Source organism: Corapipo altera, unplaced genomic scaffold, assembly GCF_003945725.1.
Source record: "Corapipo altera isolate COAL_440 unplaced genomic scaffold, ASM394572v1 24b, whole genome shotgun sequence".
Taxonomy (NCBI): Eukaryota; Metazoa; Chordata; class Aves; order Passeriformes; family Pipridae; genus Corapipo; species Corapipo altera.
The window spans coordinates 14,780,012-14,852,100 of NW_020884888.1; the positions used below are offsets into that span (position 1 = coordinate 14,780,012).

Consider the following 72,089-nt stretch of genomic DNA (forward strand, 5'->3'; position numbering starts at 1 on the left):
TATTTTTTAAGTTAACTCTTATTCTGCTAAGATAACAAGCACAAACATCTATCTTTAGGATTTATTTTCTTTAATAAAGATTTTTCTCTGAATATTTTTTTAAGAAAATGGGGCTTACTTGGCTCATACACTGTTGTGCCTCTGGAATAAATAGTCCATTTTGATGTCGTGGTTGCATACTGGGAGCAGAGATCTGCCAGCCCAACAGATATTTCTTACAATGATCAGTGACTGTGAGAAGAAAATTCAACACACAAGCTAAGTAAAAGCAAATAAATTTAAAAATGTTGTCTTTAAAATGAGAAAATGGATTTACCATCTAGTTTTTTGTCTTCCTTAGAAAAATGAGGAATTTGACAATGGTTTTGAAACTATGGAATGGAAGGCAATAATTTTAGATTAATGTCCTCTGTGAAGGTGCACAGGGGATCCAAGTATGCAATAACTGGTGAGAGCTCTGGTTCTAAAATACAGAACTGATCTGCAAAGTACCTTTAGAGAAAAAGATCAGACTATCCTGATCTTTAATGAATATTAGTGGGTAGTATGATGAGAAGACTTTGTAGAAATACATCCTTGATTTTGAGTTTGGCTGTGTGTGATATGTATCTTTGTCTCATAGAATATTAAGAACATGATATGTAAACCCACATTTTGAGAACCATAAATACAATGTTATCCTGAAAAATGCCAGGAGAAACTTTCAATCTGACCTTTTATTGCTCCCACTGCCATTCAATAACCATTCCTAAAGCTTTAAATGTCTGGTTTTGTAAGCATCATCAGGAAAATATTATAAGTTCCTTATTTTAGTAATGATGTTCAAAATCACTGTTGAAAGAAAGAGCTAAAAAAATCCACCTGAACACAAAAAAGGAAAAAAATAAAAAAGAGGAGTCTGATAAAGCTATAAAGTTTATTTCATAGAACATTTTTATTGGGTTATTAATCAACAAGTCAATTCCAAATTTTGAGGCAGTCAAGCATTAGGAAAAAGTAATGGGAAGTGGATTCAAGGCAATCCTGTTTATGGATTAAGGGTGTGACAAGTTCTACTTCCATGAACACAATAGAGAGTTGTCAACAAGGATATCCATATTTACTCACAATTAGTAAGATTTTTACAAATAGTACAGAGCCACAGGTACTATTTGCTAATTTCCTTGTTCCTATAACTGCATTCTTGACTTTTTGCTTATTTTCTGTGTGGATTTTTTTTGTTACATATTATAAAAAAATTCTGTCTCCTCCTTAACCTTGTTAAAAGCCATGATTGACAGAACACTTCAACCAACCTGTGAAATTCCCACTCATTCTTGAGCAGTGTGATGTGCTACCTAGTCTGGGAAATAATATGCAGCTTTGTCCATTTTGCAGGTCCCTTCCATTTCAACTGGACAAAACCTTAAAAGTAATAGCAACACCTGCCACTGAATACCACTTAAAAAAGATAAAAACGTTTTGTGGAGGAAAATTGTTTAAGCCTGTCCTTACTATTCAAAATACTTACTGAATTTTGTTGAAAGGACACAACACAGTTCAACATCTTATAAAAGTGTGCTGACTTTTTTTTTTTCTGGAAACTAGCAAGCAGTTAACCATAAAGAACTGTGTGTCGGCTTATGACTCCTTGCCTTAATCTCAAAGTGGATAATGTTAACATTAAATTTCTTTTCATCACAAATATCACTTCTTAGAAAAATATATTACCGTTAAATTCCCTAAACAGAAGGATGTGGAACTGTGCGAACTATACTTTCTATTCATGAATTTTGTGCCTCTTTAACCAGAATTGTTCCTGGTTGCCCAGCACAAATCACCCCTCATTATCAGGATCAATATAGACTAACGCAAACAAACTTTCCTACTATCTAATTTTTGTAGGCAGCATTTAACATTCACATACATGGAATATTAGCACAAGTCACTATATACTAATGCTTTGCAAAGTGGAAAGACAATATCCTTGATATCACTCTACACCGCATTTCAGACAACACATTTCAGGTGATTTATGTTAATTTCCATCATTTACAGAACATAATGATACAAATCAGTTAAATTTCATCACAACAGCTTTTAAGTGTTTAGAACTATGACGAACATGATAATGATCTCATTAACTGCAAGTTGAAAATTGAATTTCCGTTTCTAGGCAAAACTGTTATTGCTCTACTCGTGATCTGAAACACTTCTCATGTTTCATAGGCTGTAACAGCCACTGGGCAGCTCTATCTCTTTCCCTTAGTGTCCTCATTGAGTACGCCCAAAGCAATAAAAACAGATCAATTGATACTGATTTTACCTGAAGTGACCTTTTTGTCTGCTTTCTGGTTGGTATTATCTTGACAGAGGACAGTGATATCCAGCTTCATATGCTTAGGAGCCTTAAGTATATACAGAGTTCATAGCTTAAGCCATTGATATATTGAAAAAAGGAGGCAATAGCACAGCAAATGTTTGCCTTTCAATCTGACATTACAGTGAGAAGAATAATGAACACTGTGTTCATAAGAATAAGTATAGCTAAAGCAAGCAAAAACCTATCATTTCTGAAGTACATGAATTCTGGGAGGTATTAGGAGAAAAAGGTCAACTGACTGTCCAAAGCCCATCAAAAAGGTTAGTTACATCAAACAGTACAGATATGATATGTCCTGGATCAACAGAAGAAATATTTGTCTATTTATTCCTTGTTCCCATCCTCAAAAGTTTTTATTGGTAGTTTTGACTAGAAAATTGAAAAGGACAATGATGAGTTGAATAGAACCAAATTTTTTCCAGTTTATACTTAAGCGTATTAGTCTCATCCCATCAGACTCACAAGGTGATGTACAGTTACTGATCCATAACTGCAGATGTATCTCAAGTATATAATTTCCTAAACTTTTATTTACTAGGGAAGCAATTTACATTATGACTGAACACATCATAGTCAGTAACTACAAAGCTAGTTTTCAAAGCTTTATCTTCTGTATTGTTATTTTTCTAGGACTGCAGAAATTTCTGTTGTGGATACTATAAACTTAAAAGAAGAAAATGGAGTAAATGTTTAGGGTACTTAAAGAGTCTAGAAGTAATAAATTTTAGTAAGCATCTAGTGCTAACATACTGGAGAAACTGAAGATATTGCAGTATAGTAGAGATGAAACATCCTCCTGCTTTTCTGTAGCAGCTCATTTTCCATAAGCAAAGTCAATAAGCCACAAGATCTTATAGATTTTGCAATGTATAAATACAATACTTAAAATCAAGAGATGTTGAAAAAGTGTATGTACTGGGAGTCATTTAGTTACTAACACTATCAAACGGTACTGTTTTACTTAAATTGTATTAATATGGTCATAAGCAATGTAAACAATGGCCAAACTATGAATAATGGAATAATTAAGAGATGTTTGCTTATCTTGTTACAGACCAAAAGACTCCATGGAGGTACCAGAAAAGATGTGAAGTGTATTATCCGACAAATTTTGGACCATACTTTCTTTCTCTTGACTCCTTCTCATTAAATCACTTCTACAAAAACAGAAACCCACACTGGACTTGTATTTGCCATCTACTCTTGTGGTATCCCTAGTAAGCTGTGGTAAAGTGTTCCACGAAAAGTGTTATTCCTTATTTTGTTTAGAAACTACTATTAGCTACATTCAAAAGATAAAATCTATTTCTTGTGTTGGAACAAAAAGTGAACAGGATTTCTACAGTCTTATTCTCCAACCTCTCATCATCTTGCAGATCTATCTATCAATCCTGTAGCATGACTTCACTGTGACTGCTTTGAACATGAAGATGGACTATTTATTTTCAACTAGTCCCTGTCTTTTAACTTGTGCAGGATGCTGTATCTACAGTTTATTTTAATTTTTTCTGATTTTCTCAGTAAATACATTAGCCTTATCAAGGTGTTCACTGTCCAGATAGCACCAGGAGCGTGCTGAAAACTAAAGCAGATTGCCAATACCTGTTTCTACGTCCTGTATCTTATTAGATGACTTTTCTTTGTCTTGTAGAAGTGGAGATCTGCTTACCTGTGACAATAGAGAGAAATTCAAGATTGTTTGTCATTCATTATCTGTACAAATATATCCCAGGATCATCTTTTTAACACCTAGCAGAAAGAAACAGAAATACTAAGTCAATTTTAACAATAGTGTAATGGATGTAAGAGATATTTACATCTTAATAAGGCTACAAATGAAATAAGTTATGCAAAAAAGGATAACATATTAGGAAGCTAGGAAAGACATATTCTATAAGTAAATACTTATATCTAGGGACCTTCCATTTGAGAATTTTCAAGTCAATCTGCTATGACTTCTTTGCAAATATTTAGTTAAATCCTTCCCATTGGCTTTTTATGTACCGGGATTTCTTGGCTGGTCTTTTTTTGCACACTAATTGTTATTTTAGACTATTACCAATCTAGGAAAAGCACTGTTATTAATTTTTTCACCTAGTTTATTAAAAATTTTGTGTCACCTTTGATTTACCAGATTCAAATACATTAATTTGAAGGACAGGAAGAACATTGAAATGGCATTTAAAAATATATTTTTAAGAGGAAAGGATACAAAACAAGGATTGACTTTCAGATTGCTGCTAAAGGCTTAGTGCATTTATGACTTACAATTTTGTAGACACTTCAATATTTACAGTGTGGTTTTTTAAAATCTTTAACAGGATCTAAACACGGAGATAGGAAAACACTGAAAACATTGAAATCTAGACACTGAATTTGTAGGAAAGGCTCACAAAGTAACCATTGTAGTATCAGAACTGTCATTACAAAACCAGTATTTTCTGCTGTGTAATAGCTTATAGAAACTAAAAACTTAAATTTTTTTTACCTTATCTGGCTTGTAAGGGTGGTCAAATAATATATCAGAAAATAAAAGCTGGATGAGTAGCAAACAAGAAATATTATATTTGATATCTTTAATATTTTAATCTTGACTCTCAAAATTTAAGAGGGTTAAACCATAATCTCAATAACAAAAAGGACAAAATATGTTTTATTGCTTTTATGAACCCTGTTTTTCTTGTTAGTAAAAATCATGTTAAGAGAAGAACACCGGTAATCAAAGATTTACATGAACAAACAGGAAGAACAGTTTTGGAGAGAGTGAACTTGGCTATTACGGTCATCTGTTTTTGGATACAAATTGTTACCAGTTGAACCATTTTGGTGTAATAAATTAATTTTTACATACATTTTCAATTTAAAGTGAAAACCTGAAACTTTCATTCAAATGCCAAAATATTATCCGTATCTTATATCTTGATGCCTTCACTTCACACCTAAACAGATGGAAAAGTAAACCAGAGGACAAATGACTACAAACAAGTCTCTCTTTAGAAAGACTAGTATCACTCTTACACAGTCTCGACTGTATGAAGTGCAAAAAGCTCTTAGGGCAAAGCACTAATCTGTGGGAAGAAGAAAAGTATCATCTTTTCTTAAATCTTTTCTTGTTCTTCCTGTTTCCACCAGAGTTAATTTTAAGCAAAGCGCAAACATGCTAAAAATTGGAAACTTATGATGATAAAAATTTTTGACATATGTTACTCGTTAAGATTGGAAGCAGAACCAACCATGACTGACAGTCACAAAACTCCAAAAATAAAGACTTTCCAAATTTTAATGCTATTCCTTTGTGAAATAATTTTGTAAATTAATGTATCAAATATGAATTTAACTGATATCCTTTTCTAGTTTTGGTTTGAGCCAGACATCATTTCCTGCTACAATCAAGGTCTTGTTCTTAACAGTCTCTCATGATCTCTGTCTAATGACACGAGTCAGTTTATTATGACCTGAAGTAGCAGGCAATAGAAAGATCATGATTTAAAAATAAAAAGAAGAGAAATCCATTACTTTTTAGGCCAGTAAAAAAAACCCATCAGCAACAAAAACACTTTGTCCATAAAGAATTGTTAAATTTTTCATTTTTTTTCTTAAGACAATATTTAGTATTAATGTTGAAGTCTTGCTTCTTTTGTCACCTAATAATGTGAACAATCACACTGCTCCAGACTTTGTTCTTTAGAGTATGATGCTTCCCTCTGCTCAAGTTAATTTCTAAGCTCCTTGCAAGCTGGCTCAGTTAATGGATTATACTCATTACTATAGATATGGCTGCAAAATGATAAATCGATCTGAAAGGTGGATTTCCTTAAACTGGGTTTGGGCTTGGGGAATCCATATCAGATACAATAACAAATATTTGGTGTTTTCTGCTGTCTTCTGAAACATCTGATCTCGTGAATGGAATGGGACATGTTTGAGACTCTGAAATTGAGCTTTGGGACAGAGCCCCTCTTCTGTGGCAATGAAGGACAGAAAAGGAAGGACAGAGGGGAGCTCAAGGAGGAATGACAACTGATGTAAAAAGAGTGCTATAAAAGAGCTCCGCCTTAAAAATTTTTCCTTTTCAACTCTAAAACAAAAATTCAAAAACATCCTTTGTCTTGCAGGAACAAAGTAATAAAACTCTGTTGAAAGCAAACCTAAATAAATGTTAAATTTTAGGTGCGAAAGGCCACACCATCTGTTACTATGTAAAAGCAACAACATTATTAGATTATAAAGGATGTATTAACACAGAAGACACATCTGCTTTCAGATTATTAGGTTAGGAGGCCTACATAGAGAAAGACTCTATGAGTAGGAAAAAAGAATCACTTTTACAACTTAAAGTACAATCAGAAAACAAGCTTATTGAGATGTGAATGGTCCATACCATAGAATGTCATGAACAGCAAGGGATTGAAATACTTATTTATGATTTAAGGACAACATGTACAGATTGTAAAACTGTGAAGCTGGTGACTTCAGTCTTCAGTGCATCAGTCAGGATCCCTTGAGGTACCTCCAGTGAGTCAGACATAAATGATGGATGTAGTAAATAATTGTCCCTGGAACCACCCTGTTGCAGATTCTCCTTAAGAACAGTTCATGTTTGTATGTGGTTTTATTAGACAGAGCAAGGAGATTAATCCTAATTGACGCAGCAGGATTAAAGGATTTAAATAAAAATTGATTAAATACAAATAAAGCTGGTCATCTAAAAAAAAAGAAAAAAATAATGTTCAAAATAAAAGAATATATAATGAAATAGATGCTAAATGAAATGTCAGTTTATTTTCTGTCACAAAGAAAAAAACCCACCACAAACTTTAAAAATGGTATAGAAGTAGTATAAGAATAGCAATGCTGTCTTTCTAGAAAAAGAAGGCTTACCTCTGTTCTGGGCAAGAGAACACACACAGCACATGCAAGACAACTTGCCCAACCAGCATGGATTTACAAAAGGAAGGTCCTTCCTAACAAACCTGATCTCCTTCTATGACAAAGTGACCCACTTAGTGGATGAGGAAAAGGCTGTGCATGTAGTCTATCTAGACTTCAGTAAAGCGTTTGACATATCTCACAGCATCTTCCTAGAGAAACTAAGGATGCATATTGTTGTTCTAGTACAACCATACAAAACGTAGTCCAGCTTCAAAGCTCCCAGTCTTGCTGGTTTTGACAAAGCACAGATGTTAACACAAAACTTGTCTTAACACTCATAGGAAATGGACTGACATTTTGAGGGGGATCATGAGGGACTACCAAAGAGATCACCTTTGTGTATTCAGCTATTCCTGAAATCATGAACATTCACACAATGTTCAGCGTGTCTCTTTTGAATCCGTTTTGTACCAACTAGTTCCAAGTGTGACAGGCCCTGATGTAACAAGCTATACTTTGAGAGCATGAAATATCTGCAGCACTTGAAGTTATGGATATAAATTGGTCCGAGAATAAACTACTAGACTGGGAAACTTGTAGAGGTACAATCTAGGTAAGACATTTTGTATTTGAAATTAATATGACCCAAGTTTTCAATCCGAACAACATGATACATCACTCTATAGAGAGACAAATTGAAAAAAGTTTCTACTCCTACCAAAAATTAGCACCTCAATGTGATAGGTTCATTTAACACCAGGCACAAGAAATTCCTTGGAAGACATAGTGACTGCAGAGTAGTTTATGGTGTATCCTTGTAACATAGACCCAAGCACTTTATTAGGAGAGAAAAGATGATTCATTTCCCACTGTGCATATCCATGTCTCTGTCTTGAAGACCTTGTAACATTCTTGCCTTTTCTTCTCAGGGAGCAGATAACATTGGAAACAGTTCAGAGAAGGGTGTCAAGGGTGATCAAAGGTCTAGAATGTACTCCATATCAATACTTCTTTTTTTGTGTAGGTGTTGTGTGTTCATTTGCATGTTTGCCTCTAAATCTTGAAAGAGAGAAGAGAGTGGAAAGAGGAAGAGGATAGAATCATGAGCAACATAGGAAAAACAATTAGGAAATGTGTTTCTCTGTCCTCTTGTACAGGTAATGACAATATCAGTTAAAGTTGGGAAGTGAGAGGTTCAAAACAATCAGACTGAAGTACTTTCCCTGGCACTGTAAGAGTAGAAGACCTTATTCAAGGAGGGGGGAATTTATGTCTCTCAAGGAAGCTTTTCTGGGAAGGAACATCTTCCCGTGGATATTTTGGTGTTTTTTCTTCTCTTGCCATACAGAGAGGTTAACTCCTTAAAAAGATAAAATTCTTCCTGACAACCTTGGAGGCCCTGAGAGGGGCAGCCAGACAAGTCATTAAAAAGGTCCAGAGAGGAAAAAGCAGCACAGTATTTTATGCCCATTGTAGGTAGAATCGTCATGTTAGTGTTCTCAGCTTTAGGAAATAAATTTTCCTAAATCCTTCTGCTGCCTGGTATCTGAAGTACCCATGTGCGATTTTCCTTCATGGATAGACTGTAATTAAGCTGAGGAATTCTCTTCTGGCAGATGCTATGAGTTCATTAGTCATTTAAATAAATTCGTGAAACAAGAGTGCACTGTAAAAAAACGCTAATATTTATATGAGTAAAACCAAAGATGTCATTTGTTATGCATGTAATCTCCAGATCTTTAATCTTTTCAGCCTGGTAAATCCTTAAGATGCATTGCTCTATGTGTACACTACTTTGTCATCTTCTTCATGTTTTTAGATCCGGCCACAAAACAGTGGGCCAGGCAAAATTTTGCTTTCGTAAGGTATGCTTATACCCTTACTTCCTCCCTTCTCTACGGGCTATGAAAGTCTCCTGACTGCCTTCAAGTAGAAAAGTAGTTATAAAGAGAAAATAGAGGGCAGCTTTATTTTATATTATGTTGTTCAGACTTCTTTCTTTCAGCTGATACTTGGAAATTCAGGTGTGTCATCATTTCCAAGACTTATGGGGAATGGATACAATCGCTCTTAAGAATTTAAAAGTTTTTTTTAAGTTGGATTGCAGTGAAATCCAATTATCTCACTGTTATAGATTATATACCTTTCTTACATTCAGGGTATTTGAAAAAGAGTTTATTTTTATACTAGACAATTTTCATATTGCTGATTTACTGTGCCCAATATTGTGGGTAATTCCCATTTCTTCTGAAACTTTCAGCTTTTATCTTGTACCTTCAGTGTGCTTACAGCATTTTCAATAATTTTTATATATACATATAGATACTGCATGTCAAGATTAAGATGTCCATTTTGTAAGACTGTTTCTTACAAAACAAGAAATGTTTTGCATATGATGCTAAAAAAATAAATATTCCACATTTATACATTCTTGCAATAACATGCTTTAAAACATTAAATAAAGTATCTGAAGGTTGTTTTACGTTTATGAATTTCTAGGTAATGATGTTTTTCTATCAACTTCAAAAGAAAACAGGGACATCACTAGCACGTATTATATCATCATTCTTAAACAGTTAAGGTTACTATGGCATTATACATAGAATCATAAAATTGTTCAGGTTGGAAGAGATCATTAAGATCATCATGGAAACAATGAGTCTTAGTGTAAGAAAAGAGAGAATCACAGAATCATTTTAGGTTGGAAAAGACCTTTAAGATAATCAAATCCAGCTGTTATCCCAGCATGGCCAAGTCCACCACTAAACCACATTTCTAAGCAGCACATCTACACTACTTTTAGATACGTCTGGGTTGGTGACCCTGCCATCTCACTGAGTAGCCTGTTCCAGTACTTAACAACTTTTTCCGTGAAATTTTTTCCCTGATATCCAACCTAACATGCCCCTGGCACAACTAGAGGCCATTTCCTCTAGTCCTATCTCTTGTTACTCAGGAGAGGAGACCAATCCCCACCTGGCTACAACCTCCTGTCAGGTAGTTGTGAAGAGCGATAAGGTCTCCCCTGAGCCTCCTTTTCTCCAGGCTAAATAACCCCAGCTCCCTCAGCTGCTCCTCAAAGGACTTGTTCTTTAGATCCTTCATCAGTTTTATTACCCATACATATATAAAAACATTTCATTGAATAGAAAGAAAAAAAAAATTACTAAGAAGAGTTTATCCTGGGGGATGCCATTTGGTTTCAGTGGAAGTATACTATGATAATGTGGCATTCACATTATCATAGTATATTTGGAATTCTTTAAGACTAGAGATTTTTATAAACCATACGTGAGCATACCTATTCAAATATACATAGATGTGAACATCTGCAAACCTGAATCTTTTCCTCAGCTTATAATTTATTTACATATAGACATTCTTTGTCTTTGCAATTTTAAGTGCATTTTACAGCAAGTTTTAAACACTGGTTCATTTTTAAGCCACAGAATATTTCTTATTTTCCAGTTTAAATTGCTAGTAATGATTTCCTATTTCATTGACCACATTATTTTAATTAAAATTTGTGCTTTAATTCTCTTACTCATAATTTTTAAATATATTGCGTAGGTAATAAGACTTTCTAAAAATATCTCTAAAACCATCATAAATATCACAAATTTGCAAGTAATTACTTAATTTTTCCCCTATAAATACTCTTGCAAACAAAAAGTGACTTAGCTGAACATTTATAAACTAAGATATTAAAATGATAGTAGATATCAGTAAAATATATTGACTTTTATTCACTGAACTATTTATGAATCTCTTATATTCTGTTTGCATTTTTTGTCCTGGTATTTAACCTATTTTTTCCAGTTTTGCAACCTAGTTACTACACAACACATTTTCCAGTAATTTTTGGTCAACAAAGAAAATCTTTTACTAAGCATATTGCTGTTCTCATACATCTGAATCTTGCCTTGGGAAAATAAAAAACAAAGTCAGCCCTGTAACACCACATTGGTGGGGAAAATAATCCACTTTTTCTTGTGTATTCCCACATTCATGAGTTCAATTTTCAGTCTAGCCTTTACTTTTCAGCTAACCCTTTTCTTTTTTCTGTAACCCCAACTGTCAATGAAAAAACCCCAGAAATCAGAAAAAAAAAAGACAATTCAATGCTGCTATCCATGAAAAACATGACACGAAAAATTACTAGAAAGAATAGGATTTTTTAAGTTAATGCACTATATGAGCAGGTCTTTCTGAGAGTTTCATAGAAATTAAATGCTCCACAGAAAATTAACACCATATAACTCACTGGGTAACCAAAAAGATGTATTTAAACAGCAATAATAATGTAATCTTCATGTTTCACAAAAATTTCATATTTCTGCTCAGGGATGTGATATTTCAATATATATATATAGATATATAGATCTATTCAGTCAGTAAATGTAAGAAGAATGGATGACATAACAGGAAGAATATGGAGTACTCTTCAGGGGTATAGCTGATAGCACATAGAGGGGAGCAGCAAGCACTCATGAGGGTTCAAATGTTTCATGGGTGATACTGAAAACAGCTTTCATGAGAAATTGTGGAAGTTTAATTCTCTCTTTTGGCTACATCCAGATGAGTTAGCTTCTCAATAAAACATGAAATGAACAAAAAGGGAACATTTTTTTTTTAATCTGGTGAGAAAATGCAGTTTAGAAGCATTTAAAACAACAATTTCTTATGAGTTCAAGATTACCTCAGAATTATGTTAACACCTTTCTTGTTATTCCGCAAGTATATGGTATAACTCAAATTGTTTCACTAGATTCCCATTTTTGAATGTCCAATTGTACTTTCAATAGATTGTTTGGCTAAAGCCAGACTGTTTGGCAATATTATTTCAGTTTACAAAATGAATCTCACACATTTCTGTCAGGAGTTCTGTATCTATTGCAATACAAAAGCGGAAGTAGAACTCTGACCTCAAACAATCATAGATTGTTTAGGGTGCAAGACCTTTAAGATGCTGAAGACAAAGGAGAACTCTAGGTTCAGAGAGGGAAAATATTGCATCCACAAGTCCCACACTAAGTCCTTTCTTCAAGATCAAAGGAAAATATTTTCAAACTATATATTTATATATCATTCATATCACCTCTAATGTACTAGTGGGACAGATGATTTATAAGGACGGAAACAGTAAAAAATCATGCAGGCTTTGCATTCAGCAACCAAACCAAAAATAACTCGGAACCAAAGTACAGATATTTATTTGCAAAATTCTTGATTTAAATAAAGGAAGAATAATGTCTTTTGCATCCTACAGAGAGTGGGAAAGCTCTTTTAGTCTGAGCTGAACTTTTCCCCCTTGTTACTTAATGCATTTGCACACCTAGTCAGCAATGAGGCCTGTAATTCCTGCTATTAACAGCACAGTTAAAAGAATGGTGTAGTAAGATTATTTTTCTGGTGGAGAAAATAAATTATCCTTTGCTATTTAAGGTTTCAAGAATATTAATCTCTCCTGTTTACATTAGCAATTGTACTATAGCACATGCACCAACTGCTACATGTTCCTGAAAAATCCCTGTTACTTTATAGCATTGCCAGGGAAATTACATATACATATCTGGAGGTTTGCAGGCTAATTATTTTGTGTGCACTAAAAAGAGAAAAGCACTCATTAGTCTTTTATTACAGCATATGCAAACAGTCACAACAAGATTGCATAAGCCTTTGTTTTAAAGAGGAAACTGTGAAAAATTAAAGATAAAACCTGGAACGGCAGCAAAACAGGTAAAGAGATAAGACTTTGAAAAATAACAGAAATGGAAACTGGTCCAGAAGAACAGCAGTTTTATGAGGTTTTTACTTTAAAAGAGATCCATGTAAGAATTGCAAGTACCCTGAAATTTAGGGAATAAAGAATCATAGAATCATAGAATCATAGAATAGATTGGGTTGGAAAAGACCTCCAAGATCATCAAGTCCAACCCCTGATCCAACTCCAATTACTATATCATGGCACTAAGGGCCACGTCCAATCTCTTTTTAAAAACCTCCAGGGATGGTGAATCCACCACTTCTCTGGGTAGGCCGTTCCAATGCCTGATAACCCTCTCTGTAAAGAATTTCTTCCTAACATCTAACCTAAACCTCCCCTGGCAGAGCTTGAGCCCATGTCCCCTTGTCCTATTGTTGGTTGCCTGGGAGAAGACACCAACCCCCACCTGGCTATAACCTCCCTTCAGGTAGTTGAAGAGAGTGATGAGGTCGCCTCTAAGCCTTCTCTTCTCCAGACTGAACAACCCCAGCTCTCTCAGCCTCTCCTCATAGGACTTGTGCTCAAGTCCCTTCACCAGCCTCGTTACTCTTCTCTGGACCCGCTCCAGCACCTCAATATCCCTCCTGAACTGAGGGACCCAGAGCTGAGCACAATACTCAAGGTGTGGCCTCACCAATGCAGAGTACAGGGGAAGGATCACTTCCCTGCTCCTGCTGGCCACACTGTTCTTGATGCAGGCCAGGATGCCACTGGCCTTCTTGGCCACCTGGGCACACTGCTGGCTCATGTTCAGCCTCCTGTCGATCAGCACCCCCAGGTCCCTCTCCGCCTGGCTGCTCTCCAGCCACTCTGTCCCCAGCCTGTAGCACTGCAGGGGGTTGTTGTGGCCAAAGTGCAGGACCCGGCACTTGGCCTTGTTGAACTTCATTCCATTGGAGTCAGCCCATCTCTCCAGTCTATCCAGATCGCTCTGCAGAGCCCTCCTGCCTTCCGGTAGGTCGACACTCCCTCCTAACTTGGTGTCATCTGCAAATTTGCTGATGATGGACTCAATCCCCTCATCTAAATCATCGATAAAGATGTTAAAAAGGACTGGGCCCAGCACTGACCCCTGGGGAACACCACTGGTGACCGGCCCCCAATTGGATGCAGCTCCGTTCACCAGCACTCTCTGGGCCCGGCCTTTGAGCCAGTTCCTGACCCAGCACAGAGTGCCCCTGTCCAAGCCATGGGCTGCCAGCTTTTCCAGGACTATGCTATGGGAGACAGTGTCAAAGGCTTTGCTGAAGTCCAGATAGACCACATCCACAGCCTTTCCCTCATCCACCAGGTGGGTCACTTGATCGTAAAAGGAGATCAGGTTGGTCAAACAGGATCTGCCCCTCCTAAACCCATGTTGGCTGGGTCTGATCCCTTGTCCATCCTCTAGCTGCTGTGTGATTTCACACAGGATAATCTGCTCCATAAAGAAGCAGTAGGAGAGGAGCTCATGCAGACACTAACTGTTAAAAAATAGCCACTAACCTGGTACATAAAAGAAGTACAAAGATGATTGTAGTATTTGAGGGCTCAGAACAGATTTTTATTCCGGCTTTGGACTGCTAGAAACATCCTCCTTAGTTCTCCATGACAATGAACTCTTAAGAAGGGTCTCTCACATACTGAGAGACAATAAATTTATGTTAGGTGAATCAGAACCCAGGACAAATCACATAATGTCCTTAAATCTTCCCAACTCACTGCAAATGTCTTTTTCAGCAGGTGACATTAACTAACTGTCTTAAGTGTTAAATCCTCACAACATTAAACAAAAATCAATTGAAGCTTGTATCTTAAGGAAGTGGAATACTTTCCCTTCATGACTGACAGTCGAGAGTTGTTTAAACCTGATTGGCAATGCAAAGCAGACTAACCTTCTGCTGGTGTTTGGGTTTATTGCTTTGTTTTTGGGTTTGAGGTGAATCATTCATAGCAGCTTGCTCATTTTTTGTCTTGTTCACATAAAATATAATTGCTCCAGATGTAGAAAAATCATCTGTATGTGTACCTCTCTTCACACTTTCATTTTTATCACAAACATACAGGATAGTCTGTGTTTTTTATGGGCATCGCTAGGTACTTTAAGGGCAATCTAAGATGACAGATGCAGTAGAACCACAGACCTGTACCTCCAGTTTCCTTTTCTAGTTATAAAAAATGCTCTTTGATCCGAAGAAGCAAAACAATTGTTGACAGAATTTATTTCATGCTGTGGTTAGCAGTATGATAAGAAATATCATAGAAACCCCATATTATAGAAAGGCTTGGGTTGGAGGGACCTTGAATATAATTTACTTCCAAACCTCCCTGCCATGGGCAATGATACCACCCACTAGATCAGGCTGACCAGCGCCCCATCCAAACTGGCCTTGATTACTCTGAGAGATGGGTCATCCAGAGCTTCTCTGGGCAATCTGTTCCAGTCCCTCACTACTCTCTGAGTAAATAATTTCTTCCTAACATCCAATCTAAATCTCTTCTCTTTTAGTTTAAAATATCCCTATGAGGAGGCAAGCTTTTATGTCTTCAGTTTTCCTGCATTTGAAGGAGGACTCTTGTCCTTTCTCCATATGCATCACAATGAGCCTTGTAAAGCAAGCTTTCTTCACATCTGTAAATACAGGACACCCTTGTATGCTCTAAGAGGCATAACAAAGTGTTATACCTTACTTTATGCAAACTGAAAACCGGGTATGGCAGTGGACTACCACCACAGAATCTTCCCTCCACCTCAGTACAGGAATGTCAGCATGCATCAAGACCATTAACTCATACAATATCTTAAGAAAGGTAATTTTGTAATACAAGGATGAGTGGAGTTCTGATGGATATACCACCATATGGTTTGAGTTCTGCTGTGGCATCAGACCACATGATGGAGCAAAGAAGTAAAGGGCTCAGATTTATAGATGTAATAACACCTGTCTGAGCCTTCTCAGTAAAACAACACTACTGCTTTATATGTGCTAACTTGATTATATCAGGCTTAATTATAGCAGACATGGCAAGTTCTACTGTAACACCCTTATTTTCCCTACATTTATATTCAACATACGTAAATGGTAAATGAGTTATATTTACCCTATTGACTTCGGCTGGTGCTAAAGAAAACTTTTATTTTATCTCTTTAAATTAGTAAGTTTCCATGTCCACTTACTCTTCACAGACTGAGGCTCATGTTTATAAATCCACCATCAGTCCATCCAAAATATTTAAAATTTTACTATTATTCTTAGTATTAATTAGTGGATAGAGCCTTTCCCAAATCTTCGTTTGCGAAGCCTAGCCATGATGAATTACATGAATTTCATTCACTGCTGTAATCTATATAGATTTATCAGATGATCAGTGGTGCTGTCTGGTATACTAAAGTAATCTGTACTGTTGGACCTTTGCCAAAAACCCAGATGTGTTAGATCCAACCAGATGTTACTTTGATTGACAGCTCAGTTTTTTTCCTGAGTTTGTATTCCTTCATTTTTGGTAGAATTAAAAACTGACCACAAGTAAGAAAAGAGAACATAGCTCGTTCTTTCTCTCTCTCCCCTCTATTTATTCTGGATGAGTTCCCTGGACGTTCTGGCTTGCATGCAGGTGCACAGTATAACAGTTGTGGCAGGGTTCTATAGAAATCTATACTTAATAACTAAAAACAACTAAAAAAAAAAGGAGAGACAAAGGTAGAAAGGTTTTGTTCAAACTGTTGAGACTGAATAATTTTGTGACCTCAGAAAAAACCAGTATAACTGACTAATCAAGCTGATAATGTTGCATCTTGCAAAACAAGATTTTAGATTGATTTCTAAATTTTGAGAATAAGATACTTTCTGGAGTTGTCTGAACTGTTCTACTCAACTACAGTAAAAGCCTAATTCATCACTGTCACTACAGAGTTTTGCCTGTTTAAATTCAGTGGTTTCAGTAAGTTACTGTGACAAATCAAGACCCTGAAGACCACAAGTGTAAATGTCCATCTGTTGGACTGAATCACTCCCTGCACAAAACAAGCACAACTGTTGACTATAGCAAATTATCTTCAAATCTTTTGACACTGTACTGTGTTGACTCCTGTGGAGCTGTTTAGCAAAGCAAATCAAGATCTAACAAAGACAATTTTCCTCACTACTGCATTGTTCTGGAATTGGAAAAGCATAACAGAACCTAGGAAGAATCTGGAAGCAGAGGTGAGAAGAAGTGAAAAGGTTTGAGGATTCTGCTCTAAGGTAATTACTAGTGCTGAAACATCCTGAGATAAAACCAAAATTAAAAAAAAAGATTCTTTACTGTACCAAATGATCTTTCAAGATCTCTTCCAAGCTGGACTGTTCTGTGATTCTGTAAACAAGATAAAATCACTATGCATCAGAATTTTGTTTCTTGAGAGTATTAAAAAAGCTACAGAATAAATTAAAAGAACTTAGAAATACTACTAACAAGTGAAAAGTTATACTATTACAGACAGTAACCTAGGAAACATATATGTATTAGTTTTATGTTAGGGTATGAAATAAAGCATATCTTCAAAGTAAATTCATTATGAGAAATGATTGTTTACAGAGTACTCTACTTGAATCAATCTCAAGTAGAAAGATGTTCATTTTCCTTTGAAAAATTCTGGTGATGAGCAAGTCAAACACAATCACTTAAAAGTCTTTTAGAACACTGACTTCCACTAAAACTTTAAAATCTAAAACAAAATGTATAAAGCAAAAATCACTGTGTCCTCATGTGATACCAATCTTTTAGTGTAGCACATAATGATTTTTAACAAGCACAAGCTTCATGAAGAATTAGTTATTGAATTTCTATATAAATTTGGGATTTTAATAATACATACAAGCAAAAAAATTTTGCATTAGTTACGTATGGTCACAAACTATAGACCAACATAACTTCTGGTTAGGTATTAATAGGATTCTGCAATAACCAATCCCTCTTCCTTATTTTGAGACAAAACAAGCCTACCTTATTATACTTTCAATTTAATTAGGACTGCTAGTTGTACCTTTAAGTAAAATTTATAAAGAAGTTGAAATTACCTCAAAAAACAAACTGAAAATAAAAACTAGTCTTTGTGAAACCAAAGGTCAGGTTGACAGTTGGTAGGAAAAGAATCACATGGCTGGAGATTCATGACAGGAGTATCTTCAGGGCTGGAAAAGAGAAGGCTACAACATTTCTTCCTTTATCTCCCTATTTACTGTTCAGTCTTCAGACAAAAATATCCTCAGGCTTTGCTTTGCTTTTCAGGGATTTACCACAATCTTTCATGGACCACAGGAGGATTGTTAGTCTATCATTCCGGGGGATCAGAAAATGTCAAGGTTGGTCAGGCTCCTTAACTCATCCTTCCAGAGTAGAAATTCTGTTTGCAAAAGAAAGACCTTCACTCTAATTTTTAAAAGTCTGTGAAAATAAAAGATAACCAAATAGCTTCTAACTATTCTTCTGTGAAGTTTTTGGATGGAATTTTGCAAGGTCCTTGTTGTTTTTTCTTTTTTTGGTGGTGTTTGTAGATTAAGGGGTATTCTGTCTCTTATTTAGTAAAGTAACTTTCTCATCCATTTCTTATCATATTACACTTAATATTAAAAATCAAGAGATAATTTAAGTAAAAAATAGACAAAAAAATCCCCCTGACTTCAAGCAGACAAAAAAAATTGCTGTTTAAGAGACTTTTCAGGGTAATGTTTTACTTAAAAAACCAGCAATATTCTTGGGTAAGAAAATCAAGATATTAAACTTCTTTATTGATTTGGGATTTTAACAATACTTACAAGCAAACAAAATCTTGCATTAGTTTAATATGGTCGCATACTTAACTTGAAATTAGGATTAACCTCCAAAAATAATTTTTTCTGTTTCTTGAATCTACAAAAATCAAACTTATGAAGTTGTGTCAGGAAGATCAATTATTTTTTGGTACTTAAAAATTTCCAAGACTATTCTAGAAGGATGGTCACAGAATCACAGTTTTCACTGAATTATTTCTTTTCTCTAATCTGTATGAAATATGTTGGTTACCACAGTTTTTCCAGTCACTTAGAATAAATAAAAATTTGTCAGTCTTGCATGCTTCCCTGTTGCTCTGTCATACCACCCTCTGCTGCATGGTACATCTAACTACGAGAACCCATTAGAATGAGAGAAAATGAATAAACTTGCAGAAGTAAATGTCAAACAGTGATGAACTTTTTAACAACTTCCCCCTCACCTCAGTTATTAGCAAAACACACAACTTCTGAACTTCACTGTTTGAAATACTTAAATAGTTTTCCAAAGCCTTTATTACTCTATGTAGTGTCTAACGCCATGTAACCCTTCTTTGGATCATATTTTTTTGGCCAACTTTTATTTTTTCATGGAGACTCATGCAATTAGGAAATACATAACTTGCATACAGAATAACTTAGAAGCCCCTGCAAAGAAAGAAAATGTGAAGCAGTGAAAGAAAATTTTGAAGAAGTAAAAGAAATATTTTCAGAATTTTTTTGTTTCTTTCCTGAGATGACTTTGGTTTCTTCATACAGGACATCTCTCTTGATATTTAAATGAGGAACAAAAAGGAAGAGGGAATTAATTGTTATTTGTTTGACTCTCAGAATTGGTGCATATCAAATAAAATATTTTGGTACTTTACACAAGCAATTTTCTTCATGAGGAAACTGTCTTGTTAAGACCCTGTACTTTACTGTACTTGGTGAAAAAGCAAACTGTGTTAAAAAATATCCCAGTAACAAAAATAAAAGTACAAACAAAAAACCCAAAACAAAACCAAAAGTATACAATTTCTATTAAAAATGAAGTTTTAGCAGCACATTCCTACTCTCATCATCAATCTCTCATTTAACATTTCTTTGTGAGAGGAACAGCAAAAATTAGAAGGAATGAATAAGGCAACACTCACACCTGCTGTGACCATCAAAGTTTTTTAATCAAACATGTTCCTTATGGTTTAAAATCAAAATAAAAATATTGCCATTGCCACTACTAATATTCTGCAATTTCTTTCTTTTTGTGAAAGGTTCATACTCCATATAGTTGAATCTATTTCCTTCCCATTTCTTCTGCTTTGCCCCAGTTGACCTTCAGATTTCTGAAAAGTGACTACAAATCCACTGAAATTGTGAGGAGACACAATTCATAGCTTTGTGCTCAAAAAACATGGAAAAAAACTAAAGTAGGAAGGCCTCTTTAGGTAACATGGAGAAAATATAGCCTGTAGGCATAAGGGATGTGAGAGGAAAAAAAAAAAACTTTGTATTTTCATCTTAAGATGAAAACTTGATTTCTTTTAAAGAGTATTCATAAATAAAGTCTTATTTTTCCAAATAAAATTGGGTTACAGGAGTATTTGTAGATCTAAATACTCATTGTTTTTTAAGCTTTGAGCCTATTTAGAAAAGACTATTTAAATGAAGAGAAGCTATCTGTTTGTTATCTATTGAAGGGATAAACAGTATGTCTGATTGCAACTTATAAGGTAATGTACCTTGACTACATAGTTCATGCTAGTTGGAACAGTGTAGGACCTTTTGTTTTGCTGAGGAATATTTAATACCTTTATCAAAAATAGAATAATATTTAGTGATTTCATTTTAATTATATTTTTGGTCCATGAGACAAAGTATAAAATACTCAGGTATTGAAAGAAATGGTTTTTTTATTTTTAAAGATACTACAATTTTCCTTATCTATGTAAATTAAGTAACACTGATATAATGCATTCCATTTGTTAAATGTGTATTTGTTTCTGTCATGACACTACAACAGCATTAAGCCCTTGGTAAAGCTGCCAGTCTCCAGAGGTGTTGCATCAGTGGTAAGTAGCTGTAACATCTGACCACTAAAGAAAGAGTTTCACATGCCATTTTCATATATTGTATTATGTCGTGGGTAAGAAATTTTTTATCTGCAAATGGTCTGTCATAAAAGAACTTTGATGCCTATATATGGAAAATAAGAAAGAAAGACAAAAATAAGAAAATTTTCACATCAAGACCTTTTACCTGTCATATATTATTTTAGAAACTGGCTAGACTTCAGTGTTTTTCAGCATATTTACTTAAAAATATATGCAAATTCCCACAATTTAGTTTTATCAACAAGGAAAATTCAAATCCCATTAAGTTATATAACTGAAAATCCAGATTGATTAAAATTGCTAATTTATAACAATTTTAAGGTAGCTTGCAAAAAGCATCTTTCATTGGATTCAATGCTGAATATTTTAGTTTCTTCTTTCTCCTCTTTGTCTTGCACTTCAGCTTTTTAACTTGTTCCATAGCAACTTAACAAACCTAATATTAATATCTGGACTAAGTCAGAGAGAATACCTTAAGAATTCTCCCTGGGTATCAGACACTACTGATGCATTTGACATGAATTTATTCACAGTGCAATGTAGACTGAATTTTAATGCTATGAAAATATACTGCACTGCTATAATCAGAAGCTGTCGGACCACAAGTGGCAATGATAATTATGGTGGGTGTCTGTAAGTCACCATTAATTTCTTTGCTGCTTACCTATGTAATTCAACCTTGATGTGACAAGGCCACCACTCTCCAAGTATTGGAAACACAAGAGGAAGTGACAAATTTTATTACGTTTTATGATTAAGACATTTGTCACGTGGGAATTCATCTGTAATCTTCCTCTTAGTCTTTTTGCTTAGGTGACCCATTAACTAAGAACAGCTCACTGCAATGCTATTGTACACTCTGTGAGCACAGTATATTCTTCACAGTGATTGCAACTAACATTATGTAGTTTAGTGAATGTTGTACTAACCACAACTACACAAGAACATCATTACTATTCAGTCACAGGCTGTAAGGATATGCTGTTCAACCACTTTGATTGTGCTCAGTAGATTTGGCATTAGAGACCTCAGGGTTATTTCAAGCATTTAAGACTGAAACAGGACATGGTTTGAAGCTGCCCAGATCTTTGAACACAATCTCATCCAAATTCCAGTAATCTATTAGCAATGAAAGGTTCTTTGACATACTTCTGATTTACTCTATACGAGACTGCTACTTCTTCTCACATCTCAAACTTTCTAATAACCAAGTATGGACAAGGCATAAGGTGAGTCTGTGAGTCTGCATTTGGGTTAGTCTTTGTCAAATATATATAGCTTTTCCTAAAACAGGAGTCGTTGTGTGCTCCTTCCTGTTTGATCTTTCCCATTTCCTCTCCCCTTAGAAGAGATAGCTCTGGTCTGTGATACATTAAAAAAAAAAAAAAAAGAAAAAAAAAAAGAAGTGGTAGCTGGTAATGGAGCATAAAACTGAAGATACAATCCCCAGAATCTGTTTTTATCCTCCATTATACAACCTGTCACAGCACCAAACCTTTAGTAACCAAAACTGAAAACCTTATCAAAACTAGGCAGTCTTCATGAAAATCATTGGAATATAACAGACAATATAGTAACAAATTTTAAGGGTAATATAAAAAAAATTCTATATTCAATTTATTTCCTTTAGTGCTTTAAACAGCTTTGCATTCTGCCAAACCGAAAGACATAAATCTTGCTTTGGATTCCTCTGAAAACCCAAGTTGTAGTGTGGTGGTCTTTATATGATAAAGAAATGCAGTCTGCTCTCCAATGAGGTGGAAATCATAGAGACTTTATTCAAACTTGATGCTCCCTTTTATCCCCTAAACCCATGTGACCTTGTGGCCAATGGGGTTGTCTATTTTGGCGCATGCCCCTTAGCTTCTCTGCCCTCAGTGCATCCCCCTGCACCCCTGGGACATACCTCCTACACCAAGTCACCTTCTCAACAAAAATTTTTTATTATAATGGGTCCAAGATTGTTTTTTTCCATTTTGTTCTTATGAAATATTTCAAGGTTCAAGAACCTTCCTGTTCTTTTCATACACCTAGTAGTTCTCTACAACTGAGGATTTCTGATCAGTCAAATCTCTTTCATTTCTTTCTAAATCAGAACCATTGATTATATGTTTTAGCTTCAGGTGGAAAAAAAAAAGGCAACAAAACAAAAAACCCGCCAAAACCTACCACTAAAGAAACTCCTGCTTCTTTTCCAAATGTGTTGATAAACACAAATATCATGTTTTTTACTGTTTTGAGAAGCTGAACTAATGTTAACCTTTCCAAGTACATTTAATTAGTTAATTTGTTGAACACTAGATAAACAATAGACTATATATTTACACACATTAATAGATATAGAGAAAGAGTATATTTATGCTATCTTTAATTATTATAAAAGGGTAGTTAAACACAGTACCACCAAATAGGCTGTGGAAAGAAAGCTAGCACAGATACTCCAATAATTTCAAGATATTTTTCATTTTGTTTATTTTCCAAGAGGAGAAATAAATTTTAATAACATTTCTGAAATCCTAATGCAGTCTAAGGGGTTGTAGCATTTGCTATAAGATTGTTACAAAGAGCAGTATTACACAGTGTGGTCAAGCTTGACATGTTTCTTAATCTATGTCATAATAGACTTGAACTCTATTCTTTTTATGAAGAAGCAACAAAAATTACTATGGCAGTAGACTTCTGTATATAAGTGTGGTAATTTCAGTTTCTCTCCTTCTCAAGCATATCCCTGAAATGTTATTACTTTTCTAATCCTTCCCTTGTTTTTGTGTGTTACACTTATAGCTGGCATGCTATAAATACATTCTATATGAATTTTGCCAAGAAAATCCACATTGTTTACTACAGGATGTGAAACTCCTGTTGTTATGCAATTACAACAAATATGGAAGAAACTGGGGCAGTAGGGCTTTGAAATTATTGTTTTGCTTAAAGACATTGATCTGTACAACATGATAAGTACTCATTTGGGAAGAGGTAGGAAACATGAGTATTGCATGCCTTTATGTTTATTTTAACTTGTGCTTTACAGCCTGATGGAGTTTGCAAACTGCACACTGTAAAGTGTTAGAATGTAAAAACTAATGATTGCTAAACACAAAGAAGTTACCGGGTCAGAACTGGTTATTTAACAAGATTTTTACAGGGTGAAGAACGAAGGGCTGAGATATGAAGTGATCATTTAGAGGCATTGAGCAGTTTGGTGTCAATTTGGTTGGTACTTAAGGAAAAGAGCAGAAGGTGATCAATTGCATGACAAATTACTTTCTTTTATTCTGTATCTAGTGCAGAATTTCAAAGTTTAAGGGCTTTCCAAACAAGATTGACTGCTAACTGAATTCACAATCTTTATTACAGTCCTGGTTTGTTTATACTTGAGAGTTGTTATCGAAGCTCTCAATTCATATTCTTCACTCTGATTCTCAATAAGGTCAGGGAAACTAAGTAGTCTCTTGTTTTCACCTCTCAGATTCTCCTGAACTACTTTTTTAAAGTTTACTAATAAACTTGAGCCGGCTATACTCAAAGATATTCTCTCTGGTCCCCTCCCCCTTTGATCACTAAAGTGTTTTCAGACACTGGAAATTATTTATGGCTTATCTATTACTTCCTTGAACTTTCCAAGTGATTTTCCTGTTACCTCAATCTTACTTTGGTAGCTCTTGTCACACCCTTCCAGCAAGACTCCAAAATTTCATTTACATTTTCTTCTCTCTACCTCACTCATGCAGAGCTTTCTGTGCTACCATGCCTGCAATGACTCAGATCAGATTCCAGTGTAACCCTCACCCTTAGTATATATGGTTTCTTTCCCTGTTAAATTTGCAGTTGGTTTCTATCTTCAGACATTTTAACAGTAGGTTGTTTTAAACTTTTGTATTTGCTATACCTTTAGCTGTCTGCTTTTCCAGTTCACAGAATCACAGAATATTCTGAGTTGGAAGGGACCCACAAGAATTGAGTCCCAACTCTGAAGCAAATGGCCCATTAAAACCGTAACCTTGGTGTTGTTAGCCCTGTGCTGTAACCAACTGAGCTAATTTTTTTGGATTGTTAACTCTGAAATGGAATTTTGCAAATTACGCTTATGGGCAAGTTGGTCTTCGATGTTGTTTTTTGGATCTTATCCAGACTTTTCAGTACAGATTACTTCACTCAGGTTGTTTGTTTACCACTTGCTATGAACCACTGTGAGTATCTACTTCACAAACCTTTGGTTATCTTCACAGTATTCTAGAAACACCGTGCTGCACTTGGTTGCATTTATTCCTTTAGTGACTTCCTGAATTAATGACATAGTTTTCTGAATATACATGCATATAACACTCATATATATATGTATATATATATGTCATATCTTTGTAAGCAGAGCAAGTTTTTGGTATTTCATATTCACCCACAGAATGGTTTCTCAATTTTGTTTACCCTATATTGCTGTCCTCTCTTTAGGTATTACCTTTCCCTCTCAGAAACAAACAAAATATATATCAGCTACAATTTTTTACAAAAAAGGATCTGAATAGACAACTAAGATTAGGTCTAACATGGAATCTTTTCAGTGCAATAAATTTCACTTTTCCTGACAGTTGACCTACTTATCTTTTAGTCAGGTTACGTCATATCTAATTTAAAACCGAAAATTTAAAAAAAAAAAAATAAAAAAATTAAAAACCCCTAAGAGCACAATTTAAAAGTACAAATATCAACTCCCATCATACTATATGTATTAGGAGGACATTTTTGCTGTCACTGTGGTTCTAGCGACTGTTGAATTAAACTGGATTATTGCCATTGATTCATCTGGAGTAGGCTCTAAGTCACTTTAAGGCAATGAGTGAGATAAAAGAGCTGTGCAGTCTGTCAGATGAATTCTCTTTCAAGAAGATAAACAGTAGTACACATTTTAGTTATAACTTCTATTAGAAGTCAATGTTAAGGCAATAATGTAATTAGTAGTGTTGGGAAATACAACACTTCACATGATGCATATTGATGCTTCTTCTCAGGAAATCCTTGATGCCTACTGTTTCTGTCAGACAAGGTAACGTGCCTGTATATTTCATCTGACAGAAACAGCAACTCTGCATAAGCAGATCTGGAAAACAACCAAACTGTGAAAAGGGGCAGCCAAGTATTTTAATGGTACTCATAAAGTAAATCCATTCTGTCAAGGAGTTGTAAGACCCTGTGTAAGGCAGCCTATACTCACTTGACACAAATACACAATATGGATAGAGAAAGACAGATAATATGCTGAAAAGGTTTATACTTGTTTCCAAAGACTACTAAGTTTCAAATTTCTCTGTGGGAAACAGAAGTTTTTTAACGATGCTGCTGCTAAATAAATGTACAAAATGAAAATTACATTGTTTTCTATTACTCATAAAATTAGATTAGTAATGTGCTGTTCAGTGCAGTGCTTAACCTCTTTACCATGGGAAAAGTCAGATATTGTATTAACCTTAACTTTCCACTAGGTAGATTATGTGCTGTCACAGTCAGTCTCTACAACTATGTCCAACAGTATTCAGCGTGCTAGAAAACTTTGGTGTGATGCAGAATCATGTTTACCTAGCAGAAAGAAAAGCCTTACCTCAGTGCAACAAATATCACTTCCAAATTTGGTATTCATGCATGAAGAAACTGGACAACTACTTTCCAACCATTTTCCCACTGACTGTGAATTTCAAGACTTAAGAATATTCTGATGGCCACATATTGAATAATACTAAAATAATGGGGAGATCACACATATTCCCTTATATTGCACATAAAATTGCTGAGGATGAATCCATTGAGACCCTAAGAGCAACCTGTCTGCAATGAAATTCTAGATTTTGCAGGAACTTCAACATTTGCATTCAGTTCAGTTCTTTCTTCAAGAACCCAATATCACTCACTAATATTACAAGAAAGCATGGTTACAGAAAGGACAACATTATTATCTTACACAGAAAGACAGAGGAAGGACAAGGAATTCCCAAGGGGCTGGAATAAGAGACATTGTTGCAACGTCTTGAAAGTATTCAAGCAAGGCTCTGACACCTGTACAGGAGCAAAAGCAATCAGAAAGAAATTTCAGCACACAGTAACATTCAGAAAGTTATGTGAAACTAAAAATGCTAATATATTTGTTAGGATGGGAGAGTTATTAAATTGTATCTAATAAGATTAAAGATTATAACACCTCAACAGAAACATGATGCTATTATAAAATACATGTTTGGTAGAGACTACACACACAAGAATCCTTTGATTAATTTATTACTTGTCTTCAATTAATGACTCAGATAGACAACAATAGAACTTTGACAGAACCCATTATAAGATATCGGACACTGACCAGAAACACAGAAGAGATTATAGCACAAGATAAAGTATGGAAAACCTATATATCTCTGTCAAACTGCAAAAGGAAAAAGAAATTAGTTAATGTCTAGAAAGCCAGCAATTTATGACTATGCTCAGGAGACTGACCATCAGAAAATTGGAAGTTAATAACACAAGCAGAAGAATGAGGAATTGAATCCCTAGAGCAAGCATCTGTTGAAGGAGTTTGAGAGGCCACTGGTAGGCATTCTTGCCTTCTCCTGTGGATACCATACAGAACTTCACCAAGAAAGTAATGTCCACAGCTAGTTAAATCCTTCCTCTACCAACACAATTTAATCAAGTATTTGGAATCTAGCTACGTGGAGATCAGAGCAGCAGAAATGCAAATAGGCAGTTGAATACTTTAAGTGGAAGAATTTTTTCAGACTATGTAAAAAAAATTTACCATTTTCTATATTCATTAATTTTTATGTATTTTATAAAAAAATATGTGTGACACATCTAGACAAATCTTAGGGGTACAAACCCAAGACGTTTCTCCTTTACTGAATGCCTTATTTAATTTGGTAGCTGGAAAGATGTCAGGTTGTGTGGGCCTAACAGTGAGGTTCTGTTGCAATTAACCTCATATTTCAAGGTTAGTACAGCAGAAAGTACTGATCCACAAAATTTTACACATAAAGAATGTCTATAGCTCTAAAATACCAATGTGCTTCATTAGAGATTTAACATTTGTTAACTTCATGTGCATTCAGAAGGATGTTAGACATTCATATTACCATCTGACCTTTGCTATGGAACCAAAGTGACAGCAGAGCCCATAGTGTGATTGTTTCTAAAAATTTCCTTTTCTTGTGTCCTGTTTTCAGTCTGCTTTCTCATGCCTTTTATACTGCCTAAAGTTCATAAGCTTGTTTCACATTATCAGGAAATGTTTATCAAATGAAATTTCTATACTTTTAACACCAATATGAACATAACCTACTATGTCTGATTTTATTAATGGTTTATTCCACTTTTTGCCATTTTCACATTGTCCCAAGGTACCAAAGTCACGTAAAGCACCTAAAGAGAAGCATCTGCCAGTGCCCTTCCCAGCCATGACTGTAATTAGCAGCAGCACTGAGTGAGGATGGGAGACGATACTTCCTGTGCCCAAGAGGATGCTCTTCACAGCACATCAACACACTGTCTTATGAACCATATGACTCACTGCTCTGTGACAACTGGTATTCTCAAACGCTGAGAGGTGTTTACTAAGATAACTTGAGAACTGAAATTGCATTTTCTTATTGGAAATACTGAAAATGATGCATATTTCTCATTCCTTCTCACATGACAAAGTCAGAAGACATTTCTGTGTAGCTTCTTTATCCATGGTCCCGGTAAAAAAGAATTGACCTTAATAGAGAGGAACTTAATAATCTAGGTATGTTGTCATGATGATCTAGTGGTGTCTGATACATGATTGAAATAATATAAGCATATGTCAATCTAGGCTATTGCAGAGTAATTTTTAATCAGGTTAAGAATGTTTTAAAGGCTTGTCTCGGAGCTGCAGTACACTTCCAAAGTCCTTACTAGTGTAATTTTTTTTGTTGTTGTCAGATACAGTGAATGAGTACATGATGGGAGGTAACATAAAGCTTCCACAGCACTTTCTGACAGTGAGAAGATAGGTTTTTGAAATCATCCCTTCTGACAACCAAGTGGTCAAGACAGAAACAGTAGTCTCTGAAAACAATAATGTGTATTAATAGGAGTAATTATTTGAAAACGGAATAAGAATTTTAAAAGCGTAATAATTGATCAGTCAAGGTTGATTTTTTTATACTTAGTGCTTGATATATTCCTCTTCCTTATAACATCTATCTGGCTGTTTTAATGTCTTGAATATCCAGCTGATACAATTCTGCTGATTAAGTGTCCCATTTTAGGAAAAGCAGCCTCTAGTTTATTTCAAACCTGTTGCCTGCTACCCTAATCTGACACACTCTATTGGATCAGAAGACATACTGGATAATCTTATTAAATAATTGTTTTATTTTATACATATCCTTTAAAATCACTTTGTGTTAAGAAGTATGATTTCCAAAGTCCGGTGTACAGCAAAGTACTTTGTCTTATGGATATAGAAGATTTTTTTTTTTTTTTTGCATGAGAGGATACAGTTAATTTGGTTAATTTGTTTAACTTCAAAACTTCAAAGTTGACTTTTACCGCAGATCTTGCACCACATAATACACTACTTTTTGTAGTCTCCCATGATAGAAATACCTGTATTACTCTTACAAGTAACAGCCAGATAATTCAACATTGTCCATTTTTAAAATAAGAAATAACACATCTAATTTATAAGAAATATTTTTTTTTAATATGAAATGGTGATGAATTCCACAAATTAACAGCAAATAAAATTTTGGACACATTGACAAAAGTTTCAGTTTAGGTAGCAATTTTTTCTTCCTTTTGAAACCAAACCAAACCTTAAATATTTAAAGCTTAAATATTTTGATATAAAGATTAAAGAGCAACTGCAACCCTAAGAACAACAGCTTTCATAATTCCAAGACATGGATTATGGCAATATGTTATCTATTAGACAGCTCAGCACTTTGCAGGGGCAAAGGATCTAAGTTGAAACCTAATTCAATTGTGGGAATGAAGTGGGATCCTCACCAGCTGATTTACTGATTGTGATTCCCTATTACATTCAAATATATACAGAAACACTGTTGGATATCTTAATCTTATATTTGTGTTTTACCTGATTGGAGCATTAACATCACCTGAGTTTCCTCACAAACATTTAATGTCCTAGAATAACAGTTTTCAGATCATGATTCCTGGATACCAGAAGTCTGTTGTGGGTGAAAAGGGCCTATCTGCTAGAATTCTCATTTTGAGAAAGAAAGAAATATTTTTGGTAGTGGAGAAAATGGGCAGCCTCAGGGGATACTGCTTTTGCTGAAAAAGGAAGAGTGTTTGATGACCTTAGATAAGAGTTTTCAGAAGAGCAGCAGGATTTAAGCAGGCTTGCCCAGATTTCTGAGTCATCTGTTGGAAGGCAGGGTTGTCTTAGATATATATTTAATTAAATGAAAGCTTTTCAGCACAACAACAAAAACCTCCTGAGAATCAGTGATACAAAAGGACAACAAATGTCTAATAAGATTCAGTTTTTGACTGCTGGTCATATTTTCATTCCCCTCAGAAACAAGATAGAAGACCAGGATCCTCATGTTTGATACACTGCTTTCTTTCTCTATCTTTCAGTATAATCCAAAACATTTTATGACTGTCTAGTAAAATTTTCTTTTCTTGTGACAGTACAGTTTACTTCTCCTTTTTACCTTTTCCCAAGACTCACTAGATTGAACTAGACTGAAAAATTCCTGAACAACTGAGGGAGCAGTATCTCATCTATATTACTTTGCTGGTATATTTTTTTCTGTTTTAACTAGGTGTGATGCAGTGGTAGATACGACATATTTAGAGAAACCAATAACCTGTTTCTCCATACCATTTCCTTTGACTTCTTCTGTCTCAGTTGTATGAAACTCATAACTTCACTCTTTCAAAATAATCCCAGCTTTCAGATAAGAATCCACTTGTGTGGGCATGTAAAAAGCGTCAGCACAAATTTTCATGTTCTAGTTTTTATTGACTCAGTTGGTCAGTTTAGTTCTGCATACGTAAGTCCTTATCAGTAAGGCCAGTCTATAATTAACAGAAATGTGCTGTGCATATTAAAAATTAAGTCATATTAGCAAGTCCTTGAATTAAAAAAGCAACATGTGAGGTGATGGTAACTTCATGGCAGATGGAACTCAGTGAATCACAGAAAAGAAAGGTTTACCTGCAAATTCAAAAATAGATGACCATGTGTGAGGTGCTGTCATACAGAACAATAAATATATGATGCCTTCCCTGCATTCGATGATAGGAAAATTAAAGCACATAAAAGAATCTGCAGACTATGTTGTGCTCTTAATTACTGTGTTGTTGAGATGGCTGATGTGCAGAAAAAGTGCACATCCTGGCCTGATTGAAAGAGTAACTTTTAAGTTGCACTGGAACAAATTTACTGGACTTGTATGCAGATTGCATATGTTCATGGACACAGGAGAAAGCCAGGTGAATTTAGTCCCTTGGAAGGGGCTGGTACCAGGTAACTGGGGGAAAAATGTTTAGGTGGACTAAAAATATAAACTCCCAAACAAACAAAGCTCCAAACAGGGAAGCTCCACAGTTAAACTTCTTGGGAAGTTGTTAAGAAGGAACATACTGGATTGAGTTGTATCTTATAATTTTTTTAGTATCAACTAAATCAATTTCTAAAAACAATGATTGGATTTGTGAATCCAAATAATTTCTTTTACTTTGAATTTATGCGTAAAGGAAGAACTCTTTCTATTTTTAGTCCTATATACTTTTTTTTTTAATATGAGGAAATGAAAGTAGTAGAGTCTAGCAAGGATCATTAACAAACCTTCAGAAGCTTCTGTTTTGCTTGAAAGCAGTAGTAGATTTACCATACTAAGCTGCATTCCAAGTACTGCTCTTGATAATATAGAATTAATGTGTGTTGGTTTTGAAAGAAATAGTACACACAAAATAAAAATCCACTTTCAGTTAGCTGTGCCCTTCAGGGTTATATTTAATTGACTTTAGGACAGAGAGCAGGGTTATCTCTCTCATCTCATAGACCAGCTGTAGTGCTGCTTCCAGCAATGAAACATTTCAGCCTTTAGGAGAGAAATCCTTCAGTAAAAGAGGGCTGTTAATGCTCTTGGTAATATTGTGAACAGGATTGTCGCTAAGTGCCCCATATGACATTGGGATTCTGGCACTGAAGAATAACTTAGCGTGAAATAAATTACTTTCACTCCTATCCAGGATATCAGAAGGATCTGCAGTAGTTGCCCTTGAGCTAAAGGGTAAAAAAGAAAAAGGGAGTTTGATCTTAATAATGCCTTGCTAATTCTCATTAATGAGTGGGATATCCTTTGTGAATTATAAAAGGAATAATGAAATGAAAGAAAAATGTATTGATAAAAAGCAATTAGAATAAATCCCAAAGAAGACCAGCTCATGAGAATATAGAGGTTGGTTTAAGCTTGAGTAGTTAGAGCAATCACATACACATTTTAAATTAATGCACTTTTTTCCCCAGGTTCTAGATCTGCAGTTGGCCATGGGATAGTTAATGAGGTCATACTGTACTCTTTTTTAAATTCTTATTTCAAATTTCCATAGCTGTAGCAGTTTTTCAAATACTTTAAAAAGCCATTAGGGTCTTTTTTTTTTAAAAAAAAAAAAAAAAAAAGAGCTGATACAGAAAGAATTAAAGAATTTCCAGAAAACTATTTGGAATTGCTTCTGAATTATTTAAAGAGTGGGTAAATAGAACAAACAATTTTTAACCACATCCCACACTACTAGGGTTTGTGCCCACTTTTGCAGATATACAGGTTTAAAAATATTTAAAGCAATACTTTATTCTTACAGTTCACACTTCTCTAAAATTTCCTTAAATATTTTGGATGCTGAAAATTTTATATTTCCTAATAATCATGTATAAATATTAAACTGTATAAAACACCACCTAAATATTAATTTTTTTTTAAAAAAAAAGTTATCTGATAACAAGTGCAAGATGGCCAGCTCCACAGGAATCAGAAATAGCTAGAATTGTGGTGAAAATAACTCTGTCAAACTCATTTGCAAATACCTGAAGTATTACATATTTCTTTTTCTCTGTAGTTGAATCGCTCTGTTGTTGTGGTTTAGCTCTGGCAGTCAGCCAGCCCCACGCAGCCACTTGCTCACTCCCCTCTGATAGGATAGGGAAGAGAATTACAAGGGCAAAAGTGAGAAAACTTGCAGTTGAGATAAAGACAGTTTAGTAGGTGAAGTTAAATCTGCACATGCAAGCAAAGCAAAGCAAGGAATTCGTTTACCGCTTCCCATGGGAAGGCAGGTGTTCAACCATTCTCAACAAAGCAAGGCCCTGTTGTGTAACGGTGACTTGGGAAGACAAACACAATAATTATGAATGTCCCCCTGCTTTATCTTTCTTTCCCAAATTTCTTTACTGAGCATGATGTCACATGGTATGGGACATTCCTTTGGTCAGTTGGGATCAACTGTTCTGACTGTGCTTCCTCACAGACACTTGTTAACACCCAGCCTACTTGCCTGGAGGAATAGAGTGAAAAACAGAGAAGGCCTCAGTGTTATAAAGTACAGTAAAACAAAATATAAGAAATAGTAAATATAAAAATTATAACAAATCTCAAAAAATATTACTTACCCCCCTCCATATTCTTAACCTTACTTTTTTCAAATCATAGTTTTTAGTTTTAATAATCTCTTCTCTTGCTATTACCACTCTAATATCAAAACATTAATATTCTAAAAATAAACTCTTGCAAATGTTTGGTTTAAGATTGTTGAAAAATTACATTCAATTTTTAAAGTTTTAGTTTAAAACCAAAGTAAGGATATTTTGGAATAGGTTTAAGTTGGGAAATAATTTGCATTACACTTTTGTCTGATTAAGCCAATTAAGTATATTTTTGAGCAGTCGGAAATTTCAGATATGCACTTAGGCATGTCTAGGTCAAAGGGTCTTCACAAAATTGTGGATGTTAGCTGTGATGTTGGTAAGGATCCATATATGTCATATTATCCTGCCCTTTGTGGGCAGTTACACAATTGCACTGAAACTTAATGAAAGAAAAGTAAGATCACGCATTTTACATCAGAGAGAGCAGATATAAGATATTCACAGATAACTTAGTTATCAGGGACTTATTGATCAGGAAAAGATAACATAATATCTTTAACTCATTCCAGTCTATAAAATCAATTCTGTAAGACCATGTTGATGACTGCGTGATCACTATCTGTAATGTAGAAATTAAGCAAATTACAAGGTAAATTCCAGATCACATCCAAGTGATACAGCAGGTGGATACCTGCTGTATTGAATGGTCAAAATGTTAGAAAGTACTGTTCATCTGGTTAAGCAAAAAAAAAGCTTCCAAAAATAGTTTATGAAAGGCTGCAAATTCCTAATCTTAGCAGAGTTTTTTGGTAGCTGTAATATAGAGAACAATATTATTCAGCTCAGGATAGATTTATGGGTTATTTATTTTTAACTCAGCACACAGTCATAACACCCTGGTTAATATTTTTAGAAGAGATTTCAAGATTTAATCACATTTCAAATTTGATAATGTTGTCATTTAGCTTATCACAACAGTAGGTTAAAATCCTATTACTGCTACTTACATTAAATGTACAACCATACCAGAAAAAAAACCCCAAAAACCCAAAAAAAACAACCCAAACAACCAAAACAAACTGTGAGGGAAAACAAGTATTTCTGGATTTAGTATTACTAGAATTGTATAATTGTATGGAGTTTATTCAAAAAAGTGCTAATCTGGACTGCTATTCCGGCTACAAATGCAGAGGGATAGAATGATAGTAGTTTGTTCATTTACTTTTTGAAAGAGCAGGCCAATTTTTTTACAAATGAGCAAGACTGAAGAATTTGAGGAGAAGAGAAAAAAATTAAGGTGTATAGAGGAGGATTGCATGTGAATACAAAGGGTATTGCTGCCAGTAGAGGGTGAGATGGGAACTGGCATCTCATGCACACTCAAAAGCCTACCAATCTCTTCTTTGCCTCAAAGAGTTCCTGCACTGAGGGCACCTAACTGGAGCCTCCTGGTCTTCTATTGCAAAAACAAAATCCAAGCAATTCTCATCTGTATTTGACATGGTAATCAAAAGTCTGTTGCACTCCTGATTAACTACTGATTCTTCCCTAGATCAATGTAGCTCACTAATTTTACTGTAAGGTCATCTGCTTTTCAGAAGCTCATTCTAATACTTCTCAAGTTCCCCTTGAAGCTACATTCCATGAAAAACTGGTCCTGCAGTACCAGGTTTAACATTCAGTGCTACAATTCCTAACTCTTTGTCAAATCACTTCCTGCCAAGTTATATTTATTGACTGCCCGAAGTCCTTACGGCAGCCCTAAGTCTAACTAAAACCACCCTATCTCTCTGTTTGATTCCCTGTGGCAAAAGCAGTGCCTGCTTGCTTACAAGTACCTTTCTCCAGACTGCAATGCTTCTAACCAAGGTCTCAAACATTTCTTACAATCTCAGCCAAACGTGTCCAAATTTTAACAGCCCTGAATAATAGTATGTCTTTTACATCGAATCCTGAAAGGTGACCAGCACTGAGAGTCTGTGTGGAAGCCAACAGCACGTCAGTTTCTTGCTCTAAAGAGAAACTCACAGGATTCCGACAGCAACACAACACGCTAAATTTTCAATAATTGAATGCAGCAGTGAATAGTCACATCAGGACAGAATTTTGAAAGGATTCTCAAGACCTGTATAACCATGGTTTATTGAATTATGGTTTTGATCAAAATTTACAGTCAAAAAAGAGCTCCTCTTTGTTTAATTTGATGTAAAATCTGAGGTAAATTTGTATTGTAGGTTGTCTATTAGCCAGCTCAGACACCATGACAACTTATTAATGATGAATATTTCTTAAGACATACATTCTATTACAATCTGTTAAATATAGAATGTAGAAAATAATCCTGGTTTCAATGCTTCAAAAACCTGTTAAAACAACTTGTTTTGTTTCTTTTCTTAGATTTCCCTGGCAAAATATCATATTGAAGCTTGATTATTTAAGTCCCACATAAGTTGCTGCATTTAGAACATTTGCTAATCTCTAGAGCATTGATAATCTACTCCATTGGCACAGAGCACCCATAAGCACTGAGAAGCCTCAAGGAAGTTCTAACTGAAACCTAAACCTGAAGAGATCTCTTGTTCTTCACAAAAATACCCACTCTTTATGGTGTTCTTCTTGCATGTCATTATTCAAACATAGAATTTAATGAGCCATTAGGATGGGCTAACAACAACCATCAAATACCAATAATTGAAAGTGCAGACACAGAACTCTAGTTTCTTCTGAAGCTTTATGGCAGCAAGTCCTGAGATAATGTTAATATTTGTACACTTAAATTCCACAAATTTGTAACAGAAACAGCAAGGTTTGTATGGATGTAGAATGACTGAAACACATGCATAAGCATCAGAAGGAAAGGTACAAAAAGGTTTTAAAAGGTAGTCTGCACTAGGAAGGAAAGGGCACCCTTCCCCATGCACTGAGGAAGATGTTGCTTATGGTAAGATGAAAAGGCTTGCACTCTGAAAAGGTCACAGTACAGATGATTTCCTAGATGATGACCACTACCTCCACACAAGAAAGAAGGCTAGGTTGCTGCATACAGTACCCACCATTCTGTTTTTATGTTTGCTCAAAAGAACAGACTATGCACCCCCAAGTGACTAAAAACATACAATAGACACAAACTTTGCCAAACAAGATGTGGTTGCAAGATTATGTAAAAAATTACCTTACTTAAAATAACTAATACACTCATTCAGTATTTTTCTTTCTTTAGTTTCAACCATTGATTTATTTCTGTTTATGGTAAATATCCTTTATTCATCTGGAATTGGTAAAGTTCCCAAGTAAATATTTCTCATTTAGTCCATTTCCTTCAGGTGAAAAGTTACCATGTATCTCTGTACAACTGTGCCTTTCAGAAATCCAATTTCTTCACTCTAGTTTTGATGCAGCTGTACTCAATTCACCACTCAAATTCACAAATGTTTGTAAGAAAACAGCACAAGGAATGAAGTAGATTCTCACGTGTGTAATTTCCCTGAAAAGTAGTAACCACAATTAATCTTTTCAGTAGATGTGACAGAAGCTCAACGATAACAGAAATAATGTTGCTTTAGGAAGTTCTCAGGGTTTGGAGACTGAATATTCACCATGGCTCTTGAAGAAAGGCAAATACTAGAATTTATACATCAGCATTTCTAAAACATCCATAGGTAAAGCAAAAGAGTTCAACGATTGTATTGCCTTTATGCTTCCTAAATGAATGTCTCAGAAATATTTTATGCTACAGAGAATGAGTGCTTTTAACAAGTTAATATACCAAAGTTATATATAAAGAAAAGATATCAGTCCATTAAACAATAAAATGCGAAGTATTTATAAGGTAGACTGTGAGACCCTGAAGCTTTGTGGGATCTGTTGTTCCAGCTGGATCCCTACAAGTCTATGGGGTCTGATGGATTCATTCCAGAATCCTCAAAGAGCTGGTTAGTGTAATTGCGAAACCTCTTTTGATGATTTTTGAGCAGTCTTGGGACTCCACAGGGGTCCCAGCTGACTGGAAGCTGGTGAATGTTGTCCCAGTTTTCAAGAAGGGCAAGAAGGAGGACCCTGGCAACTACAGGCCTGACAGTCTCACTTCAGCGCCTGGTAAAGTTATGGGGAAGATTATTTTGGGAGGTATTGAAAAACACTTGAAAGACAACGCAGTCATCTGTCACAGCCAGCACAGCCTCATGAGAAGAAATCCTGCTTATCAAACCTGATTTCTTCTCATGACATGGTAACCCACCTAGTTGATCAAGGGAAGCCAGTTGATATAATCTTTTTGGATTTCAGTAAAGCTTTTGATACTGTTTCTCACAGGATTCTTCTGGACAAACTGTCCAGCACACAACTGGATAAACACATCATGTGGTGTTTGAGTAAGTGTCTCATGGGTTGAGCACGGAGGACAGTAGTGAATGGGGGAACATCAGACTGGTGAGCTGTCATTAGTGGGGTTCCACAGGGCTCCGTCTTAGGCCTTGTGCTCTTCAACATCTTCATAAATGACTTGGACGTAGGACTGGAAGGGATACTAAGAAAGTTTCCAGATGATTCAAAACTGAGAGGAGCTGTTGTCTCCCTTGAAAGTAGGGAGGCCCTGCAGACAGACCTTGGCAAATCAGAGGACTTTACCAACCATATGAAGTTCAACAAGGGGAAGTGCCAGATTCTGCACCTGGAATGGGGCAACCCTTACATGTATGGACAGACTGGGGAATGAGATGCTGGAAAGCAGTGCCACGGAAAGGGACCTGGGGGTCCTGGTCAACAGCAAGTTGAATATGAGTCAGCAGTGCCCTGGCAGTCAGAAGGGCCAACTCTGATTGGGGGGCATCAGGCAAAGCATCCCCAGTTGATCAAGGGAGGGGATTGTCCTGCTCTGCTCTCCACTGATGTGGCCTGACCTGGAATATTGTGTGCAGTTTTGGGCACCACAGTATAGGAAAGACATTAAGCTCTTAGAGGTCATGCAAAGGAGGGCAATGAAGATGGTGAAGGGCCTGGAGGGGAAGCTGTATGAGGAGTGACTGAGGTCACCTGGTCTGTTCAGCCTGGAAAAGAGGAGACTGAGGGGAGACCTCATTGCAGTGTACAACTTCCTTGTGAGAGGAAGAAGAGGGGTAGGCACTGATCTCTTCTCTGTGATGACCAGCAACAGGACCCAAGGGAATGGCCTAAAGTTGTGTCAAGGAAGGTTTATGTTAGATATTAGAAAAAGGTTCTTCACCCAGAGGGTGGTTGGACACTGGAGCAGGTTCCCCAGGGAAGTGGTCACAGCACTAAGCTTGAGAGAGTTCAAGAAGAATTGGGATGATACTCTGGTGCACATGGCATGACTCTTGGGGATAGTCCTGTACCGCATCAGGAGTTGGACTTGATGATCCTTGTGGGTCCCTTCAAACTCAGCATATTCTGTGATTCTATGATTCTGTAACAAGGTAAAAACCATAAGTCAGTTTTGTGTGTGAGTACTGTTACACACATATTGCTTGCTATACCGGAAAATTATCAGCATAAGAACCAGACCAAGATCATTACTTATCAAGATGCCCTTATATTCCTTTTAACTTTTTTCTGTTACCTAAATATAAATCAGAAATAAAAATCTGCCAACTTTTAAAAGCCCCAAATCTGAAAATTTCCAAAAGACAAAACCAATTTTAACAGATGTTTGTGTGCAAAAGAGTTTTTTGTATTACCTAGAAAATATTCAAAAATTACAAACATTAAAAGTAAACTGGGACTACTCTATGAATGAGTTCATAGCTATTGGCTCATTTATTGGTGCTTAAATCAGGCTATAAAACATGAAACAAGAGAGTAGACTTACAATATATCTGTTCTATTAAATCTAATACCCCGAAACTACTTTTTTGCTTAAAACCAGCCAGGTTGGTACAGCTCAACATATCATCCCCTTCATCAAGAAGAGAAATAGAATTCAGGAAGGCAGGACCGGAAAAGCTGCAGAACTGTTCCAAAAAAGCAGATGAAACTATGTAGGGACAAATGTAAGGTTCCATACTTAGTCAGAAATCACAAGCTCCAGAGTCACTCAGGACAGAAAATTTGGAATATTAAAGCAGGTACAAAATCCTTCCTCCGCTTTGGGCCTGATGAAATCCGAACTGGAGAAAGTGTTTTTAATTTTGGAAAAAAAAATCTCTTTAAAACAGACAAATAGCAAATTATTCTTAGCCTACATGGCAGAAAAGGTAAATAGTGACCATTGTGTAACAGTTTAAAAATAAAAATAAAAATATAACCAGACAACAGCACAGATTTTTGGTGAAGATGAAGAACTTCAGTTGCAAGCTGTCTTCATTATGTGAAACAATGCAATTTCAACTTTGGGAATAATTTACGCTCTGCTCTTGTGCTTGACTATTCTCTGAGTGAAAAAATTTTTCCTTCTATCCAGTGTGAAACTTTTCTCTAGTCTCAACTCACATTTCTAGTTTCTTGTCCTCCCACCATTTACCGTTGTGAAGAGCCACAATCCATCTTCTCGATTACCATTTGTAGGCTTCTGCAGGCTGCCATTAGGTTTCCCTGAACTCTTCTCCAGATCTGGTCCCTCAGCCTCTCCTCAAAAGTTGGGTGCTCCAGGACCCTGCAACAACAGTGACGTTTGCTGCACTCATTCTATGTAAATTATGTCCTTTCTGCAATGCATGGCTGGAGGGGGAGGAAGCGAGACTACAGTACCTAAGTGTGGGGTCACTAGTGCTAGGCAGATAGACCTTATCTCTTCCCTTATGTACTGCCTCTGTTCCTGTGAACACTGGTCGGGATACTGTTGGAGACCTCTGTAGTAAGGGCTTTTTTCAAAGACCTGGAAAGTATAGGTTCCATTCCTATATCTAAATATTTGCAATGTCTTTGTATCCACACATACACAACTAGCACTGAATCTAAAACTCCTAATACTTTCTAGCATATTAAAATCAGAGTTCAATGTAATTATTATTAAAAAGATATTAAAGCCAGAGGATATATGTAGATAAATATTGAATATCAGGAAGCAGACTTCACACTGAGAAGTGATCAGTTTTGTTGAAACTAGAAGAATGAGACTACCTATCAAACCACTTGTTCAGGATTGTGTAAAGTAAATAAAAAGCAGACTGAGTTGTATCACAGTGGAAAAGTCATGTTGCTACAAGGAAGTTTTTTCTCTCTAGGAGGGCCCTTTTGATGCCTGTAGTGGACAACTGGAGCCTCTCTAGCACTTTGAAACCCTTTATGCTACGTTTGCTTTGTTATGGGATTGCTACCTAGGTACACAAAACCTGTCTTGCAGATGGTGATTGGGAAATAGAAATTTCCGGGTTGTGTTTTGCAAATGTGCATAGGAAAGGTAGGGGAAAGGTGTAATTGAAAGGAACTGAGAGGCCGTAATCAATATGAGTGAAATTTAGTCAATGTTATTGAACTACTTTTGCACCCAACAGGAAAACTGAAGATGAAAAACAATGAAGATTGCATGTATCACTCACAATTTGCAGTGCTGGGGAGAGGTTCCAGTTTGCAGGGAAAGGTTCCAACAGTTTGGAAGGAAAGAAACATCAAAATTATTGTCAGGAAGTGCAAGAAGAAGGATGAGGCCTTGTCAGCCCTCTTGTGGATCTTCAGGAATGTGATAAAGCACATCTTTCTGGAGACTCTTTCCAAACACATGAGGAATGAGAATGTGATCAGAAATTAGCAATATGGATTTATCATAATGAAATTGTGCTTAATCAATCTTAAATGACTGACTTGGTGGTTGAGGGGAGGGTAGTACTTGTTGTTGTCCTGTTACAGAAAAGCTTTCAGTGATCTCCTGTAGCATCCTCTGAGACAGGTGAATGAACAGTAAATGAATTGAAAACTGGTTGAACTGCTGGACTCCAGCTGAAGGCCAGTCAGTATTGATGTACTCCAGGAGCTGACTCAGAGTGCAATACCTCTTAAAATTTTTGTTAATGACCTAGAGGATGGGGTAGAGTGTACACTGAGCAAGTTTGCAAGTTATACAAAACTGAGAGGAGTGACTGATACAGAAGAGAGTTGATGTGATTCAAAGGGACCTTGACAGGTTGTAGAAATATACAGAGAGGAATCTTATGAAGTTCAATGTTACAGGGAAATACCAAGTCTTGCACGTGGACAGGAATAACCTCAGACACTAGTATACAGTGGGGGCGAAACAATTTAAGTTCAGTATATCCCTATTCACTACCACACAACAAAGGCTTTACTGTACTTTTCTGTAAGTAATAATATGTAAAAAACAGGTCACTACATTTAAGAATGATTTTAAGGGCCAAGTTGAACTTTCAAAGTTGAAAATCCACTTGTGTGCAACACAGATGGAAGTTAGAGGTCCATTCCATTGAAACACCATCACCAAATTAAAAAATAATTAGGAGACTGCCAATCTTGCAAATTGAACTTTTAAGAGTCCAATCTTAGTGAATGTCTTAACACTTCAGACTGAATTGTTTCATTATTCTAATTTCAGCACACATTTTCTCTAAAAATCTTCAAAAAGAAAAGTTTGTGAAAGATGCATTTCAAAATGTTCTTTGCCGAGTGTGTTGGGTTTGGGTGGGGGGAAAGTGCCGTAGTGGCTTCTGTGAGAAGTTACCAGAAGGTTCCCCCATGTCCGACAGAGCCAATGCCAGCTGGTTCCAAGATGTATCTGCTGTTGGCCAAAGTTGAGCCCATCAGTAGTGGTAGTAGCATAAACTGGGATACATATTTAAGATGGGGAAAAAGCTGTGCAGCAGCAATTGCAGCTAGAGAGAGGAATGGGAATATGTGGGAGAAAGAAGTCTGCATTCACCAAGGTCAGTGAAGATGAAGGGGGATAAGGTACTCCAGGTGTGAGAATAGAGATTCCCCTACAGCCCATGGGGAAGAACATGGTGAGGCACTCGTCCTGTAGCTTGAGGTGAAGCAGAGATCCACCTGGAGCTAAGGCTGGAGCAGGTGGATGCCAAAAGGAGTCTGTGACCCTGTGAGGAGTCTGTGCTGGAGCAAGCTTCTGGTGCAACCTGTGACCCCATAGAGAACCCACACTGGAGCAGCTTGTTTCTGAAGGAATGCACCCCTGGAAGTGAAGGGAAGAATTGTAGCCTGTGCAGAGGACTCATGTTGGAGATGTCTGGGAGGGACCCCATGCTGGAGTAGGGGAAGAGCGTGAGGAAGCAGGAGCAGCAGAGACAACATGCAGCCCCCATTCCCTGACCCCCTGCATCACTGTGGGGGCAGAAGGTAGAGAAAATGGGAAGTGAAGTTGAGTCCAGGAAGAAGGGAGAGGTGGGTGGAAGGAGTTTTAAGATTTAGTTTTGTTTCTCCTTATCCCGAGAAATTATTTCTTATTACTCTGATTTGATCAGTAATAATTTCTCAAAGTCAAAACTGTTTTGTCTGTGATGGTAATTGGTGAGTGATCTCTCCTTGCCCTTGTCTCAACCCACAAGCTTTTTGTTATATTTTCTCTCCCCCATCCATCTGAGGAAGGAAGCAATAGAGCAGTGTTGCTGGGCACCTGACCTCCAGTCAGGATCAACCCACCACACCAACCTTCAGATCTGTTCATGGTAGGTTATCATACCATGCAGCAGGCAGTAGAGGAGTTATTTTTTGTAATTAATCATGTAAGCTTTCAAAACTCACCAGTAGTATCACTATGGGCATGTGACTATTAGAATCTTTTTATACTCTACTGCAGTATCTCAGGCAAAATAGTTGGACTCAAGTCCTTTGGAATACCTTTCACAGAATGCAAGCTAAGGCTGATGAAGTTTTAGTGGTGCTTTTGGGGCTACCAGCTTGCTAGCAGAGTTCCTGTTAGGCAAAGGTAAGATAGCCACCAAATATTGCTCAAGTATTCTTAATAAATATAGTGGCCCTGATAGAGAGACTATTGTATATTGAAGAGTCAATGCTCCACCAACATTTGGCCTGAGTGGCTGCAACTCCGTGCTGTGCAGTACTGCATGTATTACTTGGCCTCAAGGACTGTGCAGTTCTACGCATACACTTTGATGAAGGAAAAGTTCATCCTCTCCTCTCCTCTCCTCTCCTCTCCGAGCCTCTCTGAACCTCTCCGAACCTCTCCGAACCTCTCCGAACCTCTCTTTTTTTTCCCTTTCCCTTTTTCACCTGTCTTACAATAATCATATTTTCTTCTACGTAAATGTATTTAATACACCTTTTCTGGTTGCAGCAATTTTTTGTAGTCTGGAACAATTTCAACTGATCAAATGTATCACTGATGCTATGTGAAGAATTGATTTCTTTTCCTTCTGGTGATGGGGTTAAAGAAAAAAAAGTCAAGATTTCACAATGGAAGATTCTATAGCTGGTTCCCAACTGGCATCAGTGATGATGCTACTGGCATGTCCTTGTCTTTATCCTGAAAAATAGGAACGTTTTCATAAATACAACTTCTTGAAGAAAATCCTAAAAACCTCTAAAAATAGCAATAGCAGCAAACCTCACCACAAATTGGTATTTTGTGCAGAGTGCCATTCCCTGACCTGAGAGGCCTGATACTATATCATTCCAGGTTTTCATCATCAGGGATGTAATACTTCTCTAACTTACTATCATCTTTTCTGGACTATTGATTTGTGGCTTTCTTGTTGGGATTCAAAAAGAACCAAGCACCTCCTGGTGGAAAACAATAAATGCAACTGTTAAGACTATACTAAAAATTGGTTAAAGCTCTCATGTTCCTTTCTTCTATTCCCAGCACTGTTGTCCCTGCAGACCCCAGTCTAAGGATGCTACTAATTACTAATACAATGTCTTGTAATAAAAGATTTTCTACATCACTGCAAGATGAGAATTTTAGTCATGACCTGATGCTTAAAAGGCAAAATTTCTAGTGCTACACGACCTTGCTATGACAGTGAAATTCAGAATTGCAACTGATGGTATTATGCAGGAATAGGTCCCAGTGTGCATACTTTAGGAGCAAAATATTCCTCACGGCAACTTGCTATTTCTTTATGTACATATCCTATACCTCTTTGGATTCACACAAACCCACTTACCTGAGTAATATTTCATTAATTGAATTTTTAGTACTCTCTTATTGATACCCAGGGCTTCTCTAGACATGCAGCTTCTGACATTCCATGGAGTTTTTCATTGCAGATCTGATGCCAGATGTTTTTTCAAAACATTTCTGAATATCAAGTTAAATCCTTTTTAACACACTGCAGAACTTCCAAAGAGAAAAAACAAATTAACACCCCACACATCTCAGTTTATTTCTCAGATTATTAGACAATAAACAGTTCAACAAATTTTAATCCTAAATATATCCCCAATGCTATTAGAATAACACATATTGACTGAGTTATACAACAGGGAATTAAAGTATGGGAAACAATAAAAGGCTCAAGAAAAACACACAACACAAACTAGACAATTATCCATTTGTTTTTGAAAGGGGAATCTTCAAGCAAGAAGCACTGTTTGTAGATAAAATTTTCCAGGCAGACTATGAAGGCTCCAGTAGAGAGAACTTTTCAGGGTTTTGTTTGTTTGTTTGTTTGTTTGTGAGTTTTTAAAGTCGAAAAAGATCTCCTTTACCTATTCCTACTGGTTCAAAGATTGTGGCAGAAGAGAGCTAGAAATGCAGGCTGTAAGACAGAATTGTAGCTCTGATTATAATACTTTAATCTCGCAGATATTGCGAGATCCCTATGGGTCGTATTTCATGCTTATTGCTCTGTTGCTTACCCTCATGTATTTTTAACCTAGAGATCTTTTTCTGATTTGACACTGAAAAGATTACATAGATGAGAGAATTTATCTACCTTTCTATTCTTTTTTCTTTCTTATTCCCTGTTTCATATAGATTAAATACATTGCCATTGTCAATTTCTTTTGTCTTAATAGTTAGGGTATGCTATTATTAAGAGAATCAACAGTAATTATGGAACATATCAGCAAACAGAAACAGGATAAGAAGGTTTAGGTTCATAATGTTATTAGCAACACTGATAGTAGAAGTAATGAAGGGTTTATGGTTTCAGACAATTCAATAAAACTCATGAGACTGACACTTAATTACAACATTGTAAAGCAAATGTTCTCTCTTTCAATGTCTACTTTGAAAATGTTTTAAATTAACAGATACAATACAGGTATGAAACGTATCAGATATCTGCAGAAAAAAGAGATTGATCATGACATATGGGGCTTCAGAACACACCAGCAAAATACATTTTGCAATTTTTTTTTCTCAACCAAATTTTTCAAGTAACACCTGCAAAAAAAAAGAGGATTGTTGAAAATGTAAGTACATAAAATAAAACCTCATGTCTTAAGGACTAAAAATTCTAACTAACCTTGAAGAAACACCAATATTCCATCATCAATTTCTGCCACAATTTTATACAAAATACTTCTGTTTCTTTTCTTGGCTGTGGTGAAACTCGAATCATAGTTTAAGGGAGGACAGCATATTCCCATGATTCTCTGATGTACTGTGGCTTTACGATGTACTTGGAAACTTTATACAGTGGTGAAACGCAGGGTGAGGTAGGTGCATAAACAAAACCACAGCTCTCAGTAACAAAAAATCCAAGCTTTATTTACTAAGTGGGACAGGTATAGTGAGTGAATAACAACTTCACACATACACACATGCACAAACATACGCACACACGGTACAGAACACGTGCACACCATTTAAGGTCTATGGCCCAGTTGTGACCAGTAACATGGATGTCGTGGTGGAGGACATTCCTTGAAGCTAGCTGACATGTTTCAGAATTAGCAGGCGGACTGGCCTCTTTGTACGGCTCTTCCACCTCGGGCTTAGCCTCCTGCACGGCTTCAGATGCTTGGGGACACATTGTAAGGCCCCAGGTCTTGAGCTACAAACCCACCAAAGGGGTTTTACTTTAAAAATGTAGAAGGCTCCAACAATATCTATCCTCCAGATTATTAGAAAAAGCCTCAATTCTGTTAGCACTTTAAGAGAGAGTGTATAGGAGAATATGCTGCACATAGTTTCTCAGGGGCTACTTTTACTGGTAAACTTTCAAAAATAAGGGAACTTGACAAAAGTTTAAACGGCAACATACAGCCAAAATAAAGCATTCCACAAAGCATTGATTTAGCACATCCTAACACATACAGCCTGGCAAAATCCAACCCATCTGTTCCAAGCTACCCAAGATATTAAGGAAGAAGCTGCCTTTGGCTTACAGCTGCTCTGGCGTTGGCATCATGAGGCTCGCAGGGGCTGGGGTGTGGTATAGGACATTACCTCACCTTCATGAAATTTGAAATTTCACTATGTCTAGAGCCAGTTAGCAGTTTCCTGGATCACTTCTGTTGCAGAATATGTGAAAGAGGGATGCTTTGTTTCCTTCTCATTCACACCTAAAATATTGAGCAGGTATACTGGTTTTGGCTGGGATAGAGTTGATTTTCTTGACAGTGGCTGGTATGGAACTGTGTTTTGAATTTGTGCTCAACACAGTGATGCTAATATAGAGATGTTTTTATTATTGCTGAGTTGGGCTTACACAGAAACAAGACCTTTTCTGCTTTTCGTACTGCCACACTGGTGAGGAGACTGCAGGTACATTGGAAGTTGGAGGAGACACAGCTGGGAGAGGTGATTCCAACTGACCAAAGGGATATTCATACCATATGACATCATGCTTGGTATATAAAGTGGGGGGGGAAAGGAAGAAGTGGGTGGGATGTTTGGAGAGATGTTGTTTGTCTTCCCAAGTAAACATTATGTGTAATGGGGCCCTGCTCTCCTGGGGATGGCTGAACACCTCCCTGCCCATAGGAAGAAGTGAGTTAATTCCTTCTTTTGCTTTGCTTGTTTATGTGGCTTTTGCTTTCCCTATTAAACTGTCTTTATCTCAACCCATGCGTCTTTTACCTTTTCTCCTTCTGATTCTCTCCCTGATCCCACTGGTGTGGGAGTGGGTGAGTGACTGAGTGGGGCTTGGTTGCTGGCTGAGATTAAACCATGAGAGCAGGCCATATGTAATCCAGAGGTATGTGACACATCTCCGGTTAATAATTATCTGTGCTTTCCTTGTTTTCCCAGCATTTATGGACATCATCTAATGACATAGAGCTGGATAGGGTAGTCAAGGCCTCGTCTTATCTGATATCCTTTTGGGAAGGCTTCACCCTGTGACATTTTAAATACTAGATCAGTCTCTCACATTCATACACACACGATCTTTTAATGACTGAAGAAAATACATATATTTTTGCAGTAGCTTTATCTGTTTTCAAATACATTTCTGTTCAATGGAATTATTTCAAAATATATATTTGAACAATTGTTTTTGAGATAAATAACTTTCTGAAATAGTCATTTATCTTTCTTCTGAATTAAACCAATATAGTATTCATTATACCTTACCTGGCATTAAAACACATACAAGTATCCAACTAGCATCATAGTTTTGCTTTGAGGTAAGTTGAGGTTTTTTTCTTTTTTTTTTAATACAGTAAATCAATATTCAGAGCCCACACTGTCCCCATTCATAAAAAGGACTGCTAAGAACTGCCCTTGAATCATATATGGTATATTTATCATATGATATTCTCCTGCTTTATATTTAAACAATAGAAATTTTTTAAACATCTCCTGCATGCTTTTATCAGTACAAGCTACAGAGGTTCCCTGAAGTTTGTTCTATTGGGCTGTGAATATTTCCTCTAATTTTTTTTCTGTTGTTCTGCAGTTATCATAAACCCAAAAGCCTTCCAGTTATTTTTTTCCTTTCCTGTTTTCAGATTCTTAATGTAAAAAGGTCAATCCTCAGTGAAGCATTGATATTGTTAGAAGAGTTACTTTACTCATCTGCAATATTTTGTTAGAAAACAAATATATGATCAATTTTATGCAAACAAAAAGATATAAGAGTCAACAACTGGATCCTCATAGCTGTAGCACAGTAAACTAAACACTTGAGTACTTAAATAGTTGTGTGGTATGTACTACATCTCATTGCTTTAATATGGGGAGATCAGATTTCACCAAGGAAAGAAAAATTCTCTTGTATTTAATAATATGGATTAGTAAAGAGTAATCACTTCCAAAAGGATTTGGTTGGAAATTCCCAAGGTTGCTGGTTAAGAACAAAGAAGAATTCATCTCTTAGACATTCTTTCCTTTAATTGAAAATGTTAGCTTCTTGAAAAATTACACCAAGCTGTAATTTCATGATTGTTTACAATTGAGATATTTATTTGGATTCAGTAAACTCTGTTTATACACCTATCATGTCATTGAATATCAGCTTCAAATATTTAACCATGGACAAATCATCTACTTTTCAATAAAGCAGCAATATTTCAGAGGAAAACTCTGGACCACTTACAAACTTATCCTATTTCCATTACATGATATAACACTGAACTATTAAATTTTTACTGGTATCTAGAGTTGTTCGAGTTCATATGTGGTTTATAATGTGGTGTTTGGGACTTGTATAAATTCTGCATTTTACAAAATTAAATTGATTGAATGAAGTATTTCTCCTTTTACTTACTGAGGATTCTACTAAATCCTTTTAATTTTGAAATGTATAGGCTTGGCACATTCTGCAGACACATTTTTGTTTCATATTGTTGCCATGACAACCATGATATTAATGTCCATGATGTGTATCAAGGTGGCTGACTACTGACTACCCTTCACTTTGAAAGACACTGTCTACGGGAGGTTATAGAGGGCTAATTTAGTCTGGTAAAATTAACAAACACAGAACTTTTGTCATGTACTGTACAGTGGATATCACATTGCACTGGGGCAATCCTCAGATACTGGGCAGCCCTCAGATACCAGGCAGTCCTCAGATACCACTTACTTCCTTCCCAAAAAACTTTCTTCCCATGAAAAGTAGGGGTGAAAAAGCTGAGAAGCAGCCACCATGAGGTGGCAGCTTTCAAAGTGAAAGGCAAGATGCCTGTATGTGAAACACCTGTGTGCCATCAAAGAGAAGGGTCAATCAGAATCCAGTGGTTGCTATACTTCCTGGCACAGTCTCAGTTTACCTTAATACTTTTTAGTTCGCGGGAGCTGAGCCTGACACTTCAGCCTTTACTTCCTTTGCAACCCAAGACTGAGACCGTGCATTATTCAGGTGTGTAAGTTTATTCACATCACAATGTACTCACGGGTGTGATTGCTCCCACATACTCTAGAAAAAGAACCTTTAGACGCAGTTTGATGCTTGATGGACCCTGCCTATATTTGCAGGATTTACAGGTTGTATTGAGCAGCTACATTGGCTAGAGGATTGATGGAAGATACTATACATCAGTGAGACCTGTTACTTTATAATTTTCCAAGAAAAATAACAGTGATTTTGGTTTTATTTTTCTGCAGGAATCTCAAAGAGAATTTTGCTCTACTACATATCTGTTAGCCTACTTTCTCTATACAGTGAAAAATAATGTCACACTAAAAAAACCCCAAACAACAAAACAAAAAAACAAAAACAAAAGAATGGTTGTGTCTGAAGCTTCTTCTTCATTCCAGGATCAAGAATTAATATATTACCTCTCTCCTGGTTCCTCTGATTATGCACCTCTGTTTCACATGAATAGTCAACGTTATTGTTAGCGGGTTCAATTAAACAGCTTTCATTCTACTTCCTCACAGCCTTAGGCAGTAGGTCTCCACAATATTTCTCAGTTCTGAATAATGACATTTCAATGACGACATCTCAGAACAGAGGGAGCTGCAAGGCAACAAAGTTAATTTCTTTTTCAGTAGAAATCATCAATTGTTCTTTTTAAAAAAAAAAGTCACATTAACAAAGTGCTCATATATTTGATAGGTACAATGGATTTCCAGGAATACACTGCATTAGAAACAATAATTTTTAATGTTTCACAAGACCAGATATCAAAATAAATTATTTTTTAAATAAAAGATAATACTTTCTAGTTTTGAGTTCCAGTGCTTCCCTGATAATGTCATTTAACATTTTAAATTGTCACCTGACAAAGGCTGCATGTAGACATAGAACATAAAACATGTATTCAAAGCATAATATTTTGATTAAAAATATTAATCAAAACAGAATTATTGCTGACGGGGAAAGGCCTACACCTCTAATATCAGGCTTCACTTTGATAGAAGTAAAATGCTTACTCAGAAGGTGTTCAGCCACAGTGTTTGTAAAGTATATCTGCAGAGTTTCAGCTTCCATCAGTTGCAAACTAGGTGCTTCTAAAGTCTACCCACAAAACACACCTCAATGGGAATGGACTCTTTGTGATGACCTTGTGTAAGGAATGCTTCATCGACATTTGGACTGCCCATTAATTTTCAGGGCAGTATTCTCCAATGTATTACTTTATTAATTACCTAAAACTTTAAACTGACTGTTCCTAGTCTAGCACTGTCTCGAAAGTTCTCCAGTTTTTTCTTGTCTTCAACATTTGTATTCTTCACAAAATCAGGATTTTCCTTTGTGCATGCAAAAGCTATGGTTAAATGGGAAAGGATTACTGTGCAAACTATGATAGTAGTTTGATAGTATGTGTGAACTTGTCTTTTCAGGTATCCTACATCTCTGTCATAAAAATGAAAGAAACTCCTGTGACTTTTCCCAGTCAACAGGCAAACAGTTGGGGGGCAGAAAGTCTCTAGCAGCCAGGATTATGTCAGGTGGCACAAAGACTGTCAGATCATCTATCCATGACTGGTGCATGTCCACAGTATCAGCAACGCCAAACAAACATAGTGTGAAGGTGTTGGAGAACCTCAGATGCACAAGGGTTTTTAAAATGGGCACACTGCTAAACCCACTGAAAAGATCTACTCTTTCCCTCCCTCTCTGCGGTCACAGACCTCTGCAGAATTCCTACAGCAACTAAAGGATCTTCCAGTCATGCATCCTGAAGGCTGCTGTTAGACTATCAGTGAAGGATCACCACATGCTCTGGTTGGTTCTGCCTGAAACTTATAGCCATCCAACTATAACTACAAAACCTGTGTTTGGATTAGGACCTCTGGTCCTGTAGCATCTCATTGAAGTGTTTGGCCTGCTGATTTTGAAACAGAAAATTAGGAGGGACAGGCTGGACATCAGCATGCTTAGTGTTGTGAAAACATCTTATACATCTACATGATGATACAGGTAAGCTGTTTCAAAAGGAAGAGTCACAGCAGGATTGTGTCCTTTAGCTCATGTACATCTTACCTGACTTCACTGCTCCCATCTAGTTCAGGGCTTTTCGATCAAAACATTTATGAAGATTGCAGCAGTATTCCATCATCCCTACCACAATGCCAGTTTTAAAAATAGATTGGATTCTCTCCCACTCTCTATATGGCACCAACACATTTTCTTGCTGTACATCAGTTCCTTTGACATAAAAAACCCCCTAAACCATCAGAAGAAACAGACAAACTAACCAACCCAAAAATCTATAATAAGCATTCCCTCTAGACTCAATCATATAATATGGACCATTTACTTCCAACCACCCCTCTCTCTCCATTGCACACCATCTGCTTGTTACACAGGCCATCTGATGAGGTACAACATTCAGTCTGCTAGATCAGAGCCACCTCCCAGCTGTTCTAGCCTGTTCTTCACCTCCCTCCACTGTATTCTCACACACAAACCTTCTGGATGAGCCCTGGGAACCCACCACGACACTCATCTGAACAGTTTCAAGATTCCACTGTTTCGAGCTGTCTGTACTCTCTACTTGCAGCTTGTAGATGCTGAGTCAGAATTTGCTTGTGCCTCTATATTAAGAATCTGAAGTACTATTGTCCTGTATCTATATGATACAGATGGGCATTCTTATACAATTTTTTGTTTCCTATCATTGTGATACAAGGGCTTTAGGAAAACTTTGTCTTTCCCCAGTTTACAATTACCACGTTGACTTCTACTGTGTAAGTTTGCTAACCAATACACCAAATCACAACACCCAAATCTCCTCCCCCATTTAAATGAATGCAACAATATACCTCACTTTATATTCCAAGCAAAGGAAACCATAAAAATGGGAATTTTCCATGCCTACACTTCAAGGGATGCCACGAACTTAGGGAAGAGACAGGAAGGAAGCAGAAAGATAGAAAAGACTCAAGTATGAACTGCCCATCCAAAGCTGCATCCAGTCTACTTGTGGAAAATCTCCTCACAGGTAGTTGCTTTCCTTGAGTCTGAGGTTGCCTTCCCCTGCAACTCCACTCAGCTTTGAAAATAAAAAGCTGCTCTGCACTCATAAGGGTGGAAATACATGGAATGATCCCCTAAATGCTCATCCAGTGCTACTGTACAGCAATATAACAGAATGAATGAGTGAATGGAGGTATAGTATGTGGAGTCACAAGGCCAGGGTGGATAATGTTGAAGGGCAGAAACAGGTCCAAAGAGACGTTTTAACTGCTGAAATGTAGCTGGGAATTGTTTTGGAAGATTGGTGGTTATCATGGGCCAAACTGATGCAAGTAGTATCTCTAACAACCTACTTGCATAGATAAACTTGTTCTACTTATTTTCTCAGGCAATGTAATGTACTAATATAGCTGTAGTCCTTAAGTTCATGCAGACAGTGATGATTAAACTAGCACTTGGGTTTTGTTTCCTACCTGTGCTAGTTTTATTCTAGTAAGTCACAACATCTGCGTCTTTATGAAATGGTTATAGAAATTATGTTCTGCATCAAAGATTAAACCAGGAAGATCTATGTGGGAAAAAATACTATTGTAACCATACCACTGCATTTATAGCTCACTCTCATGGTACTTATTCTAAAATAAGCACCCGCAGAAAGAATTAGATCAATGTAACCATAGCAGTAAAAATAATGTCAGCAAATTTTCCACATAGACAAACTATAAAGAATTCATATTGAACTAGAAATGTGTAAAAGTTGCAATATTCTTATGAGCGTGGATTCTTGAGAAAACACATTGGTGATCATGAGTGTAATCACATTGTAGCTTTTTTTTTTGTTTTGTTGTACTGTTTAGTTTGTTAATCTATAACATGTGATTTTCTCAAAGACATTTTTGTGCAGCATCACCCTTAATTTTTAAATTGTGGATTTTAAAACAGAAGGCAAGCACATGCTTGAGTTATTCAAAGTATGAGTTATTCAAAGTAAAATTTCTTAAAGTTGTTTGGAATGGGTAAGGGAGATAGAGAAAGAAGAACTTCAATAGAAGGGGAGAAATGGTGACAGTTTTACAGCTACATTTTCAAGTTAAAAGATGTGTACATAATGACATTTAATTACTTCAGCACCAGTATTTTACAGCATAAAAATAAATAGAACTTGGTTGAGGAGAAAGAGGTGAACCTTAAGCGGTCATAAAAGATCTTTTCTGAAGTCTCATATCTTGCAAATATTTATTTAAGTTCCTGTGTGCAACATGTACTTATCACAAACATGCTTGCAAATAAATTTAATTCAACCAAATGTTCATCAATAAGCAAACAAGAGAGGTCATGAATAGGAATGAAATTATATGCTAGAATCTATTTATAACTATAGTTACCAGACAGCTTTAGCTGCAATATACTTAGTAATTAAGTGGATGTTTACTCCTACTACCTATAATCAGACAGCGGGCTATGGAGAGAAATCTAGATAATAACGGTCCTCATTCTACCACCCCTACTGATACTGATTTCAAAGGGAAGCAGTCAAAGACAGCTTCGATATATATCCTGTCTGAGTACAAAATAAATTGTATTTTGAGGAAAAAGTAAGATTCCAAAGCAAATAATGGTTCCAGATGATATATGGGTTTATGAAAGGCAAGTTCTCCTTGACCAACCTGATCTTCTATGGAAAGGTGAACTGCTTAGTAGATGAGGGAAAGACTGAGGGTGTTGTCTACCTGGACTTTAGTAAATTATTTGATACCATATCCCATAGCATTTTCCTGGAAAAAGTGGCTGCTCATGGCTTGGACAGGTGCACTATTTGTCAGGTAAAAATTTGGCTGGATTACTAGGCTCAGAAATTGGTGGTGAATAGAGTTAAATCCAGTTGGTGGCCTCTCGCAAGTGGTGTTCCCCAGGGCTCAGTATTCAGGCACATCCAGTTTAATATCTTCATTGACAACCTGGATGAGGGGGACAAGTACTTCCTTGGGCAGTTTGCAGATGACACCTAGTTGGGTGGGAGTATTGATCCGCTGGAGGGTGGGAAGGCTCTGCACAGGGATCTGGACAGGCTGGAGCCATGGATCTAGGCTGGTTGTATGAGGTCCACCAAGGCCAAGTGCTGGGTCCTGGACTTGGGCTACAACAACCCCATGCAGTGCTACAGGCTGGGGGCAGAGTGGCTGGGAAGCAGCCCAGCAGAAAAGGATCTGGAGCTGGCTGAACAAGAGCCAACAGTGTGTCGAGGTGGTCAAGAAGGCCAATGACATCCTGGCCTGTATCAGCAATAGTGTGGCCAGCAGGACCAGGGCAGTGATAATCCCCTTGTACTCAGCACTGATGAGGCCCCACCTTTAATGCAGTATTCAGTTTTGAACCTCTCACTACAAGAAAGACATTGAGGTGCCGGAGTGAGTCCAGAGAAGGGCAATGGAGCTGGTGAAGGGTCTGGAGTCTTATAAAGAGTGATTGAGGGTTCTGAGGTTGTTTAGCCTGGAGAAAAAGAGGATCAAGGTTGGTACCTTATCATGCTCTACAACTATGTGAAAGAAGGTTGTAGTGAGATGGGGGTCAATTCCTATCAAACAAGGAGTTAAACAACAAGGAATGGCCTCAAGTTGCAACAGGGAAGGTTTAGTTTGCGTATTACAGAAAATTTCTTCACCAAAAACATTGTTGAGCATTGGAACAGGCTGCCCAGGGAAGTGGTAGTCACCATTCCTGGAGTTATTTAAAAGGTGTGTAGATGTGGCGCTTAGGGTCATGGTTTAGTGGTGGACTTCATTGTGCTGGGTTAATTGTTGGACTCAATGATCTAAAAGGTCTTTTTCAACCTAAGCAATTCTACCATTCTATGATTTTGTACAGTAAATCAAGACCCAAACAGACAACTCCAAGCATCTGTAGTCACATATGAGAGCTGAGATCTAGAAGTTCTTGTGTGATTGCAGTTATCCCTTAATTTGGATACTTACATGAACTGAAACTGGAAAACAAAAAAAATTTCTCTTTTTTCACAGCAACACCAACACCAGCCCGAAACCCACAGCTAAACCCCACCATCACACTCCCATGCACTTTCTTTAGTGTTATATAGATTGCAATAATTCAGATTTTACAGGGATCTCAGAGAAGAGAATATTGTTGAAATAAAAGCAACAAACACCTTTTTTTTCTCAGCAATAGGAATTTCTCTTCAGGTTATACATGTAAAATGAGTGAGGTTTCACAATTCTTTTTAGCACTATTTCCTGCTGACTGTTGCAGGTGGGAGTAGAAGCTTCCACAAAGCACTGCAGGCTAAGAGGGATAGATGATGAACCTACGGGGTAAACAGCTTTTGAAAGAGATCAGGAAAGTCAGAGAGGAAGGTAACCCTAGGTAATGAAGATTTTAAAGGAATTGTTTAAGTTAAAGATTAAACATAGGGTGGCATAACTAGTGAAACTATATGTTCGATATAAGTATTTGCAAGAGTATTTGGTGCTGGAACAGAAAATCAGGTGCTGAAAATAGAAACACTTTATATTGGATAGCAAAAGAGACTTCAAAGTTTTTCACTCACTCTTTGATCATTCACTAAGGTAAGAATTCCATATACCATCAGATTAAGAAATAGGGATTCATTTCTGAAGACACCTTATTTTTATATTTCTCATGTAGACCCTCTTATGCTTGAGTTTCACATATCACAGATTAGACACAACGTTCTTTCCTCAGTTAATGGGTCTTCAGATGAATTTCTTCATTCTATTTTTGACATAATTTTTATATTTTAAATATGCTTATTTAATTAACACTATTACAAATAGTTCAAGATGCAAAAAAAAACCAAACCAAAAGAAAACCACATGGCAACTGAGAAGCTGCAACAAGTAAATTTATCTCCCAAAATGAAGCCAAGATTAAAAGGTAAAACACCCTGATGTGTTTGTCTGTAACTTATTGTATTCAAAAAGTGGACAAACACACATCTAAATTGTACAAAAATACATAAATATAAAATTTTTTATGTTTTAGGTCGCAGATGGATACATTAAGCAGACAGTATTATTTTTAAAATAGATGACAGAAATATTTTTACCCGATAACTGCTTGAAAAAAAAAAATAAAACCCCACTGATTTCAGGGAATTTTGAATTATGAAAAGATAATTGAAACTTACATCTTGATACATGGTGGTGTTCTCTGTCTCTTTTAAAATAAAGCTTATTTTGGCACTTCTACAGATATACGTCATTAGTCACAAAAATGCACAGTTTACCTGTTTTTGTTACTTAAGTACACATAGCAGTTTGAAGTCTCTACTCAAATACAACCTGAAATGTCTGAATATTGCTAAAAAAATAAAGAAAATGATAATTTCATACTGAAATGGAACTTGAAAAGGATATTGAGAAGTCCAGCTGAGTTATAGCAGCACTGCAGTACAGTCCTAATAGTACCTTTCACAAAGAATCTCTGGGTGCTCTTCAACTTAGCACAGTTCAAAACACCTTTAAGTAAAATTTTTCTCAGCAGTTATATTTTGGAATAGGTATCTGAAAAATGGTAAGACAAAGCCTTTTGAATACAAACATTGAATTTCTTCTGCAGAACAGCAACATTCACAAAAATATTTAACTCCAAGGTGTCCATAAGGTGTCCATGGTAGACTCCAAGCAATGAAATAAATGTTTCCTTTAACAACAGTTAATTATTAAGCTGAAGTTATAGTACATAAATATCTGTAAGGAAACAGCATAATTTCATAAATAATCAATGAAAGATTAAAGAAAAAAATAAAAAATAAGAGTTCTAAGATACATAGAGTACTGAATATTGCCCTTGATCACCAAGAACAGTATCGTGCTGGAAAAGATAAATTGAAATGCAGTAAGGCAAACCTCGATTGATATGCCTGCTAAAGAAACCTGAGTTTTCTTTCTCTGCATTTATTTCCATAATCTGTCTGAACGTGATGTCAAATAGCAAATAAACCATTTTTATTTGAAAAACTCCTACACCTCTAACAACCTATGAACACTAGTCAGAATTGTTGAGGAGACATCACCAATCACTTCCTTTCTTCATCCCACTGTTACTTGTCTTTTCTTGCTCTTAGGCCTTTGTACCTTCCAGCCACTTTCATTACAATTCTATTTTGGCATTGAGGTGAAATATTACCCCGAACTTTTTCAGTTAATATCATCACGGCGCCACCTCTGTCTTTAGAGTTGTCTCATTCAGAGAAGGAAAAAGACAGAAAGACTGAAATTTTCAGTCCAATTGTTTCTAGGTACTACCTCTGCTCTAATAGTGCCTTGAAAATAGAGGATGCGAAGGTCAATAATACAATGCCTTTATTAATTTTAAAGAAGACCAGAAGAAATTCAGCTGCCAATCCTGGCATTAGCACTTGATAAAATACATAGAAGAAATTAAATAAGTAGCCACATAAAAATAATAGTGTGGGAAGCGGCTGACACAGTTTCTTTGAGAGGAAAATATTGCCTCAGTTCCCACTGGAATTTTCTAGCAAAATGAAGAGTCATGTAAGAAAAGGTGATCACCCTGATGTTGCCTACCCAAATACAAAAGGAAGTAAAACACTATATCTGTCTTCTTGTAAAAGAATGAAATGTATACAAAATCATGAATAAATATAACAGGATAGTTTTTTATGTTGAAAAATTAAATGGTGGGGCTTTTATAACATAAGAAATGAAGATTTCTAAATTTTTCATGTGTCTCTTTTCCTGTTTTGTTTGTATTTGGATGTGAACCAGAATTAAGTAAGGGAAAAAAGGTGTGAAGAATAATACACTTGCTCAACATTCAAGATGAATGCTAGAAAGAAACTGCTTAGATTTCGTTTTGATACAAATGGACTTTAGTTTCTCGAAAGTGTCCTTTTGTACATGTACCAGCACATTACAATGTGATGTTTCTAATGAAAAGAAAAAAGAGGCGCAGAATATTTTAGAAGTTCAAATGTTATGTATTTGAGGCCATCTCTGACAAAATAAGGAAACAAAGGTCACAGTTCCCATTTTGCTTCCATTTCAAAGGTCAGAAAAGTAAGATATCTTTGGGTAACTTGGAAAATATGAAACAAAAGTTCACAAGATGTGCACAACACCTTTGGAGACCTCTACAAATTGATGACAAGCACTGCTGTCCAATTCTAATTTCATAAAAGAATGAGTGGCATTGTTTTGCAATAGATATCAAGTGCTACAGAATTAAAAAGAGTAAAGGTATACCATGTCCTTGGAAAGTACTATGAAACAAACTCTAAAGAAAGATCTTTTTGTGAAATCAGCAATATGTTTAAAGAGTATCATTCTTAAAATAAACAGGAGAGATTTACTCTATTCCAAAAAGCAGTGGAGTTATCAGTAGCATCAGAAAGAGCAAAAAATCTAGAAAACCCAAATAGTCAGCTAGAAAATGTTAGATGAAAATAGCTTGGGCTCTTGCAGAGTGATTTCTGACACAAACATTTAATTTACAATTTATTTGTAAATTTAAGCTGGAGACATCCCAATAAGTTAAAACAGATAAGGAAACAAAGATTTGATTAGGAGAATCAGATGGCCCACTGGAAATGTTTGTCAAATGCTGAAGCAAAAGAAGGCATTTCACACTAATGGGGAAGGAACAGACAATAAACTAAGTCCATCTTTTCGTCTTTTACGGAGAACATAAAGTAACCAAAAGCAGAGTTGTTAAGCTTTGAAAAATAAGTGTCTCCCATATCTAAAACCTTTGTAGGAATACAAACTTTGATATTTTGGAATTGCATCTGGAAAGCAAAATTTCTAGAGACAAAATATCTACCAAAGGCTTTATTGTGTTGTTTAAAGGAAAGTTTAACACCAAATTTACCTCCATTACCAGAAGAGGTACATACAGGTGTCCATATCAAAACAGTCTGTCTCAACTGTAATTTTTGCACCACTCAGAAAAAACTGAGTGGTCATTTACAATACAGTGATCCAATGATCACTGAAAAAATCACTACTTATTTAATCAAAACGAAAAGATTTGTTGGTTGCAAGATACTTTTCAGTCTTGGCCTTCTAGGTGTTGTGGTTTAACCACAGTTGGCAACTAAGCACCACACAGCTGCTTGCTCCTTCCCTTCCCTCTCTCCTCCCACAGTGGGATAGGAAGGAGAATCAGAAAAAGGTAAAACCTGTGGGTTGAGATAAAAGCAGTTTAACAACTGAAATAAAAAAGAAATTGTAACAATAATAACAACAATAATTACAATAATGATGCTAATGAAAAGGAAGATAAAAAGAGAGACAGGACTAAAACCCAAGATGAGTGATGCACAATTAAATTTCTCATCACCTGCTGATCGATGCTTAGTCTGTCCCTGAGAAGCAAATGGCCCCTCCCAGCCAACTCCCTCTAGTTTATATACTGGCCATGGGATTCCATGGTATAGAATATTGCTTTGGCCACTTTGGATCAGCTGTCCTGACCATGTTCCCTCCTGGCTTCTTGTGCACCTCCTTGTTGGCAGAGCGTGGGGTAAGCACTGCTCAGCAACAACTAAAACATCAGTATGCTATCAACATTATTATCATCCTATATCCAAAACACAGCACTGTATCAGCTGCTAGGAAGACAATTAACTTTTGCAGATAAACTCAGAACAGTGGTACTTCTGTCTTTCAAGCAGTGAAAAGTCAAAGTTGTGGTGTCTTCAAAGGTGTCTCCATTCAGTGCTAAAGGGATTGATTTAAAACAGGTACAGTTTGAAAAGGATTGGTTTTTCATTTTCAGACAAACCCAGACAAGTACTTTTAATCAGGACTATTTTTAACAGAACAGTATAACAACAAGCATTTCTGGAGTGGGGTACATAATATTTCCTAATGAACTAAGCACATCTGAAAAACTATCTAACCATGGCGCCAAAAAAATTGTTACTAGTTACAACGCTTCCAGGATTATAAATGTTATAATATACAAGCCACAGGAAATTCAATCCCAACTCTGAAGAGCTTACAGCCTTTGAAGCAAGCCATCCTGCTGTAAACAAGTAATAAATTAATATAAATATATTTATTAAAACTATATACAAAATATATATAGTTTTAAAACTATATATACATATTTACCATAAAGGTCTACTACTTGCTGTATATAGAGGATAGCCATGAGGCTTCCAATATATAGTATGTAAATACTCAGAAAGATAGTTTCTGCCTTCAACAATTTACTTATCAAAATATATTTTCTGCAGTTCCTCAGCATTCTTCAGCATGAGGCTAAATATGATAGATTATTTTGTTTGGGACCAAACAAAGTGTATGCTAACCTCCTTTTTAATGTCATGTAACAAAGTTGCCAGTATGCTGTAGAAATAAGATGATGTACATGTAAATATACATAAAAATTCAGTAGCTAGAAGATGCCACATCAGCAAGTTTCTGCTGAGATAGGAGAGCATCTTATCTGTCCACTTCCCATTTGCTCACTGCCGTCTACTTAGGAGTCTAAGTCAGAGCTTATCATGGAGGGGGGAAAAAATAAAAAAGAAAAAAAAAGAAGAGAAATTACTTTGAAAAAGTTCAGTTTTATCCAAGTATATTTTTGTTAAACATGAGCACTCTCACACTCAGCTTTTCTGACTTAAGGGAAACGGGAAAATATTTCTTCCATCTAATGCCACATTCCCATTCTAGCTCATTCTATTCCTAAATACATTAAGAAATGAAAATTAAGCATGAAACCAGAAAATTAAGGAGAAAGGTAAATATAAAACTGAAGAATTTTCAAGAAATACACTTTTGTTTTGGTGTAAGTGTTTCAAAAGTTGTTGTCTAGTCAATGATTTTAAGGACAGTAAGAACCATAGATATCACATCTTCAAAAGAAATCATTATAAGTCAATCCATAACCATGTTCTGTTGTCTTGAAAGAAAGCAACTGTAAGAATAAAAAATACTTTCTGATATTGTATCTGGTATATACCGCAACAGTGGAAAGCTACAACTACACAAGTTAATTTTCATATTCTTATACTGTATGAATATATACTATATATACAAAAAACACCTTTCAGTCTAAGAAATCTGCAGCTTCATACTGTTGGAAGAAGCAGGAGGAAAACTGTACAGAGCAGGGATGATCCATCATTAAAATTCCCTAAAATATATATCCAGGCAATGTTATGGTACCAGTTCCACTTACTGACAGAGAGTAGAGAGCTGAATAGGCAGCAGGAGGACAATATTTCCTGCGGTTCCTATGATCTTAAACATGAGAAAATATATAGACAAAGAAAGCTTGCCTCAGCAAGCTCAAAGAACTCTTCATTTTCATGATTTTCTTTAAAGTTAGCCTACTTTACATGGGCCATGCAAAGTGAGAAAGAACTGAAGGAGAATGGAGGAAGGAAGCAAACATTGGGGTTTGGTAAAATTGAGTAGGAGAAATTGATTTTGTGACCACAGTTCAGTGTTAGTTACACTGAAAAATTTAAAGGGAGAAAACGTGAACAGAACTAAAAAAGAATTTTCCTCTTGAAATTTAAACACTTTGACAACTCAGACATTGCTTTTTCTTTTTTTTCTGTTCCCCTGTTATATTTGTAAGTACATATTACTTTACTAACATCGCGAGCCAGTTAAGGGAGGTGATTGTCCCTCTCTGCTCTGCACTGGTATAGCCTCGCCTTGAATATTGTGTGCAGTTTTGGACACCACAATATAAGAAAGACATTAAGCTATTAGAGAGCGTCCAAAGGAGGGCAATGAAGATGGTGAAGGGCCTTGAGGGTATAGTGGGTTGACCCTGGCCAGATACCAGGTGCCCACTAAAGCCACTCTCTCACTCTCCCCTCTGCAACTGGACAGAGGAGAGAGAAAAAAATACAGCAAAGAATTCATGAGTTAAGACCTGTGAGAGGTCCGTGACTGATTACCTTCACAGGCAAAACAGGACTCAAAGTGGGGATAATACTTATATTTATTACTAACAGGATAAGAGCCAAAGAGTAAGAAACAAAACAGTCTTAAAAACACCTTCCCCCTACCCCTTCTTCCTTCTATGTTCTCCCTCCTCCCCTCCAGTGGTGCAGGGGGATGGGGAATGGGAGTTACAGTCAGTTATTATTTCTGCTGCTGCTCAGAGAGAGGAGTCCGTCCCCTGCTCCCATGGAGTCCCTCCTACAAGAGTCCTTGATGGACTCTTCCAGCATGAGTCCATCCCTCAGGCAGCAGTTCTTCCCAAACTGCTGTCCTGTGGGTCACTCCTCCATGGGGTGCAGTCCTTCACCAATGAGCTGTACCAGTGTGGGTCCCCCACAGGGGCCACAAGTCCTACCCGGGAAAAACCTACTCCAGTGTGGGCTTCCCTCTCCACGGGCCGCAGGTCTCCAGCAGAACCCAGCTCCATCGTGGCCCTCCCACAGGGTCACAGCTTCTTTCATGCATCCACCTGCTCCATCATGGGCTCCTCCATGGTCCTCCATGGGCTGCAGAGGCACAGCTGCTCCACCATGATCTGCACCACAGGCTGCAGGGGCCTCAGCTCCGGCTCCTGGAGCACCTCCTGCCCCTCCTTCTGCACTGACCTTGGTGTCTACGTTGTTATTCCCATGTTCTCACTCTGCTCTTCCCTTGCTGCAATTTCTTCTGCGCAACAATCTTCTGTTCTTAAATATGTTATCACAGAGGCATTACTATTACTTCTAATTGTCTCAGCCTTGGCCAGCGACAGGAAGTCCATCCTGGAGCCGGTTGGCATTGGCTCCACGGGACAGGGGAAGTTTCTAGCAGCTTCTAACAGAAGCCACCTCTGCAGCCACCCCACTACCAAAACCCAACCACAGAAACCCACTACAGAGGGGAAGCCATATGAAGAGCAGCTGAGGTCACTTAGTCTGTTCAGCCTGGAGGAGACTGAGGGGAAGCCTCATTGCAGTCTACAACTTCCTTATGAGGGGAAGAGGCAGAACAGGTACTGATCTCTTTGTGGTGATCTGAGGGAATGGCCTGGAATTGTGTCAGGGGAGGTTTAGGTTGCATATTAGAAAAAGGTTCTTTGCCTAGAGGGTGGTTGGGTGCTGGGAAAGGCTCCTGAGGGAAGTGGTCACAGCACTAAGCCTGACAGAGTTCAAGAAGCATTTAGACAATGCTCTCGGGCACATGGTGTGACTCTTGGGGATGGTCCTGTGTAGGGCTAAGAGCTGGACTCAATGATCTTTTTGGATCCCTTCAAACTCAGCATATTCTGAGATTCTCTAATTCTTTGAGTCTGTCTCAAAATTATCATGCTGATCAAAATCAAAATTCTGAATTGAAAATTGCCAAGGAACTGTGATAACACCTGCAAGAGGTCTGATAAATTTACACTTATTAACTTGGACCAACAATCCCAGTCCATTAAGATCTAATTTTGTGTAATTTGTTTTATGAGTTAACTCTACTTCACAGGCACTTAAAGAAGGTGAGTACAGAATTTTTTATAGTCTGAAAAACATTTCAATATAATTATGTATTTTGTATTAAATCATTGATATAATAAAAATAAAAGCTTTATTTGTTCATAAACTTGTCTGAAAATGTATATGACTAATAATTCTGATATCCTAAAGAAATATTAAGCCATAAGTTAAATCACCTAAACATGCTTATTCAAGAAAATACGATCAAAACATCTACTATGAGGAATGTCCTCCTAGTAAAATTGCAAGAAAGCATTGAAATAATGTTCAATGAGCTCTTGAATCCACATAAAGTATAAGAATTACTTAGAAGATAGATGGACATTTGTTTCTCGAGACGTACAGACACCCATTTCCTTTTATCCTCATGAAAATAATATTTACACTGTTTTACACAGAACAATATCTTCTCTTAATTTTTATAATGAAAAAATATCAAAAGGTACTTCTAACATTAGTATTTACTGTCAGATTTTTTCCATCAATAACATCACAGGACAAACTATAAAATTTTCTTGTACAAATAAATATATTCTTTGCTGTGAAATGTTTAGATAATTGTGTGCATATAATTGTCAATACCAAAAGTATCCCTGAGATTAAGTATTTTAAATAGTCTCTTATCAAACTGATAAAAAATGGAAGTATTTTCTTTATGACTTTATTCAGGTTAAATTTACATTACTATTTCTTTGGATCAAAAATAAGTTTGTAGAGTGAATGTTTGGAAACTGAACAGTCAAACAAAAATCTACAACTTCAGCATATAGTTTATGGAAGATGATATTAGACTGAATTGAAAGGAACTTAAATTAAAGCACATAGTTTATAACAGAATTTAAAAGTTTAAACAAACAATTTCTAACATATATGCAGTAGAATTTGAATTTAATTTCAAAATAGTGTTCTTTATAAGTCACATTTTATGTCATGGACTTTTCACAACCAATAACAAACATCTTTATTTATGTCTGTCGTCATAAGCTTTAGTATTTGAACAGCCTCAGAAAAACACCACAGTAGCTGAGCAAGAACTGATCATGAATCCCATGCCCTACAGCATAGCATGTCACAGTTTATAAAAAGTTGGTTCTAGCTTTGTGACCTGAATTACAAGGAATAAAAATCTTACTGTTGTGAATTAAACTAACTTCATTGTCTGAATCTGTAACCTCAGTTTTGTTGTCCTGGTAACTTGTCATTTAAGTGCTCCATGTACAGTGGTTATTTTTTACGTGAATGTAAGAAAAAAGGACCCTACTGTGGAACCTTCTTACAATAATTGGTTTTACCTGAATTTTAATCCAAAACTTTGATTTCCATGACTGTTTTGCACACAGTTAAGTGATTCTACCAGAAAAACTTCATAAATGTACCTAGTTCAGCTGAAAACATTCAAAACAGATGGTATTCAATGGAATATATATTTCAAAGCTGTCACTAAATGACTAATCCTATAGCCTCCATATTTCACTAGGCACATCATTTATGCAATTTTGATTTTATTTCTGAATTGTGATAGATCTGTTAGAGATGAATGAAGTTGATCCAGGATGAATCCAGATACAAGTTGGCAGGAAATAAATTTATGTCACAAGGAATTCGTTGATTTTTGTTCTGTATTTGACTTGTCATTGATTACTAAATTTTCCCTAGTGAGTCCCATCTTCACCTCTTACATACAGTATGGATTGACATGACAGCTTCTTGCCAGGATAATACTTGAAGTCTAATGTTGTCTTATTGTTAGGAAAAAGAATGTCAACTTTTCTAAGATTCTTCAATGAAGAAACTTGCAACTCCTTTGTAAAATTATGACTCCAAAGAAGATGAAATCAACCAAAGATTTCTGATATTCATATTGTACCATACATTTGTAAGTGTCTAGAAATTGGTCTTAAGCTAGATATCCCTTTAAAAATATCTACATTTTAATCAAAATTAGAGAATATTTTTAACCTTACTTGGTTTGTTTCTTGAGGTATACCCTGCATGTGATATCACAATGGTACTCTGCACTGTTGCTGGTCAAAACCATTTCTTCTTCCATCAGAAAAAGAGAACAGAGGTAGGAGGAATAGTTGCAGTTAATGTATTATTTATAAAATTAGGATTAAAGTTCTTTCTTTTCTGAAACCATTCCTCTTCTAAAACAAATTCACATTTGTGTTCCTGTAAGGTCTATTATACATTTGTCTTACAATACTTCATATTTATTCCATATATGATTTGGTTTATTCCTTTAATAGAGGCACAGGGGAAAAAATAAATTGCTACATCCTATACTGAATGATAGTTGGAGCACCATCTAAGATTCTGTACCACTGTTACAGAAGTCTGATCAATGATAACTACCAGTTGGTCCCTTATATTTCTTATCAATATGTCTTATCTTGTGTCAAAATGCGGAGGCTGAAGTTCTAATACTAAAAAATCAAAAACTGGTTGCTGTCAGAGACCCTATCTACAGTATGATGCTGGACGTTGATATATTTACGATACAGAAAAGAAACACACTTAAACAAATACACGAAGTTTGCAAAACTCTTTACATTAAACTTCTAATTAATGCATGACTGCTCTGGTTAAACTGCGTTCTCTTAGTGGGTTTCACCAGCAGATTGCAGAAAAACCTGTGATGAGCTATACAGTAGCAAGTACTTAAGGAAATGGCACTGACAACACCACAGTATCTGTTTTGGCATTATTTGGAGCTAACAGAAGTGATTTTGACAGTGCCATATATCCAGGAATGAAGAAACTCTCAGGGGATAACAGGTGACCCTCACTCTTTCTCTAGAGAAGCTAATTTTTCAGAACTATTCGATAAGAGAGCTGCCAAAATGCTTTTCTGGAATATCTGAAAAAGTTAGATTTGTGTAGGCAAACATTGAAGTGGAAAACTTTAGATAAGATAGATATGGGATTTCAGGATTGTCCTTGAAGGTCTTTTAGTTCATTGTACTTGTGTTCCAGAAAGACTGTGAAGTTGCTATAGAATATTTGATCAGAGTTCCTAAAAAAAAGAATTTCATTCACTAAACATTAAGTACGGTAAATATCCTGGAGCTGACTCCAAGGAATGAATAACATTGAATCTAATGCCTTAGTTATTAGGAGAAAGGGGTGGCTTAGCTATTCTCCAGAAGAACAACTTCACCAGGAATTATTTTAAACGATGACAATACTATGATGTCCTGTGAAAAATAGTCCTAATAGCATCCAAATAATACTTTAGAATAATTTCCTCCAACATTTCATTATCAAAAATTCATTTGAGTGAGTCCAGTCAGAGCTGTAAATGAAACACATTTACATATGCACATGAAAGCTTGAATTAGTGATAAGAGAAACAGACTAATCTTCTGAAAAAATAGCAACCCTTTCATATTTATAAATATGAAATACTAAGAGTACAATGAATAAACAGTTGTATTCATATTATCACCACATTACTTGGTTTCCAACAGATTCTATAAAATACGATTAAGTTGTAGAAAAAAAAATCACCTTTGACTTTATAAGGCAAAGAATCTAGTTCCAACTCAGATTTTTCAAAAGGTCAAGCCACTTGAAGTTAAGCATTTCAAGTCTCAACAGATATTTCTTCTTTGAACAGGATCAAAACTGTGAATTTCTACTTTTCAAAAATTAGACACTGTAAACTTCTCAAATGAAAAAAAAGTTACCTAAAGTTTTATTGGATTTTTTTGTTCAGTTGTTTATTGGTTTCTTTTCCCTTTCAGTTATAGAGTAAATTCTATGATTATAGCTACTATAAAATGGCAACTCATATTTATAAAAACTATGACAGAAGACATTCATGGAAAGTTCTTTTCATGATTTAGAAAAATAAAACAAAACAAACGATCTTTATTAGGTAAAGTAAATGGAACCAAGAAAGCTAGTATACCAGGAATGTGAGAAAATACTTGGGCATAAACTGGTAGACTATGAGAATACACTGAAGGAACAGTAGAAAAAAGTTTTTCAGTTGAAACAGGAGGTTTTCTAGTTCATTGCAGGATAAAGATTGTAGCCTCCGCTATGTACACATCAAAATACTTTTTTAAGTGTTTCTACCCAAAGTTGATTTAGGATCTGACAAATGTTATACTCATCAGGATTAATGTCTATCTTCAGAAAGTTTCAGGTAATGTTCGAAGAACATCCTAACCTGCTCTAGTAGCTGAAATTGCTGAGTTACCTCAAAAATAACTGACTTTCACAGTGACAATTTATCATAGAAGATTGGTCAAATTAAAAAAGATTAAGAAAATGTATTTCATTGAATAGTATTGACCCATAATCACCATATGAATTCAAGTAAGTTTCTTGCCAAATTAATTGTTTAGATATATGCTAATTCTTTCAGTAAAAAAAAATTAATCCAACAAAACTGTTTACTTTTGTGACATGAAGTAGCTGTGAACAAAGACACTAGATTTAGGAAAAGAGGCAATCTATCATATATTCATGACAGCCACTTAATTTTATTTGTTATTTTACAATTTTTTAAAAAATACCTGTAAACTAAAAAAACCCTGTTATTGAAATTTTAAGATTCACTATGTCCCCATCTCAAAACATTCTGCAAAAGATGTGGCAATGCTACTTTAGTAACTTTCATATAATATCCTTCTTTAGTCACCAAATTGCATATTTCTGGTCTTTGAAGTAATAGGTTTATTTCTGTAATATACTGCTGGAAAAATGTGATCAAACATTTCTTCTATTATCCTACTTACTATTCAATGTTCAGAAACCCTGACTTCCTTTTACATAATCATATTGAGTATGAGGGAGACATTTTCAAAGTAAGTTTAGCACTGCACATTTAATATTTGCTCTTTTGTTTTGTACAAGCAGACTTCGAACATGTTCATATACATATATATATATATAACAACTTCCTTCTATGTCACTCTGTTTGCACATACAATTCAGAAACTGATAACTCAATTATGTATCTTTTTAGCAGCCCCATCTGTTGTAAATATATATACTGATATACTGATACTTTAATCTTAAAGATATTTTACAGTAATATTTGTTGTAAAGATTATACTCTCTCAGCCTATAACCATGAAAAAATGTAAGAGTTTGATAGGACTTTTGAAAAATTCAAAGAAAGGTGAGAAGGCATTTATGTCCATGTGATAGTTTAAACTTACTGAATCATCCTTAGGCACCATTAAATGAGAAAGAATGATTTTCCTTCTTTCACATTCAAATATGTCTCATTGTTTTGGGACTCAGTCATCAAGTACTGTACACAATACAGATAAAAAAACCCTATCTGAAGGGTTTTTCTGGCGTACATCATACTCTTCATATGGGGATGATTACAAAAAGGAAATACATATTGCATTAAAATACAAATAGAAAAATAATGCAGTCTACTGAGTAAGAGTAACACATTATTTAGAAAATATTGCTCTATCTTGTGTCTGAATTTATTGTGCCTACTGCTTGCTTAAGAAATTTTAAGAGGTGTGGAATCATTTGCACTAAATCAATAAAGATTTTGGAGTATTTCACCTCCTGTATAGGATACTGGATGGTTAGCACACCAGTCAGGTAGAACTGCATTCTTTAGCAGTCAAATAGGCTCAGCCCATTCCAAAAACACAGGCTCAACAAGAGCAAGCCAGGGGATCTCAAACCTTAAACATACATTGCTTACTCTTTTTGGGATCAAAAATCTTGACTCTGGCCCTTCCCTGCAGGTACTGACTGTGGGGAACAAAGGACTGAGATTTTACTTTGCAAAGACTGGAGAAATAGGGTGAACTCAGCATAGGGCTAGAATACCATTCAAAAGCTCTTCAGTACACTTATCATCTCAGATATATCCCAGCCCATAGTCTGGCCACTTGCTCTAATTTTCTTCGTACTGAAAACTTTACTCCTTTTTCTGTGTTGATTTCTGAATTTAAGACTTCATGAGAAGAAAGGGCTGATTCTTTAAAAAAAACATGAGAAATATGCAAGTCCATATGCTTGGTGATGAAGTGGCAGACAGAAGTGATACATTAAGCCCAGTAACAACAGAAAAAGACTGCAAACTGTATGGAGTGAAAAAAGAGTGAACAACAGGAAAGTCATGAAGAGCTTCTGCCGGTTTCCGTACGTAAGTCTGGAATACTACAGTCTCTGCAAAAAAAAAAAAAAAAAGATTTTCCATAAGGCATTTTGCTGTGAAGTGGCATTAGAAAGGCCAAAATATCCAAACAGGAAGCATCATGAAATTTATTGGCAATGGCTCAATGAAAGCATACAGCAGCAAAAACACTTGAGCAACAGCACTGGAAGCTGCCTGCTGAGAGAGAATTCTGCTAACAGAACAGTTGGCTTGGAAAAGGAGAAGAAGTAAAATAACTCCAGCGACTGGAAGCCAACCATCTCTCTCTTCTCAGAATCGATCTCACTGAGAGCTGCAGCAAGTTGTCATGCTGGGAGACACCACAGAAAATGAAATAACTTGAGCAGCAACAGCAAGACTTTGGAAATTGACCTTCAACAGGAATACTAAAAAGAAAAAAGTACTGTGAAATATAGACAATTTTCTCTTGTGAACCATAGTCCATATAAGCCAAAGCCAAAAGAGTTGTATATCTTCAAAGTTATTGAGGAATTTAACTAACCATTAAGGTTTTATGGTTTCAACTGGAGTCATAGAACCATGTAATCACTTAAGTTGGAAAGGACTTTTAAGATCATCAGGTCCACCATTAAATTTCAGTTATTGTTACAAATATATTTTCATCAGAAGTTTTTAGATAATTTCCTCTTTACACATTTGAAGTAAGAAATTGCAGTAAGTTAAGTAAGTAATAAAACTAGCAGTAAATTATTAATCAAATCACATATCTGGAGGAGAGAGGAAGCTTACCTTCATTAGGACATAGATGAGAAAGAAGTTGCGGATCAGTATCTGAAATCAACTAATGAGTATTGTATCTGGTGACAGTCCAATAACAGAAAATAGGTATGTGTATTTTTCCTGCTTAGGAGTATTCAGTGTGTTTGTAATACACATGTTGTAGAATGTAAGATCATATTTTACACTCTAACATCCTGGCGGGATATTAAGAACAAGGAAGTTTAACCTTCAGTAAGACTAGATGTCTACCAGCTGTTTATATACATAGATAGTCCTTACTCTAGAAAAGATATATAAATATATTTGGAAAAGTGAAGCAATATTTTTGCCTTGAGTTATGTCTGTTTTAAATACCAGTAAGTACAAAGACTACTTAGAATGTTATAAACAAATATTTCATTACATTTTATTTCACCCTGTCTCAAGGCAAAGTGAGGCAACTAACCCAACAGCAAAGTCCGTGACATAGCCAATCAATCAACTGAAACACTAAAATGCAACCAACTGTGCACTTAGGATCCCTAACACATTACCTACTATATCAAAAGAGAGAAGAATGGGCCTTTGTTTGAGCTATATAGCACAGAAACCATACCAGAAGAGGATGAATTTCATCACATTCTGATATGTGCTCAGGGCTGCATGTTTGAATTCCAGAGCTCACAGGAAGTGTGACACAGTTGAGAAAAAAAGAAGTGATAAATGAATGCTCATATCTGAGGAAAGAAAAAAAGCTGTGCTTACCAAACACATTCATTTTCTATGGTAACTGTTCATGGACAAGGCTTCTGCACCTCTCAGAAAATTCTGAAAAACACTACACCATGGATATTGTCCTTGAAAAGAACATGAAATCACATTGGAACAAAATAAGGCTTTTCTCTTCTGTTAGTTCTAAGAGGACACTTGAAAAAATTCCACTCTAATTTTTTCTGTCCAGGGAAAATGGAGCATTTACATTCAGAGCTTTTGGGTACTATCATCTCTTTTCATATATTGTGAGGTTAGGCTATCAACCTTACTATTTTCAACCACAAGGAAAAATTGTGACATGACATCACTACCACTGTGTACATTATAAGCATTTTCTCCTTATTTGACCTATTTTAGATCGGTTGGAAAATCCCA

The 72,089-nt window shown here is 36.2% G+C and overlaps 2 long non-coding RNA genes across 2 annotated transcripts; both read left to right on the forward strand.

Annotated features, from left to right (window-relative positions):
- Positions 1 to 38,400: 38,400 nt before the first annotated feature.
- On the forward strand, positions 38,401 to 55,125 carry LOC113947460. Its single transcript, XR_003527733.1, has 3 exons — positions 38,401 to 38,507; positions 43,099 to 43,101; positions 55,110 to 55,125. It is a non-coding gene; the product is annotated as an uncharacterized LOC113947460 (long non-coding RNA).
- LOC113947459 lies at positions 49,140 to 49,952 on the forward strand. The gene is made up of 3 exons (XR_003527732.1): positions 49,140 to 49,226; positions 49,550 to 49,627; positions 49,869 to 49,952. It is a non-coding gene; the product is annotated as an uncharacterized LOC113947459 (long non-coding RNA).
- Positions 55,126 to 72,089: the final 16,964 nt, after the last annotated feature.